This window comes from Rattus norvegicus, chromosome 15, assembly GCF_021556685.1.
Source record: "Rattus norvegicus strain SHRSP/BbbUtx chromosome 15, alternate assembly SHRSP_T2T, whole genome shotgun sequence".
In the NCBI taxonomy this organism is placed as follows: domain Eukaryota; kingdom Metazoa; phylum Chordata; class Mammalia; order Rodentia; family Muridae; genus Rattus; species Rattus norvegicus.
In genome coordinates this window covers 6822519-6894171 of record NC_141548.1, presented here as the reverse complement: position 1 = coordinate 6894171, position 71653 = coordinate 6822519, and the positions used below count along the sequence as shown (strand labels likewise).

Sequence of the window (71653 nt, the reverse complement as noted above, 5' to 3'; positions counted from 1 at the left end):
ACACATGGAAAATTTGTATAGCTGCTGGGTCTTCTATCAGCCCTCAGAGGAGATTGGCCCTCTACCTGCCAATGGCTTTAGAATACCATGACACATAAGCATCCATATGCACCATTTCCTCTGCTTTGATGTATATACACCCTCTAGTGTCAGGAGTTTCTGAAGTACTTTGATTCCCGTGGAATGCGGACTCAGGATGTGACCTGCATCTAATTGGTGATAACATGTAAACTGTGGCTCTAGTCTGGAGATGCCTGGGGACGAGGACCCTTGAAGGGATGATTGTACTTGCAGGAGTGGCCGGAAAATAGAAACTGCCTGGGATTTACCATTATTTGTTTTTGATTCAGCATCAGAAACTTCCACCTCCTGAATGAACGCAATGAATTGAAGAAGAATGTAAGGATTTTGATGAATGAGAACAGAAAACTGCTGGTGGAGCAGACTGAACTGCAAGCATCCTGTGAGGAGGGAAAGAGGTTGTGTGAGGAGGCCAGCAAGACCATCTACACCGCAGATATTGAATCCTTGTGTCCTGTTACTTTTGAGTAAATCGAATGTATCCTTGTGAATCAAACAGTGATCTCGAACTCGTCACTCTTAAGAACCTTCTTTATTGAAGTGTGATGTAACCATCTGAAATCCCACAGCTCTCAGGCAGAGATGGACCTCTGCATTCTCACAGGGATTGGGCATCATAATTACTTCCCAGTCAGACTGAGATACAAAGACAATTGTACTTTCAGTGTAGATTGTGTGTCCAACTCTGAATACCAACTTCATGATGAAAAAATTATCAATGCTGTATCCTTATCAAATATTTAGTGACCACTAAAATATACTCTTTTGTGGATGAGAGTGTTGAACATATTAATGGAATATTCATCAGGCTTTCTCTAGTATCTCCCAGGAAATAAAACCATATTATTATAGGGAGTATAGAAGCAGTCATGAAACAGAATTGCTTGCTTTGGTTTCCTTCAAACATGATATCAATTGTAACTGCACTGAGGAGATAATAAATTGCAATACCTTTCAGGGGATAGGGTTTTTATGGTTGGTTGTTTTCTTGTTCTTCTTGATTAGGATGATGACTTTTGTTCTTGACAATGTACTATGTTCCATTTGGGATTTCAACTCAAGCAGACCACATAGTTTATAATTCAGTTTCTAGATTTCTTTAAAATTTGGACAAAATATCCAGGCAAAGGTGCCATATGAGTTTTCTCCTTTGGTTTTCCCTCCTTTGGGTGCTTTTGTTTTTGTTTGTTGCTGTGGTTGATTTATTTTACATTTATGAGTGTTTTGCCTTCTGTAGGTCTGTGCGTGCTGTTCCCCAAAGGCCAGAAGAGGTCACTGTGTTTCACCTGGAACTTAAGTGACAGAGGATTGTTAGGTGCCCTGCAGGTCTTTTGAGAAACAAATTCTCAAATGATGAGCCATCTCTCCAGCCCCTACCATGGACGTTTGTCCTTCATCGTGTTCCTTATTTGTGGCAATGGATCATACCTGAACAAAGTGTTTCTTGAGATATGTAGGGATACATTTATGGGGTCTGCATGCTAATTATCTAAACTTCCAGGCATCTATGTGAAGTTTTTAAGTTAGGGTTTCACTGCCGAGAACAGATACCATGACTAAGACAAATGTTATAAAGGACAGCATTTAATTGGAGCTGGCTTAAAGATTCAGATCTTCAGTTCCTTATCATCAAGGTGGGAGCCTGGCAGCATCTAAGCAGATATGGTGCTGTAGGAGCTGAGAGTTCTACATCTTCATCTGATGTTTGCTAGCAGAATCCTCAGTTTCAGGCAGCTAGGATGAGGGTCTTAAAGCCCAGACCCACAGCGAAACACCTGACCCAACAAGGAAATACCTACTCCAAAGGAGCCGTACCGTATAATAGTACCGCTCCCTGGGCCAAGCATATACAAACCTGCACATTCCACTCTGAGGCTTCCAGAGGCTTCTTCAAACCTAAGAGACTATGGGGGCCACATAGTGGTGTTTCTGAGACTTCCTTTTTCAATTCAATTTATCTGATTCTCATAACCTTGGTCTCAGGCAGATTCTTCAGACAAGTGCAAAAGGTAGCCACATTCTTTACCATAAAACCTCCCCAAAGAGTCTCTAGGCAAATATTGAAATTCTTCACAGAAGGCTTGGGACAGATTCACACAATTTAAACCACTTTCAGTAACAAAGTCTTCCATATTTGTTCTAGGATAGCCCATTAAGCCCTATTTAAAGCATTCCCACAGCTTTCCAGATCCAAAGTCCCCATGAAAGAGTCAGAGTTGGGGCCAAGCTGAGGCCAGTGGGAAAATTCCACCACCAACCTCTGAGCACAGAAGGACCCCTCCCTTCCAGGAGGAGTAGAGCTAGTGTAGTTCCTGCAACAGCTGCAAACCAGACTGTTGAAAAAGCCTCCTGTGACTCCCCATCCGACTCCCTCAGAAAGTCCCAGAACAGCCCACTGACTGCCAGTCTATTTGGAGGTTGCCTCTCCCCCCTGATTGTACCCTATCTAGTTACCTTTGTACAAATTCTGCCCCAATTGTTTGATTTCTACCTTAATTGCAAGTATATAACACCCTGGTAGACTCTGCTCAGGGACTTCTCTCTCTGAAATGGGATGACCCTGATATTTTGGAATGACTAAACTCTTGCCTTTACATAGATTTACTCCTCTGTGAGTGACATTTCAGGAAGTTCAGGTAGTGGTTCAATTTGTACCTCGTATTTTGTGTATTGGCTAGTAAACTCTCCTCTTGGAGGAGACCCACAGGAGAGTGGTGAATCGGGGAAGTGACAGCTTGAGCAATGTCCCACAGTTGTCTATGTTGCCTCTATCTAGCTTCTTTGTGTTCTGCTTTTGGTTAGATTCATATGTGCAAGCTTAAGGAGGGCTCGGACAGCCTCAGTAATAGGACTTTGATCTGGCCAGTGGCTGGAGCAGATAGCCTGAGTTATCCTGTCCGTGGCATGGACAGGCTGGTCTGTGTACTTCAGCTGTGAAAGAGGGCACTTTGTGTTAGTTGTTCTTTTTTCTGTGTTCTTGGACTTGGACTGACGAAATTTTTTGACATGGGACAGGTTGTTAGGACTAATGACCACTTAATGTAACTTAGAGTGGCCTGCTTTTGATGTTAAATGGCCACAGGACACCCCCCCCCCCAAGGTGTCAGCAGTAGAGGATATAGTGTTTCAGAAGTTTTCCCTCCTCCTCCCTGCTAACACTTCTTTGTCAACGGGAACAAAATCTGAGTCCAGCCTAGCGGTTAGCTCCATCCTTGTTGACAGTGTTAGCTTTGGGGCTGGAGAGATGGCTCGGTGGTTAAGAACACTGACTGCTCTTCCAGATGTCCTGAGTTCAATTCTCAGCAGTCATTTGTTGAGTTTCTTTTTCCCTCAGGACCAGCTCCAGGTTTTACATTTCTCACCGGTTTATCCCCTCTTCCCCTCTCCTTCTGCCTAGGGCAGACACAGTGCAGTCTGGCATCCAGGGTCCATGACAGGAGAGGCCCCAAGTGGTCATATGTATCCATTAACAGAGTTTGCAACTGACTCCTGCTCACATCTTTTGTTCAGTAAATGAATATCCTTCTTGCCAAGAGAAATGCATGCTCCCTGTCCGAGTAAATGTGGTCTCTGAGTTTTTAAGATGAAAAAGATTTATTTTATATAAAGAAAGGGGATGCCTCTGGTAGGCTCATGTTGAGGCATCTCTTCCCCTGAGGGACCAGCCACCGGATGGCATAATGTAGAATAAACTGTATTCAGGACATGACACCAACTCCCCCGAAAAGTTCTTACAGGTTCTCTTCACCACAGACATAGGCCAAGAAACTGGCCCTTGGGCCCACAGGGAACCCACCCAGATTGGTTATTTAATGGGTGTAAGGGTTAGGGATCTCCTCCAGATTTGCCACCAGGCTCTGTAAGCAGGTTTAAACAATAATTGGCCAGTGTTTAGATATGATATGAAATAAGAGAAAACAGAGAACTCTAGTACAGGGCTTTCTTCAATTAGTTAGTGCCAAATATTAGATAAAGTTACAGATACAAGCTAATAAAAGTTGCAGAGAGTATAGAAGAATACAAATTAGACAAGAAGAATGAATTAGAGCCCCTCTAGCCAACAAAGCCCTGGATCCAGGAGAAAAGACTACCATAGAAATGGCCAATGTCTTATTTATCATAGAAACTGGACTAAGCTACAGCACGATTGCCTGCTTATTATTGTTGCCACAGCACTGTTGGATGTTGGATAAAGATGCGGATAAGTTAACTTTGGGACTCATCACACACACACACACACACACACACACACACACACACACACACACACAAAATACTGATTGCTGTTCAGTAATGCCTACAGGCTTCATTATCAGACTTTATTAATCTATCTTGGCTTACATATTTTCCAGCCACCTGTTTCCCCGAACCGTGCAATTCTGCTGCCTGACCCTGACTTGGACTGTCCACTCCATCAAAGTGGTTCTCCTCTGTCAGAGACAGAACAGATCTGGTTTATTAACAAAAGCAGCTTTACCCATGAGGGTCAGAGGAGAGCAGGGGCAGTGGTGACACTGGACATGGAGGTAGTCTGGACTCAGCCTCTTCCTCCAGACACTTCAATTCAAAGGGCCAAGCTAATAACATTAACACAGGCCCTCATCATGGGAAAAGAAACCAATGGCTAGAGATAACAGATGGGCTAACAAGGCCGCTAAAGACATAGTCTTAAAGAAAACAGCATCTCTAGATTGGATACTGTTCTACCTGAACCACCTAGATCAACTGATACATGCAGAAAAAGAAATTAAATGGGATGGTGATGATCGACTGAATGTAAGCTAATATTATCCATCTCTTTAACAAGAACTCTTCTCAGAAAGATCCACAGAGTCACTCACTTGGGGGTAAAACGAATGACAAACTTTAAAGCTTATCAGCTGAGCAACACTCCCAGTCACCCCAAATATCCAAACTCCTGACTGAGAGGTAAGAGCTTGGAGGCCTCTATTGGGGAAATTGACTTTATAGAGATTAAGGAAGAAAGACATGGCTCAAAATACCTGCTGGTTTTTGTGGACATTTCCTCCTGGATAGACGGATAGAGATACTAGAAGAGATTTTCCCAGGTTTGGAGCACCTAAGGTAATAGGACCAGATAAGGGCCTGCCTTCATATTTCAGAAATGTCAGGGACTAACTAAGATCTTGGGGACTAATTGGAAGCTTCATTATGCATATCATCCCCCAGAGTTAAGGGCAGGTAGAAAGGATACATAGCACTCTAAATTAGACCTTAACTAAATTAGCCTTAGAGACTGGTGGGCCTGGATGACCCTCCTTCCCTTTGCCCTGCATTAGATGTATATGGCATTCTAGCCCCCGTTGTATCCAGCCTACAGTTGGCAGCGATTACAGAACTGAAAAATGATAATTTAATATTTAAGGTCAGCGCTACCCAATAGGCTCATGACTATGTTTGCCCTAAATTATGTGCCCTAAAAACCCTGGCAGTCCCCTACATTGGGGAAATGATCCTTCAGAGGACCGTGAAGTTAGGGTTTTACTGCTGAGAACATATAGCAAACCAAAGTGAGTCTTATGAAGGACAACATTTAATTGGGGCTGGCTTATAGGTTCAGATGTTTAGTCCATTTTCATTAAAGTGGGGGCGTGTCACCCTCTAAGCAGGTATGGCACAGCAGGAGTTGTGAGTTCTACATCTCCATCAGAAGGCTGCTAGCAGAATACTAACACTCAGGCCTTTCTCTGACCCCAGATATCTTAATCAAGCAACTGGCTTTTGAAAATGCTAATACAGTAGAGAACACTGTCTCAAAAACCAACCAACCAACCAAACCAACAAAGACAAATTAAAAACAGCAGCAAAGGGGTTGGGGATTTAGCTCAGTGGTAGAGCACTTGCCTAAGAAGCGTAAGGCCCTGGATATGATTCTCAGCTCTGAAACAAAAAAAGACAAAATAAAAACAGGAGCAGCAGCAACAATAACAACAGCAAACGAAAGAAAGAAAACACCAATGCATACTCTTATGTGACCTTACCACCAACTTATTTCTGAATTGTAAATTAAAACGCCTATAGTCAAAAGCTGTGCAGAATTAAGATAGGTGTTCCCTGGTGGTTCCAGCTTGGGGGTGGGAGGAGACCATGACAGACGGGGTAGAAAGAAGAACATAAATAGAGGAGAAGCCACCAGGAGGTAAAAATCTTTAAATAATGGCCGTGTGAGGGGGCTAATTGGAGTTTAAAGCATCCCAGAAAAAACCATGGCAAATTATATAACGGAATTATTGGAAAAATATGCATAATAGTATAGAGGATAGCTACCCGCCCAGCTCTTGTGCTTATTAAGGATTATCATAGATATAAAGCTAGTGTGAATCTTTTATCCAGAAACTAACTGGGCAAAGGATGGGCAGAAATCCATGGTTGGGATCAAATATTTTCTACACACAAAACCAGATTCAGCACCTAGAATTACAATCTTCCCAACCCCAGATAACTACAGACCAGCATAGAAACACAACCAGTAACAGCCAGGGCATTCAAATCTCTATTAGAGCCCATCAACACTATGACAGAAGGCCCTGAACATGTCAACATGACTGAAGAACAAGAATAAAAAAGACTGTAAAACAGCATTTGCACATATGGGAGAGGCCTTTAAAGAGAAAGTAAAGAAATGTGTGAAAACACTAACTGTGGAAGGAAATGAATAAAGAAATCCTAAACAGAGAGATGTGGATGAGTAAAATGTAGGAACTCAAATAGTCTCTCAGAGGCAGACCTTAATAACAGACTCCAACAGATGGAATAGAGAACCTCAGGCATTGAAGAGATGATAGAAGGAATGGATACGTAGATAGAGGAAATCTTAAATCCAAAGGGAGGAAAAGAGTGGAGGGGGAAAGGAATAAAGGAAAAGCAAAGGAAGAAAGGAAGGAAGGAAGGAGGGAGGGAAGGAGGGAAGGAAGAAAGGAAGTCAATCCTGGGAGAAAACATCCAAGAAGTAGGATTTTTCTGCTAAATAACAAATATAATAATAAAATGATAAAGACAATAAAGTATATAGGAAGGATGAAAATAAACTTGGGTCAAAGGCAAATAAAACAAAAAAAAACAAAAATAAAAACCAAAAACAAGAAAAAAAAACATTCTCAACCAAAATCATAGAAGAAAATGTCCTTAACTTAAGCAAGAGACTTATCAAAGTAAAAGGAGCACACAGTATGAAATAGACTGGAGTGGAAAAGAAATTCCCCTGGGCATATATTACCTAAGACAGTAAACGTGGAGAACAAATAAGTGTAATAAAAGCTGCAAGGGTAAAAGTACTGGTAACATACACAGTCAGTCCTCCCATGAGAATCACACATTACTTCTCGCTACAGACTCTAAAAGCCAGAAGAGCCTGGATAGATGCACTGAAGACTAAGAGAGCAGACTAATAAAGTTGGAATTTAGTTGACCCAAGTGCCTCTCTTCTTTTATCACATGCGATATTATTAGATACTTCCCTAAAATTGCCTTCAGAGCTTCTTTGAGGAAGCCTGAGGAGCTTAAGACCTCTGATAAAGTATTTTGTACAAAAGGACCTGCTTGCTTTTTTCTTATTTCTACTACAGCAGGATGGAGGCAAAGTTTTTTGCAAACTACTTTTAATAAGTAGCCCTCATCATAGGTAATGGAAGAGAAAAGTTATTAGGATATGGGGGAAGAGGACCTGTTCAGCAATAGTTCTTCAGGAACGAGCTTGTTTTCCTTTGGCAGCGGTTCAGGACAACAGCAAGCAGCAAACCTGACTTCGGAGGGGATTTCACAAGGGAGGAAAGCAGGAGTGTGGTGGAAACATTGTGGCAGAGGCTGTGCAGACACAGGAGCTCCTGCTCAAGCTGCAACAAGGCACCCTGTGCTCTGAAGCACAGCAGCTTAGCCAGTTAGCTGGAGACCGGGCTCTCCCACTGCCCGCCTTACCTGGAATCCGCACAGGATACAAGAGGACAAACAACTGTGCCCAAGCTGAGCAGGCAGCTCAAAGGCGCCTGTGAAGGACCCGCAGGCACCACCTTAGTCAGCTTCATCAGAGCAGAGAGTCTAAAGTCTTTTCCTCCTTCAAGCATGGCACTCCAGCCCATTTTATTTCATTCCCTGCCTTCATTTTGATGGCTTCTACTTCCCTTCATAAGTTTGTCATTTAGTTTCTTTTCTCTCTGTTTTTGCTTCTTTGTTTCTTTCTTTCTTTCAACTAATATAAAGGACCAGCAATTTGATATTTCTAACCTAATATTTGTTGTGGTTTATGCCATGCATACTTGCACATTAAAATTCTTTTTTCTTGCATTTGCCACACTTTAATCGGACTCATTAGCTTTGCTCACTCTCGGTTCTTGGGTTTTCTGAGGTGAGTGAATGTTGGGGTGACCTCATTCCCAATTCCTGATCCTTGTGCCTCTGAAGTCAAATGCTTATGAATTTTCAAAGTTTTCTTTGCCTGTGGATATGTGCGTGTGTCTGGGCACATATGTGCCACAATTTTCAGTTCATGTTTCTTCTAGGAGTCCCAGGTATTGAACTCAGATAATCATACTAGGGCAGCAAGTCCTTTTACTGCTGAGTACCTTGCTGCTATTGCACGTGTGTGTGTGTGTGTGTGTGTGTGTGTGTGTGTGTGTGTGTCTAATTTTCATATATGTATACGTCATATATTGTGCATATCTCTGCCTCTCAATACCATTGTCCTTCCTTTCCTCACCTCTTCTATCGTTTCTTTTTATCCCTCTGGACAGTTTCTCATTGTTCACATCAGTTTAAAATGTAGGAACAGACACACACACACACACACACACACACACACACACACACACACTGTTTGAAAGCAAATTAAAATGAAAAAATAAAAATATGCAGTCTTTTTGATCAGTACTCCTTAGCAATAGCTTTCCTTTGATTTTTTTTTAATTTTTTTTTTTATTAACTTGAGTATTTCTTATATACATTTCAAGTGTTATTCCCTTTCCCGGTATCCGGGCAAACATCCCCCTCCCCCCTCCCCTTCCTTATGGGTGTTCCCCTCCCAACCCTCCCCCCATTACCACCCTCCCCCCACCAGTCTAGTTCACTGGGGGTTCAGTCTTAGCAGGACCCAGGGCTTCCCCTTCCACTGGTGCTCTTACTAGGATATGCATTGCTACCTATGAGGTCAGAGTCCAGGGTCAGTCCATGTATAGTCTTTGGGTAGGGGCTTAGTCCCTGGAAGCTCTGGTTGCTTGGCATTGTTGTACATATGGAGTCTCGAGCCCCTTCAAGCTCTTCCAGTTCTTTCTCTGATTCCTTCAACGGGGGTCCTATTCTCAGTTCAGTGGTTTGCTGCTGGCATTCGCCTCTGTATTTGCTGTATTCTGGCTGTGTCTCTTAGGAGCGATCTACATCCGGTTCCTGTCGGTCTACACTTCTTTGCTTCATCCATCTTGTCTAATTGGGTGGCTATATATGTATGGGCCACATGTGGGGCAGACTCTGAATGGGTGTTCCTTCAGTCTCTGTTTTAATCTTTGCCTCTCTCTTCCCTGCCAAGGGTATTCTTGTTCCCCTTTTAAAGAAGGAGTGAAACATTCACATTTTGATCATCCGTCTTGAGTTTCATTTGCTCTAGGCATCTAGGGTAATTCAAGCATTTGGGCTAATAGCCACTTATCAATGAGTGCATACCATGTATGTCTTTCTGTGATTGGGTTAGCTCACTCAGGATGATGTTTTCCAGTTCCAACCATTTGCCTACGAATTTCATAAAGTCGTTGTTTTTGATAGCTGAGTAATATTCCATTGTGTAGATGTACCACATTTTCTGTATCCATTCCTCTGTTGAAGGGCATCTGGGTTCTTTCCAGCTTCTGGCTATTATAAATAAGGCTGCAATGAACATAGTGGAGCACGTGTCTTTTTTATATGTTGGGGCATCTTTTGGGTATATGCCCAAGAGAGGTATAGCTGGATCCTCAGGCAGTTCAATGTCCAATTTTCTGAGGATTCTCCAGACTGATTTCCAGAATGGTTGTACCAGTTTGCAATCCCACCAACAATGGAGGAGTGTTCCTCTTCCTCCACATCCTCGCCAGCATCTGTTGTCCCCTGAGTTTTTGATCTTAGCCATTCTCACTGGTGTGAGGTGAAATCTCAGGGTTGTTTTGATTTGCATTTCCCTTATGACTAAAGATGTTGAACATTTCTTTAGGTGTTTCTCAGCCATTCGGCATTCCTCAGCTGTGAATTCTTTGTTTAGCTCTGAACCCCATTTTTTAATAGGGTTATTTGTTTCCCTGCGGTCTAACTTCTTGAGTTCTTTGTATATTTTGGATATAAGGCCTCCATCTGTTGTAGGATTGGTAAAGATCTTTTCCCAATCTGTTGGTTGCCGTTTTGTCCTAACCACCGTGTCCTTTGCCTTACAGAAGCTTTGTAGTTTTATGAGATCCCATTTGTCGATTCTTGGTCTTAGAGCGTAAGCCATTGGTGTTTTGTTCAGGAAATTTTTTCCAGTGCCCATGTGTTCCAGATGCTTCCCTAGTTTTTCTTCTATTAGTTTGAGTGTGTCTGGTTTGATGTGGAGGTCCTTGATCCACTTGGACTTAAGCTTTGTACAGGGTGATAAGCATGGATCGATCTGCATTCTTCTACATGTTGACCTCCAGTTGAACCAGCACCATTTGCTGAAAAAGCTATCTTTTTTCCATTGGATGGTTTTGGCTCCTTTGTCAAAAATCAAGTGACCATAGGTGTGTGGGTTCATTTCTGGGTCTTCAATTCTATTCCATTGGTCTATCTGTCTGTCTCTGTACCAATACCATGCAGTTTTTATCACTATTGCTCTGTAATACTGCTTGAGTTCAGGGATAGTGATTCCCCCTGAAGTCCTTTTATTGTTGAGGATAGCTTTAGCTATCCTGGGTTTTTTGTTATTCCAGATGAATTTGCAAATTGTTCTGTCTAACTCTTTGAAGAATTGGATTGGTATTTTGATGGGGATTGCATTGAATCTGTAGATCGCTTTTGGTAAAATGGCCATTTTTACTATATTAATCCTGCCAATCCATGAGCATGGGAGATCTTTCCATCTTCTGAGGTCTTCTTCAATTTCTTTCCTCAGTGTCTTGAAGTTCTTATTGTACAGATCTCTTACTTGCTTGGTTAAAGTCACACCGAGGTACTTTATATTATTTGGGTCTATTATGAAGGGTGTCGTTTCCCTAATTTCTTTCTCGGCTTGTTTCTCTTTTGTGTAGAGGAAGGCTACTGATTTATTTGAGTTAATTTTATACCCAGCCACTTTGCTGAAGTTGTTTATCAGCTTTAGTAGTTCTCTGGTGGAACTTTTGGGATCACTTAAATACACTATCATATCATCTGCAAACAGTGATATTTTGACTTCTTCTTTTCCGATCTGTATCCCCTTGACCTCCTTTTGTTGTCTGATTGCTCTGGCTAGAACTTCAAGAACTATATTGAATAAGTAGGGAGAGAGTGGGCAGCGTTGTCTAGTCCCTGATTTTAGTGGGATTGCTTCGAGTTTCTCTCCATTTAGTTTAATGTTAGCAACTGGTTTGCTGTATATGGCTTTTACTATGTTCAGGTATGGGCCTTGAATTCCTATTCTTTCCAGGACTTTTATCATGAAGGGGTGTTGAATTTTGTCAAATGCTTTCTCAGCATCTAATGAAATGATCATGTGGTTTTGTTCTTTCAGTTTGTTTATATAATGGATCACGTTGATTGTTTTCCGTATATTAAACCATCCCTGCATGCCTGGGATGAAGCCTACTTGGTCATGGTGGATGATTGTTTTGATGTGCTCTTGGATTCGGTTTGCCAGAATTTTGTTGAGTATTTTTGCATCGATATTCATAAGGGAAATTGGTCTGAAGTTCTCTTTCTTTGTTGTGTCTTTGTGTGGTTTAGGTATAAGAGTAATTGTGGCTTCGTAGAAGGTATTCGGTAGTGATCCATCTGTTTCAATTTTGTGGAATAGTTTGGATAATATTGGTATGAGTCTTCTATGAAGGTTTGGTAGAATTCTGCACTAAACCCGTCTGGACCTGGGCTCTTTTTGGTTGGGAGACCTTTAATGACTGCTTCTATTTCCTTAGGAGTTATGGGGTTGTTTAACTGGTTTATCTGTTCCTGATTTAACTTCGGTACCTGGTATCTGTCTAGGAAATTGTCCATTTCCTGAAGATTTTCAAGTTTTGTTGAATATAGGTTTTTATAGTAAGATCTGATGATTTTTTGAATTTCCTCTGAATCTGTTGTTATGTCTCCCTTTTCATTTCTGATTTTGTTAATTTGGACGCACTCTCTGTGTCCTCTCGTTAGTCTGGCTAAGGGTTTATCTATCTTGTTGATTTTCTCAAAGAACCAACTTTTGTTTCTGTTGATTCTTTCTATGGTCCTTTTTGTTTCTACTTGGTTGATTTCCGCTGTGCGTTTGATTATTTCCTGCCTTCTACTCCTCCTGGGTGTATGTGCTTCTTTTTGTTCTAGAGCTTTTAGGTGTGCTGTCAAGCTGCTGACATATGCTCTTTCCTGTTTCTTTCTGCAGGCACTCAGCGCTATGAGTTTTCCTCTTAGCACAGCTTTCATTGTGTCCCATAAGTTTGGGTATGTTGTACCTTCATTTTCATTAAATTCTAAAAAGTTTTTAATTTCTTTCTTTATTTCTTCCTTGACCAGGTTATCATTGAGTAGAGCATTGTTCAATTTCCAAGTATATGTGGGCATTCTTCCTTGATTGTTATTGAAGACCAGTTTTAGGCCGTGGTGGTCCGATAGCACGCATGGGATTATTTCTATCTTTCTGTACCTGTTGAGGCCCGTTTTTTGACCAATTATATGGTCAATTTTGGAGAAAGTACCATGAGGAGCTGAGAAGAAGGTATATCCTTTTGCTTTAGGATAGAATGTTCTATAAATATCCGTTAAGTCCATTTGGCTCATGACTTCTCTTAGTCTGTCTACATCTCTGTTCAATTTCTGTTTCCATGATCTGTCCATTGATGAGAGTGGGGTGTTGAAATCTCCCACTATTATTGTGTGAGGTGCAATGTGTGTTTTGAGCTTTAGTAAGGTTTCTTTTATGTATGTAGGTGCCCTTGTATTTGGGGCATAGATATTTAGGATTGAGAGTTCATCTTGGTGGATTTTTCCTTTGATGAATATGAAGTGTCCTTCCTTATCTTTTTTGATGACTTTTAATTGAAAATTGATTTTATTTGATATTAGAATGGCTACTCCAGCTTGCTTCTTCTGACCATTTGCTTGGAAAGTTGTTTTCCAGCCTTTCACTCTGAGGTAGTGTCTGTCTTTGTCTCTGAGGTGTGTTTCCTGTAGGCAGCAGAATGCAGGGTCCTCGTTGCGTATCCAGTTTGTTAATCTATGTCTTTTTATTGGGGAGTTGAGGCCATTGATGTTGAGAGATATTAAGGAATAGTGATTATTGCTTCCCGTTATATTCATATTTGGATGTGAGGTTATGTTTGTGTGCTTTCATTCTCTTTGTTTTGTTGCCAAGACGATTAGTTTCTTGCTTCTTCTAGGTTATAGCTTGCCTCCTTATGTTGGGCTTTACCATTTATTATCCTTTGTAGTGCTGGATTTGTAGAAAGATATTGTGTAAATTTGGTTTTGTCATGGAATATCTTGGTTTCTCCATCAATGTTAATTGAGAGTTTTGCAGGATACAGTAACCTGGGCTGGCATTTGTGTTCTCTTAGGGTCTGTATGACATCAGTCCAGGATCTTCTGGCCTTCATAGTTTCTGGCGAGAAATCTGCTGTGATTCTGATAGGTCTGCCTTTATATGTTACTTGACCTTTTTCCCTTACTGCTTTTAATATTCTTTCTTTATTTTGTGCGTTTGGTGTTTTGACTATTATGTGACGGGAGGTGTTTCTCTTCTGGTCCAATCTATTTGCAGTTCTGTAGGCTTCTTGTATGCCTATGGGTATCTCTTTTTTTTAGATTAGGGAAGTTTTCTTCTATGATTTTGTTGAAGATATTTACTGGTCCTTTGAGCTGGGAGTCTTCAATCTCTTCTATACCTATTATCCTTAGGTTTGATCTTCTCATTGAGTCCTGGATTTCCTGTATGTTTTGGACCAGTAGCTTTTTCCGCTTTACATTATCTTTGACAGTTGAGTCAATGATTTCTATGGAATCTTCTGCTCCTGATATTCTCTCTTCCATCTCTTGTATTCTGTTGGTGAAGCTTGTATCTACAGCTCCTTGTCTCTTCTTTTGGTTTTCTATATCCAGGGTTGTTTCCATGTGTTCTTTCTTGATTGCTTCTATTTCCATTTTTAATTCCTTCAACTGTTTGATTGTGTTTTCCTGGAATTCTTTCAGGGATTTTTGCGATTCCTCTCTGTAGGCTTCTACTTATTTATTAATGTTTTCCTGTGTTTCCCTAAGGGAGTTCTTCACATCTTTCTTGAAGTCCTCCAGCATCATGATCAAATATGATTTTGAAACTAGATCTTGCTTTTCTGGTGTGTTTGGATATTCCATGTTTGTTTTGGTGGGAGAATTGGGCTCCGATGATGCCAAGTAGTCTTGGTTTCTGTTGCTTGGGTTCCTGCGCTTGCCTCTCGCCATTAGATTATCTCTAGTGTTACTTTGTTCTGCTATTTCTGACAGTGGCTAGACCGTCCTATAAGCCTGTGTGTCAGGAGTGCTGTAGACCTGTTTTCCTGTTTTCTTTGAGCCAGTTATGGGAACAGAGTGTTCTGCTTTCGGGCGTGTATTTTTTCCTCTCTACAGGTCTTCAGCTGTTCCTGTGGGCCTGTGTCTTGAGTTCACCAGGCAGCTTTCTTGCAGCAGAAAAGTTGGTCTTACCTGTGGTCCCGAGGCTCAAGTTCGCTCGTGGGGTGCTGCCCACGGGCTCTCTGTGGCGGCAGCAACCAGGAATACCTGTGCCGCCTCTTCCGGGAGCTTCAGTGCACCAGGGTTCCAGATGGCCTTTGGTGTTTTTCTCTGGCGTCCGAGATGTATGTACAGAGATCAGTCTCTTCTGGTTTCCCAGGCTTGTCTGCCTCTCTGAAGGTTTAGCTCTCCCTCCCACGGGATTTGGGTGCAGAGAACTGTTTATCCGGTCTGTTTCCTTCAGGGTCCGGTGGTGTCTCTGGCAGGGGTCCTGCGGCTCCTGGGCCCTCCCCCACGGGAGCCCAGAGGCCTTATACAGTTTCCTCTTGGGCCAGGGATGTGGGCAGGGGTGAGCAGTGTTGGTGGTCTCTTCCGCTCTGCAGCCTCAGGAGTGCCCACCTGACCAGGCGGTTGGGTCTCTCTCTCACAGGGTCTGGGAGCAGAGAGCTGCTGCGGGCCGGCCTTTGATTTTTTTATACAATTGATATATAATAATTAATGGGCAAGCAGCTTGAAATTTTTCCTTAATGATTATATCCTTGGAATTTTCATAAATGTTTCATAAATGTTATACTGTCTGCAGATAAAAATGTCAACTTTTAATTCCTACTAGTTACAGGCCTTAAATTATCACGTTCCTCCATTCTGACCACAGCCCTCTAGTGTCTATAAGTGCGATCACCACTTAGTGCTCAATGAAAGGGGAACAGAAGAGTGGTGTTGTTCTGACCCCTTCTGGCCAATGGCCCTTATGTGTTTGTCCTGAAGAAATGGGGATATGGATTACTAGGTATGGGGTGCCACCTTGTGGAAGTGAGAATTTAGTGCACCTGAGCGATGTCTCCTCCCACAGTTGCCTTGGCTGGAGGATTCCTGAATCATCCCAGTCACAAGCACTCCTCTCTCAAAAGAAACCCAACCTCAGCTTTAAAGGAAACGGACACTTAATTTCCAGTGAGATTCGTGCACATCCCTCACTCTGGCATAAGTCCAAAGGACTTTCAGAAAAATAAAAGGGCACTTAACACCATTAGAAAATTCATGCCAGAGTCTTCTGTCTAGTCCAATGGAACAATGCCTCGAAATGGCCAGCTACAAGTTGTTAATCTATACACCATGCCGTGAACCATCTAAGGTGATAGCATATTCATAACGCCCTAGTACGCACTTAATTGCTTTTTTGTGGATTTAGGACACAAAGAAGAAAGTGCCTTTCATGGTGGTGGTCCACTGTTAGTTCAAGAGTTGAAGCAGGAGGGCAGAGGCAGGGAGGAGAACATCCTTGTTTACATAGATAGTTCCATGCTAAATACAAACAAAAAGATCTTTGATTACAAAATGCAAAACTCAAAATGAACATGTCATTGCAGATGTGTGTCCCTTCTGAGTGCACAGGTGAAGATCAAACTTTATCATGCCGAGAGAACATTCATAAGAAAATTACTGGAGACACCAGGCAGATTAGAATAGAAGTAATGGGGGTTGGGGATTTAGCTTAGTGGTAGAGCGCTTGCCTAGCAAGCACAAGGTCCTGGGTTCGGTCCCCAGCTCCGAAAAAAAGAAAAGAAAAGAAAAAAAAAAAGAAGTAATGGTGCCGGAGAGGTGGTTCCACAGTTAATACTGGCTACTGTTCCAGAGGTCGGAGTTCAATTCCCAGCAACCACATAGTGCCTCACAATCATCTATGGTGAGATCTGGCGCCCTCTTCTGGCCTGCAGGCATGCATGCAGGCAGAATGCTGTATATGTCAAAAATCTTAAACAAACTAAAATAAAAATAAATAGGTTTGGAAAACTATGTGTATAATTATATATAAGTATAAAAAGTGCAACTACAGCTACTGCTATCCTGCATATATATCCAGTGGCCTGTAGCGTTCTTTTATTTCTGATAGTTCACCCATCACTTCAATAACTGAGACCAGTGTCACTTATGAAATAACTTCATCTAAGTTATAAATGTACCATTGTTATTCAAGCCTGGAAATAATAACTATTTGATGGAATGTACAAAGAGTTTTAGTCGGTATGTTGCCACAGGATCTGTCAAGGGTTGAAGAGATTGTTCAGTGATTAAGAGCACCAACCACTCTCCCAGAGATCCTGAGTTCAAATCCCAACAACCACATGGCTACTTACAGCCCTCTGGTATGGGATCTGACGCCCTCTTCTGGTGTGTCTGAAGTTAGCGGCAATGTACTCACACAAGTAAAAATTAAATATTAAAAAAATAGAAAGGAAGAAACGCAGGACCTCTAAGTATAATCAGGGAGAACTAAATGTCATGGACTTGGTGGGTGGGGCAGGGTGGCCTTGATCCTACAGGAATCTACCTACTTCTTTATCCCAAGTACTGGAATTGGCACTTTGAGTCACAATGCCCAGTTGTGAAGAGTCCTTTCGTGGTTGTGGTGAGCAACTTTGCTTATCATTTCCCATCAGCCAATTCTTTCTATGTAAATGAGACTATTTCTGTAGTGTCTGGTTTCAGGTGAATTCTGATTGGCTGTGTGATTCTGACATTTTTGTGGCTCCAGTTGACTAAAGAGGAACCCATCCATGGTTTTCTAGGTGTCTGAGTGTTTTTACCTCTTTTAAAAATATTAATCAATCATGTTTATTTAAAGTATTAACATCAGAAATTTTTAATGGGAATTTTAAAAAAAAAACAGTAAACAACCAAATCGATTTTCCTATTCTAGCCATAAGAGCCAGCTGGAGTTTGTAAGAAAAATGATCTAAAGCATCGCTGTCAAGGACTACAGAAAACTGCCACCCACAGGTAAACTGTCAAAGTAAAGTGACTACAGCACGGCTCTGTCACTCATACCAGACAACCCAGAATAAATACCTTATGAAAAGAATTAAAATCTATCCAAACCACTTAAAATACTTAAATGCAGAAACCTTAATTTTCCTTCAGTTGGGCCAGAAACCACCGCACATAAACACATACACAGAACGCACAAAGACACACACACATACAACCCAAGTCATCATATTCTTTAGTAATTCTGTCCAGAGCAGAGTGGTTATAGGGATAGAAGAAAGTACAATTCCGAGCAATTCCAACTGAATATCATGTAATGCATATTTATGAAATACGTATTTCACGGTATTTTAGGATTCAAGTACATTATACTATCTATCCTTTATTTTCAAAAGTATCGAAAGTTATGAAGAGAATTCAGGCCTAGTATCAGACTTGGGGCCATCAGAATCAGAACAGGTTGCTGATTGAAACTTTCTTTTATTACAACTGTTTCCTAATGTCACATAGGAAAACCGGCTTCAGCTAGAGATGCCTTTAGCTACCACATGCATCTGAATCTCACCCTGGGAAAACCATGAGAATCCATAAGAGAATGTGTGTGGCTCTTTGATGTCCAGCTTTCCTGTAGGTCTCTTCTGGCTTGCACGGACACCACTCCTTGATTCCTCCCTCTAAATGGCCGTGCTACCTTCTTGTCTTTGCTCTGCTGATGATCATTGACAATTTGAGGAAGGTAAAAAGTGCCTAGTGTGTTAGTGAAGCAGGCCTTTGAATGTCACTCTGAGGGGTTTTGGGGAGAGAATCGACGTAAAACTCACTCTGAATGGTGGTAACACCATAACTCTCAGGCTAGGAGCCTGCACTAAATGGCACAGAGAAGAAGCTAAGAGCTAGAATTTCCCTATTTCTGCTCCCTGCTCCACCCACATGGTAAGAGTCTCATTCGCATCCTGCCAGCCAGTCCACTTCTACCAACTGCACCTCTCACGGCTACACTCACCCCTTCTAGGATGGAGTCTGTGCTTCCCGACTCTGAGCCAATGGAACCCTCCTTTCTTAAAATGCTTCTGTGACAGAATGGGAAACACGACCAGTGCAGTCACTGCTTCCTTCTGCCTTTTGCAGTCTCCTCCCGCCTGGTTCCCTCACAGCCTTCGCAGTCCAATGTGTCTATAAGAAAACAGGCTAAAGATGTCACCTTAATTCTCCTTTGACTTGTCTCTGGAAAGAGCCTTTTGCTACATCAGCCCAGATAGAAGAGTGAAAGAGGAAAAAGAGAAGAGAAGACAGTAGATGGCCTAGGCAAGGGATAACTGAAGTTCTCCTTGTAACACAAGCTACTTCCCAAGGTATTACCATTAATCCAGTTTCTGTGTCAATATGGCCCCCAAAACCTAATCACCTATCATTAGAGCACATTTGCTGACACACTTTTATTGCAGTTCAATTTCTAATACATGACTTTTGAAAACACATCTAAAAGTGGGGTGGGCTTTTCCAGCTGGATTCATGACCTCCTCTCTCCCACTCAGCACCCGTACTCAAATCACCTGTGATATCTTGTTTCCTAAACATGGTGTGGCTGTCTCTTTTACTTTTCCCCATGGGATAGTTTAGTTAGAATGACCTTACCGCACCAGCCCATCAATTACTGGCTTTCTAGCTTTAATGACTTAGGAAAATTTTTGTTTGTTGATAATGGAAATCGCCCGCTGTATAAAGTCATTTGCTCCTGCTCTCAAACAGAGGAAAAGAAAGAGAGAGAAGGTCTGCCTGCTAGGCATATTCAAGGTAAGTCAAGGCCCGTGGGCAGATTTTTCAGCCTGCTGAGGTATGGAACCTTAAGAGAAGGTGTACCTGAGGCTTAAAATTCTATTGACCTTGGTGGAAAAAATGGAGAAGTTCGGGGAATGGGAACGAATGCATTGTTTATTTTAACAATTTGTTCCTGTCAGCTTGTGGTTATGCTTCCCACAGTGCTATAGTAAAACAGGGCTTTGAGAATTACGCTTGTTGTTGCCTTGTACACACCAGCAGCCCTTTCATAACTGTGTCTTTCCTCTTCTTTTGGCCTTTCATATTCTGATCCTCATCTGCCCCTCAGAGGACCTTTCCACTTCCTACCACTCAGTCCACCAAAGTAGGGCCATGCCATTTCAGGAAACTGGAATTTCTGAAAAGCCCACTGAATCTGGAAGGCAATGTACCCCAGGATATGTCCTGCAGCTCAGAGTAAGATGTTGCAAAAAGAGGAAAACTGACTGATCTCCCACTTTGTGCTTTCAAACAGAACAAATACTTAAAAACTTAGTTTCTCCCTCCGCCCCATTACAGAATCTGATTTCAGCCCTGCACACTGTGCTCTCTTGGATCCGTGGATGCTAAGCTGCAGGTTCTGGAGATGCCAACCCCTCAGATGAATTCAATGTCTGCTCAACTCAGTCCATTCATTCACAGTTCCTGGAGTCATTGTGTCCACGGACCCAGACACCCATCGCCGATCGAGAGTATTCCACGCAGGGGATCGAGTTCCAGCAAGCAGAAGGATCTTCAGTCACAGAGCACATTGGGGAACTTACCTGACATGCTGGACAGAACTAAGAGGTTAGTGAGAAACAAGTGTGTGTGAATACCATCCTATGTCGCCATCTTCTGGGCAAATACAGAATTACATCCTATTGCCTTACTTTGGAGTCCAAGACTTCCTTCTAGCCTCTCATGTGCCTCTGTTCAAGTCACAGATGCAGAAATTCACAGCCAACCATTGGACTAAGCCTGGGGACCACAATGAAAGAGTTAGGGGAAAGCCTGAAGGAACCCAATATGAAGAACAACAATATCAATTAACTGGAGCCTTCAGAGTTCCTCGGGACTAAACTACCAACTAAAGAGGATATGTGGTCCCGGCCACGGCTCCTGATACATAAAGTGTAGAGCATGTGTAGCAACAACTGGCTCATCTGACATCTCTGGGATGGGAGGCAACTGGCCCTGTAGAAACTTGATGTCCCAGAGAAGGGGGATGCTAGAGGGGTGAAGTGGAAGTGGGTAGGTAGGTGGAGGAGTGCCCTCTTAGAAACAAAGAGGATTGGGAGGGTATGGGGGTTCAAAGTGGAGAGACCAATGATGGGGATGACATTTGAATTGTAACCAAATAAAATGACTAGTGTATAATAGATGGTAACAGATGTCTCCTTAAGGACTAGATATTCATTATCTGTAACAGGTTCATTGAAAGTCAAAATCCATAATTGTTTTGACTTACTTATTATTGAAATTTCACATAGATGAACCCAATCAACATTTTAACTTCTCTCCTTGCACCTATAATAAATCATTAGTTACCTTTATAAAACAATTTAAAAAGCAGTTAGGGTTTCTACTCTCTTAGGCTTCGATACAGTGCCTCATTTTAGCTGTCCCTCTCTATGTTCCCTCCATTGCTTCCCTCTCCCTGTCTCTTCACATTTCACATTCCTGATCCTGACAGTGTCCCTCAGCCATCCATGAGTAAACTTGTACTTCCCTAAATGAGGACAATCTGGCCCACGTCCCTAGACCCTCACACTAAACTGATCATACAGTCACACAGATTGAAGAATCAACAGCTAACATCCACATTTAAGTGAATATGTATCCCATTTGTCTTTTTCAGCCTGGATTACCTCATCCAGAATGACTTTTACTAGATCCATTCATTGTCCTGCATAGTGCATGCTTCCTTTTTGCCTTTTGTAATTGTTAAGCAGAAATGCAGTCTGTAAATGCACCACATTTTCTTTATGCATTCGTCCATTAAGGGACAACTTAAATATTTCCAAATTCTAAGTATTATAAATGAGCTTCACTGAACATGGTTGAGCAAAGGTCTCTATTCTAGGATGAATCAACATCTGGACATAAGACCTGGAGTTGTATCTTAAGGTACAACAATTTTCACCTTCCTGAAGAACCATCATACTGATTTCCGAAGTTGCTGTAGAAGTTTGCCTTTTCACCAGGAGACTATGAATGTTCCCCTTGCTCCATAACCCAGTCAACTTGAGTTGTCACATGTGTTATTAACCTTAGTCATACTGACTAATATGAAAAGTGATCTCAGAGTAATTTTGATTTGCATTTGTGTGATATACAAGAATGATGAATATTTCTTATGAATTTCTCAGTCATTTGAGTTTTTTCTATTATGAATGTTGTGCTTAGATATGTAGCACATTTTAATTATTTTTCTTGATATATAGTGTTTTAGTTTTTCAAATACATTTTTATATTAGCCTGTTGGGCCCTACCTTGGAGTGTTTCCCTTCCCCCTCGCTGTGCCTTTCAGCCTGCTGTGGCCAAAAGTTGTTTACACTCTTGGCAGCTGCTCTCGGCCCCTGATTTGGGGCCAGGACCTTCCATGGCACCCATTCCTCTTGCTGAGCCTTTCAGCTTATTGATGTTAAGAAGTTGTTTATGCCCCTCTGTTGCGGCCAGGACTTGCCACGATGCAGACTTCTCCTGTTTTCTTACTTTCCTGGTTGGGGATTTTCACCTGCTTTATTGTTTTTCCACGGCTTTTGCCTCTGGTATATAAGGAGATCTCAGTAAAGCCCGGAGAGCATTCTTTTAACACGAATGACCCAAGTGTGTGTTTCTTCTTAACTCTTAATAGGCCTATGCCCGGTCCTCAGTGTCCTGATGACACAGGCATCATCAAATGGAGGTCCCACCAAGATCGGGAAAGAGAGGACAACCTGACGAGATGGTCCCAGGAAGCCCACCAGTGTAGGAGGGACACATTGGGGAAAATGGGCCAGGAAAGGTCCCAGTAAGCAGGATACAGAAGGACCGTGGGAATTGAAAGCACATGCAAAAGAAAATAAAGATTTGGGATAGTGGTGAATAAACCTTGTAAAAAGGGACAAGGTAATAATGGTAAAATGTTTTTGTGTACGTGTTCTTTTAGAGTTATGCTAAAATCTAGAGAAGCAAAGTCAATTCTCATAGATGCTTTTAGTCTTTGGACCCTGATTAGAGACAGTTTACACCCTAGACAAGAGAGAAAATGGTTTGAGAAAAACAGTCCTCCCAGACTCTCCACAGATGCTTTGGCAAAAGAAGGAAAATGAGATTAAGCTTTTTAAGAGCTCTCCTAGGGACATCCTGCCTCCTTGCTGACTCCTATTAGAGAAGTGCTTATTTCTGGTTCTGGGTCCGTTAAGAAGAATATCTGGGTCCTTTTGGTGGGACACCATCTAGCTCCTTCCCTCTATGTGTATTGTCTGTCCTTGTTGCACCAAGCTGTCCACGGATGTCAATTTATGTCTGGGTTTTGCTTCTCGTTGCTTGAATGTTTTGTGTTTCATGCTTAAAAGAAAAAATGGTGAAAACTTTAAATGCTGGTTGATTCCCCCCTTGATTTAGTTTTAAGTCCTTTCAAGAAAAGAACAAATAAATAAAAACAGTTTCAATTGACCTTTGGAGCCCTGCATCCTAGATAACTGGTTATCTCTGGTGTTAACTGTCATGTGTGTCTCTGACTGGATCCGGCCTCAATGGAGGAAGGTAGCTAGGAGCCTAGGTCTGTCCACTGGGGAAGCTCCCCAGGGGGCTGGCTAAATGTCTACACTAGCTGGTCTTAAAAGTGCCAGTAGCTTCAAAGCTACTATGGTAAGGGAGCTGGTGTCTGTTTCTCTTAGAGAAATCTGTGACTGTGATTATTGGATTCAACAGGTAACAAGGTGCTTCATTTAAAATGATAGCTACAAAAAGTAAAAATGGTAATTGATCTAAATACTAAAGATATGTATAATCACTTCATTTTTTTCTGTTTGGTTTTAAATGTATAATACGCTCTACATGTCTTGGCTATAGGTTACTGGCTTTTTTTTTTTTTTTGGTTCTTTTTTTCTGAGCTGGGGACCAAACCCAGGGCCTTGCGCTTCCTAGGCAAGAGCTCTACCACTGAATTAAATCCCCAACCCCAGGTCACTGGCTTTTAAGTTATTGGGTATGGTTAAAATTTTTAACATTGGTAACAGAAAGTTGGCTTAAAACTGGAGTCATTGTAGACAACACGTGGCATGAGCCAAGCCAGGGAAACAGGTCTAGATTGGGATAATATTTTAATATAACTCATGGAAACCGGACTTTAAAAGAATTTAGGGAAATGTCTCTTTGCTGAGGTATTAGAGCCTGCACCATCGTTCCTTCATATGCAAGGCTTGGCTGCCATACTTTATAGCATGAGGAATGGACTTGGTGTTTTGGAGAGACTGGATTTTGGAGGATAGATAGTTTGGTGGAGGGTGAGTTTTGCTTTCCAAAGTTATGGCTGTGCTCTGGGGTTAGGAGGGAAACTTAAAGATTGTGGTTAATGATTGCCAGTGTTACACTGACTACAGTTTACAGTCTGATCCCAGACAGACTCGGGATTCTAACTCACACATATTTGTGCTTAAGAAAAAATCAAACAGGTGGAGACTGTGACAAGGGTTGATGGGTCTATGGAACTTATAAGAGCATTACAGCCTGGTTGCTTACTGCAACTGCTATTTCAAGAAATACATATAGAATGATTATAGGTTTAAGAGATTGTTTTTATGCTGTTTCTTGCACTCTTGGGTTGTTGTGAAATATTTCATTTCTTGTGTTTCCTTGGGTTTTGTTTGACTTGACCATACATGTGTATGGCTTTTCGAAAGAAAAATGTATTCATTTTTATTTATTTTGGTGAATTGTTCTTTGGCTGACTTTTGTCTGTGGTTCCTCTGAATGCAGTTCCCTCGGTGGCCAGAGGAGGGCACCAGATACCGAGTTATAAATGATGGTTAAGCACCCTGTAGGTCCTCTTGAGTGAAGCCAGCAGGTTGCCCAGGTCCAACTCCAGTTCTAGCTCCCTGTGCACCATGATGTGCTAAAGCTTCTCTACTTCCTCCTGCTCTTCCTTGGCCAGCAGCACCTCTGCATTTTGCCCCTCCATGGCTCTGGCTTGGGTCTCAGTTCCCTCACTTTTGGGGATTTTAACTTTAAGAATGGACAGAAAGATTACAATTTGATATTTGCCCTATACCTGAGAAGCATTTTGCCAGGAAAAGGGAGTTTCCATTGCACAAAATGGGATGGTAAGACAGAGATTTCAGGAAAAAACATGGGTGAATATATTGAAACCATGCCCCCTCTCAAGGTACACTCCATGAAACAACATACTCCAGCTTGCATACATTTAAAGGTGTAGGAAAAAAATATTGGCCTCTGGAGAACAGTAAAAATTGTGGGAATTGGACTATTTGTCACATGCATGGACCCTGGGTTTATACATTTCAGGAAGAAGAATATCCATCATCCACGGTCTTTAGATCTATGGCTGTTAACAAAGATGTTCTATCCATTTCAAGGCCTGATACAACTCTCCCTCTCCTCAGCAACTGAGTTGTAATGAAGCAGTGAGAACTCTGAAGCTCTGGAAGGAGAGTGAGCGAATGGGTGTTCCTGGCTCAAAAGTGAGTCTCTGGAAAACCACTGCAGAACCTGGTCAGTCTGGTAGAGGTAGTTAGCAAGTAAGCTATGGCATTTCCCAGTGACATCACCGGTAGTGTCTTCCCTGGAAATTCTCTTGTATCCAGGAGACACTAGAATGTTCTGTGATGTCACCAGTGTTGTGGTGACACCAACTGCCTGAGCGATTTCCCTTCTTTTCCTAATGTGTTCCCGAGGAGGCATGTTCTCCAGGATCCTCAGTCTCTTTCGGAGGGACAATCATATCCATGCAGGCACCAGACCAAGGCAGAGGGAGGCCAGCCCTCCATCACGTTGGAGAAGAAGACGAATGGAAAGGTCCTTGAGGAGGTCAAGTGAGTACTGGGCAGGGCAAGGGGGATTCCTGGAGGAGGTTGGCTTGAGCTGGTCCTTCCAGGAGTAGGACGTATGATTTAGAGCCTCAGTCTTCCTAAATGGCTGACCCAGATTCAACAATTTCTGATCATTAGTTTGACAGAAAACCAAGAACTGTTATATGTCAAGGGGCTTTCCTTGGATCTCTTTAACACCATGGGAAGTGTCAAAGAATACCAGGATGAGCCTTTATAAGAATAACAAAGAATAACAGGATCGGCTGTTGAAACACTTCATTCTCAGCAGTGTCCTGTAGATTACTTGGGTAATTGATGCCAAGAGGGATACTCTCCTGGTCATATATCAAGGTCTCAGTTACTTTGTCCTTGAACACACATGATTAGGGATTCAAGATGTTAAGCAGTTTGAACTCAAGGACTTACCTGCCTCACATCAGACATTAGCTGAGAACGTCCTCCAATTCTTCTTGTTTAGGCCAGCTTTAGAATTTCAGTGCCAGAGGAATGGCTTTAGGAGGTGTGGTCTATATCTATGATGGCATATGTCATCCTATGGCGATGATGGTGGGGAACAGGGACCTAGCTGAGTTCAGCTTAAAGATAGCTTTCTTGCTCTGTCAGGGATTCACTGTATCTGTAGAACTGTTCATCCTCAGACTTCTGTTTTAGACTAAGCATAGTTTTCCTTGACACTGTGTCCACATATATGCCTGTTCACTGGTGTTTATCTACCTACAGAGTCTGATCAGAAGGCATCATCCCAACCCTCCATGACACCTGTTGAGGAGGAGAGAATGAAGCGTCTGGAGAACATCAAAATTGCTCTCCAGAAGATGCAGAAGGAGAGAGATGAACTCAGGAGAATCCTGGCAGATTACCCGGGAAAGAATTTAAATGACAGGTAGTCACAATGCAACTTCTGTTAAATCCACATTTCCTCACATCACAGTAGGCTACAACTCCAGGGTGTCCTCATGGTCAAAATCACTTTCCTGATTGCATCAGAATGTGAAGTCCAGATGGGAAAGAGATGGTGGCACAGGCTATTTTAATTCCTACAAACGTAAATAATAGCCTGTGGCCTGAATCACAGTCTGGGAGTGAGTGTACTAGTGTGTGAGCTCTAGGTGTGTGGTTTAAGAAGCCTGGACAGGTGTTGGCTTGTGGGAATTTCTAGGTGATCTGATTATGACCAATCATTGTTGTAATTGACGTGGAGGTGCTTTGGGTTCAGTAGGTCCTGTGAAGAGCTGGAGGGGCCTAATCCCACTTGTTGCCGCATAGTGTGTGACTGGAATGACAACAGGGGATCATTGGTGTTCTCTGATTATATTCACTGTATTTGGAGATAATGCCACAGCCTTGTATTTAATTGGCATTCTAATTGTATTTGCGAGAGAGAGAAAGAGAGAGAGAGAGAGAGAGAGAGAGAGAGAGAGAGAGAATGTGTTTTGTGTGAGTATGTGTGTGTGTATGCATGTGTGAGTGTGTTTTTGTGTATCACTTAAGATCTGGGTATTCTATGTTCTGATTTGGCCTGAGAATTATCCTGTGTCAATTTTCATGGCATGATAATGATGAGGCTGAGAGCCTCACTGTGAGCAGTAGAACATTTCACATCTGCTCAGGTGGACGCACATGGGAATCTCCTGGTGCGTGTTATAAATTCTTTTCCCTGTAAATACTGTTCATGTTCCTTTGGGTTTTCATGTAGCAATAGATTCTATGATTGAGAATTGTTACCTAAGAACAGGAGAATAGTCTTCATGGGTTTAAGTTGGAGCCTGGATCGTGGCACAGGGTCCTCGAATGTTCTTGGCAAGCTAGTCAATTCCTTCAAACTCCCTCAGGGAGCTCAAGCAAATCAGCTCCCTCCTTTTGTTTGCTGGCACTGCTGTCCCTGTGTCCATAATAATAAACTTATAAATAGCAAATGGACGCAATACCAAGGATCAAGGTGTGGCATGTCCTAGGCTGGGGTAGTTCAGGATTCAGTCTGAATTCATGTAATTCTTGAATCCTTCATTCATAATGTTATTTCATCCTTGGACCATGCCTTACCACAGGAACAACTTTGAGTCCGAGATGCTCATGAAGCAGCACGAGGAAGTGATGACCGACATGAAGAAAATGAGCGAGCAGGTCAATAGAGCTTTGGTCAAATGTACACACCTCACACTGGAAAATGACTGGTACTGGTGAGTAACTTACAAGGCTGTGACCCCAGCACTAGGCACAGCATGTGTCAGCCCATTCTTATGTTTGAAGTAAAGTGAGGATCAGGCTTTATAGTGTTTGAAGCAGACCAGGAAGCCTGTGTCTAAGGAAGGCTCTAGGATTTTTACCTCTTGTAGATAGTTTGACCAAATGGAAAGAGACTGTGAGATTCTTCAATCATTGTCCTTCCCTAATAGGGATCCTGTACATAGAAAATGTGTGCACAATGATGGAGTTATCAATCAATCTTGATGCTCTGGGGCTGTGACAGGACACACACACACACACACACACACACACACACACACACACACAGGACACAGAAAGATTGGCCTCCAAGTGACATTCTAATAAAATGGACAAATAAGCACACATAGGGATTATGTCCTCTTCTGGGAAAAACTTGAATCAATGATGTCAGGTTTTTGAGAAGTGCCCTGAGTCTTCTGGAATGTTGCTCTTTTCTCCATTTGACCTGACTCTAGGTCATGCTCCATGGCTATTCTGGACTTGGACTATAATCTGGGGCTCTCTTCCGATCAGGACCCTAGAAGGAGCAATGGACTTGGAGAAGTGGGAGGAAGTTGGAGACTGGCTGGGAGTCACCATTTTTTCTTTGTGTCTCAGCCGCAGCTTCTGCCCCCTCCTAACTGAGTTGTTTGAGCTGAAGAACAATGCCCAGAGAGCACGGCATGAGAACAGGGAGCTTCTATGGGAACAGATTGCACTGGAAGAGTCCATTAAGGAAACAACAAGGATCTGTGGGGAAGCCAGTATGAAAATCCGTGTAAAAAGCAACCTCAGGTAGGATGAATGACGCATCAAGGGCAGGTTTTCCTGATATCTAAGCATAAACCAAGTCAAACCAGTTTAACCTTCTCCACCTTATCCAGACACTCTCCTAGGTCTCATCCAGTTGTTCATCTCTTTGAACATTTACAAAACTTTCTGTGATGTTAGCTTCATGCAAGAAACTGGAGGATTGACAACCAAATCCTCCTGCTCAACTAGAAAATGCATTTCCTTAAGGGGGATCTGTTGATCACACACTGCACACTTACATGCCATGAGGTAGCCATCTTTGTAGTGCACAGAACTGATTAGAGTTCAGTTCAATTGCCAAAAGAATGGCTCTCATTGTCAACTATGATGGGGCTTGTGGACTTTCTCTCCTTTTCCCCGTACATTGAAAATGGTCCCTCCTGCCTGTCCAAATCGTGGTTTCTAGTGACAGAGCTTGAGAAGCAGTTTGTCCGTCCTGTTTTATGTCAGTGTTTTAGTGTTCTTTCCTGTGGCTTATGTCCTGGAGCTGACTGGATGAACAGGGATGTAAGAAAGACTTCTCTCAGGGTGAGGGTTTGTGTGAGATATGTGAGGATTAAAGGGAAATTTTTCTCCAGCTCTCTCAACCTAGTGTGCCCAAGAAGTGCATTCCCTACACAGGTTTACTCTATAAGGGACGGATAGCAGTGTCTAAGCTCTCACTTGACACATTTCCTTTGCCTCATCTCTATTCAACAATATATATATATATATATATATATATATATATATATATATATATATATATATAGAGAGAGAGAGAGAGAGAGAGAGAGAGAGAGAGAGAAGAGGAAACACAATTTTTCCAATTAGTTTTAAACTGTTCTTAATGGGGTTTTGATCACTATTGAAATTATTACACTGGGAAAACTATTCATCAACATTGACATTACTTGGAGAAAAACTCAGGAATAGGGTACAGGGATGTGAGGAGAGGCTGCTGTGTGATGTCCATGTACCTCAGTGTCGAAACTGATGACTCAGAGCTCTTCTGCCTTCTTTGCTCTCGGTGTATAGTAACACTGGAAGGTCATGTGGCTTATTGTGTCTTCTCAACATCCTGGTTATGTTAATCGTTACCTGCCACCACTTTCTCTCCAGATTGGCCTAAACTTGGTTGAATACACCTTGGCTTTGGAGTTTGGCCTGGAATTTGTTAATTGAAAGATTAATTTGCTTAGAGTTGAATCTGCAAGCAGAAGATGTCCAGGAGTTATGCTGAGGTGGAATCACATCTTTGCCTCAGACAGAAACTTAGGCTCAAAATCGTCCAAAGCACTCACCCTGTGTTGTGTTGTGGCAATCTTAACCATTGTTATTCAAAATCATTTGATCTGAGTGAAAATCATCTGTAAGGAGGGTTTAGAACAGTGATGACCCTCAGACATTGCTGGAGGTGTCAAATGGGTAGCCCTGTGAGAAGCTGTGTACAACTCTTGTGAAAGTTCAACCTTTTGACACAGCGATTCCAGAAGAAGTAGGTGTGAGCAGAGAAACTGTGGCACATTAGTGTTTAGTGGTTCACCTCAGAGCAGCCATGAAGCAAAATTACCCAGATGTCCATCAGTCAGAAAGTGAAAAGGTACAATGTTGTCCAGCCCTTCCATGGACTGTGGCTGAGTTTGATTATACCTGCCAGCATTTGGCTTTTAATTAGCCTTCTCTTACTCGAATTATATCTGATAGCATCCCATTACAAGTTTTACCTTGGATTGTGGTTATGGAGATTTCCTAGCTGTTTGTGCTGGTAGTTTGTTTCCCCTGTCAGGTACTGTATGGTAAAGGGACCTCATATTGAAAAATGCAGCTCACTTTGCATGCACTGGGAAACAGTGAGCAGAGGACTGAAGAGGCTCACCTGCTCCCCCCCCCCCCCCCAGTGCTCTGTTTCCTGAAATCAGCCTCCTGTGCACGGCCTTGTGACCTTGCTAAGCAGGCTTGGCTAACAGGCCTAGATGTCACATTTCTAATTTCTGATTTTCAGGGGAATACACTTTATTGGCTGAGCTGTCTTTAGGTTATGCTCACTGTGTACTTACTCCACTCCAGGTTTTTTTTTTTTCTTATGCCACAATAGTAGACTGGGTGATCCCTTGTATTACAATTAACTGGGAAACTAACCACATTCTGCAAAATACTCTGCTTGTATATGTGAACAAATACATTTGGGTGAGTTCAAAAGTGTGTATGTCTGGGTGTATGTCTGGGTGTCTGTCTGTCTGTGTCTGTATACATGTATGTCTCCATGGACAATATAATCTTCTAATGACCAGGATGAGGAGAGAATGGAGGAAAGTCTGCAGGACCCCCTGAATCAGCAAAAACTGGTCACTGAGCAAAAGGCCTTGTCTGAGAAGATGCAGCATCATTTCGGTGTCACTGAGAGGATTTGAAAGCACAGGATGAGAGGACCCAAGTAGATTCCCTGTACTTATAAACTGTCTTATTGGGTGTGTGACTTTCTCCATAGTTCTCAGCACCTGTCACCTAGGAGCAGCTCAGAATACTTTTCTTGTCCATTTTAAAAGAAATTCCGTCCATGAAGTGTATGTGATCCATAGAGATTCTGGCTATTGTGTACTGATCCCTCCAGTCTGTGCTCTCTTGTATTATCTGAGCCCAGTGCCTTTAGGTCTCCCCACAAATAGTTTTACGATACACATAAACAAAGGAGTGGTATAGTTTATTTTCTGCATGAGTATCTCCTTTGGACTTCAATGCCTACCCTCGGCAAGATTTCCATGCAGCATATTCTTGCCAAGTATAATATCACTTCAGTGTGCATGTACTTCTTGAGATATTGTTTCTCTGGGTCTTTGCAGATATTGAGGTTGTCATGTGGACCCCAGGCATATTCCTGCACTGGAGGAATAATAATAGTCTTCATTTCAGTGATGGCCAGACTTCCAAGGCCTTCCTATTGTTTTCTAGTTTGTTCATATCTCTCCTCATCTGACATTGAGACATTGCTACATGATATTAAAATATAATGTATACGTATGATTGGAATTATCTGCTGTTCACTGTTTAATTTTTAGCAGTTTTAAAAGCTGGGAAAATATGCAGGCCTGTGGGATCTCTTACCCTTCTCTCTTGGGCATGAGAGAATGACCTCAGATGAAAGATCATCCTGGATTATCCTGCTGAATTGTGCTGCTGTGTATGGGATAAGTGACATGGCAGGTTCTCACCAGGCCTTTTCCACCCCTAGGTCTGAACACTGCAGCAGAAGCTTTCCCAGGGCACAGAGCAGGATTACAGCTCTCAGAGACAGAACTGTCCACCAGGAGCACTGAGGGTGCAAAGATTGACACCACCTCCCACATCTCAGTCCTTGTAACCATACCAATCTTGGGCTAAATTTGAAAGACCTTGAGATGTGGCCTGGAACACGCCTCACGTTTAACCTTTTGACGACTTGTCCATCAACAACCAACCACTCCGAGTGAGGCAGGTCTACATTCATCTTGAGGAGATTTTTACCATCTTACCTGCCGTTCTGCTGTGTTTGCAAGGCCAGCAACAGGCTGGAGTTATATGTTGAAGAATCAGCAGGAATTGAATGCTGACTAATTTACTTGTTATATTTGTTTTTAGTTTGAAGTTTGGTTTTATGCATTTGGTTTTATTTGTTTACGTTTGAAGTTTTGTTATTTATTTGTTAACTTTAGTTTTTTAATTAATATGCTATATTCTTAAGGCTATATACATTGAACTCATTGACTCCCCACTTTAAAATGTTCTCGAATAAATTAATTTTTGCCAATAAATAAAAATGTGACCTTTAACCCTTCACTCACAAGACCGTCCTGAGTCGTGTGTGGTTCTTCCTCCTGTAACAGCACAAGTGTAAGGCAACAGTGGTTTTCTGCAAGTCTCATGCAGCTTAGGCTTCACCATCAGTTCACAGCAGCCAGAGCTGCACAGGAAACTGTGCTCTTGATGTAGACAGTGTATCGTGCTCTGTGGATCCCACATACATGATGAAAATTATCCTTGCTTTATCCCTGTGCTCACAAATTTAGCTTCCTTTATAGTGACAAACAAAGGAGAAACACAAGTATTTCTCTAATACATTAGAGGAAATAAAAACATTCAGTATAGGAATATAAAAAGCGACCAGGACACACAGAGCTGTATGCCTCTGCATTCCTTATAATAAAGCATCGGTTATAACTGCACATTTATTGAATTCCAGCAATTTTGGAGGAACGATATTTTTAAATTTTTTATTAGATATATTTCTTTACTTACATTTCAAACGTTATTCCCCTTCCTTATTTCCATCCTTAAGCCCCCATTCCCTTCCCTCTCCCTTCCCCATATGTGTATCCCCTATACATCCCCCTTATTGTTCACCACTATTCCCCTGCACTGCCCCTGGAACATTTTCTTTATTGTTCTGTTGGTTTGTTTGTTGTTATTCTTTTTCTCCCATTTTTATTAAATTGGGCATTTCTTATTTACATTTCAAATGTTATTCCTTTTCCTGGTTTCCTGTCCATCAGCCCCCTAACCCCTCCCCTTCCCATTCTAAATGGGTGTCCCCTCCCTGTCCAACCCCCATTACTGCCCTCTCCAACATTCCCTACGCTGGGGGTTCAACCTTGGTAGTACCAAGGGCTTCTCCTTCCAGTGTTGCCCCAACAATGTTATTTACTGCTACCTACGCAGGGTCAGTCCATGTGTAGTCTTTGGGCAGTGGTTTGGTCCCTGGAAGCTCTGGTTGGTTCTTATGGGGTTGCAAGCCCCTTCAGCTCCTTCAGTCCTTTCCCTAATTCCTCCAATGGGTGTCCCGTTCTCAGTTCAGTGGTTCGCTTCTGGCATTTGACTCTGTATTTGACATGTTCTGGCTGTGTCTTTCAGGAGAGAGCTATATCCGGTTCATGTCAGCATGCATTTCTTAGCTTCATCCCTCTTATCTAGTTTTGGTGGATATCTATATCTACATCTATATCTATATCTATATCTATATCTATATCTATATCTACCTATATATCTATGTATATCTATATATCTATACCTATCTATCTATATCTATCTATCTATATCTATATCAATCTCTCTCTATATCTCTATATCTATATATATCTATATCTATCTATCTATCTATATATATATATCTATATATATATAGATATATATATATATATAGATAGATATATATATGTGTGTGTGTGTGTAGACCACATGTGGGGCAGGTTCTGAATGGCTGTTCGTTCATTCTCTGCTCTAAAATTTGCCTCCCTATCCCCTCCTATGGATATTTTTGTTCCCCCTTTAAAGAAGGAGTGAAGCATCCCCTTTTGCTCATCCTTCCTGATTTTCATGTGGTCTGTGCCTTAGATCTTGTGTATTTCGAGTATAACCAAGAGGTAAGGATGCAAAAGAATCAAATATATAGCTTGACGCCAGAGGTTGGTGGTGAACACCAGAGGGAAAGATCATTCTTCCAGAAACAATTGGCAGGTTCTGGTAACTCAGCTTTACCAGACTACTTGTCTTGGGTCCACAGAACTCTCTGAGTTGCCAACACAAAGGTATGTTATACCCACATACACTGGACAGTGTAGAAGGAGATATCAAAGCCAGATTTCACATTTACACCTATGTAAATAAAAAACAGAGCTCATTTACCCAGAGAGGATTGCATACAGGTAGCCAACGCTATGATAAATTATGAGAACCTGAATTAACTGACACATGGCCTCCTAGAGTAAGATAAAAGTACCTGCTTGTTTTTATTGATACCTTTTCTGGGTGAGTAGAAGCTCACTACATCGGACTGAAACTGATCATAGAGCAACTAGAAAGCTCTGCTAGGAACTTTCCCCCTAATTTTGCCACTTACTAGAAATGCTGCCATATAATAGCCCAGCTCTCACAGCCAAAGCCTCTGAATAACCGTCAAAGATGTATGCACAGTTTGGAGTCTCTGTTGTGCAGAATTCTGGGCAGGTGGAAATAATGAACAAGACATTAAAGGAAAGACTATGAAAACTCTCATTAGAGTCCATGAAGGGTGGAAAGGCTCTTTTCTTATTTTGGCCCTGCTGTACTCCATACAAGGAGGGATTGAGCCATATAATAATATGTTTAGAATACACCCCCCCCATTGCTTCTAAGTCTTAGAGGTCAGCACTTGGCAGAATTCTTCAACTATTTTATTCTTGAAATCCTGTCCTTCCAGTTCTCCATAAAGTCTATGACTTTGACTATCAGAGAGACCCAGTGAACCTCCAAATCCATCAACAATATCCCCTAATTTGGACCTAGTGGTAGTGAAACTGCATGAGCCAACTGGGCATCGAAAAGGACAAAGCAATTTGCAAAGGACCTACGTGGCGATGTTTTACACTCTTACAGCTATGAGGTTAGGTGGAATTTTAACATGGATTCCTCACAACTAGGTCAAGAACGTAGAAGCCACAGATGACAAGGCCAAATAGACTCCCTCCAGAACTTCTGGACCTATTAACGTTGAGCTTTCACCTGACCTCAAGCCCTTCCACTCCCTGCCCAACCTCCTGGATCTTACATTTGGCATGAATACAGGATCATGGTCCAAACTCTAACACCCTCAGGCCTGTCCCTGGGAACTCAGGAAGGTGGACACTAGAGAAGTGACGTCTAATGGAACTGCAGAGGACCAATCTCCGTCCACGTTGTCCTTTGCTCACTGATATCTGGTTATTTTTTGGAGAAAGGATTTGGAAGTTTATCATCTGAAGTAGGTGCACAACATTTAAAGTTGTATATTCACTGTGTAACTGGATTAACTATGTTACCAAGATCATTGCAACAGAGGGATGCAAAACAGAGACTTTGTGAGTACACATCCATGAATATATGTAAAGAAAGACACCTTGGAAGGAATGCACAATAAGAAAATGAAATCCAATATCCAATAAATTAAAGGTCTGGAGGGAAATACTGACTTTTGGGAAACAGGAAAACCTAGGAAATGGGAATGTATGTCACAGGAATGGATCTGGGAATAAAATTATTATGCAGAAGAATGTCTTCCATCCCATGTCCCGTGATCTTTCTCCCCATGCCAAGCCCCTGACGCAATCTGCCCTTTCAGAGCATGTAACTACTAATCGAGCAAAGAGAAATCTCTAGCTTTAGAGGGAGGAGATATGGAAAGGGTTCCATTGTGTCACTGGAGAGCCTCCTGGAGATGGCACCTCAGAATCTGGTCACCATAAGGAAAGCTGGTTAGCAGGAGGCCCTGGCAGTTCCCAGTGACGTCATCCAAGTGCTCTCCCCCAACCTGGCCTTCTAGACAGAGTAGCGTAAACTGCAATAAAAGGATACACTTGAAAGTAAAACTTGGAGGAAATGCACTGGCATATTTACATTGTCACTGTGAACTGTAACATTCTTCTCTTGGCTTCTGTGGCCAGACATGAGGGCTCTGAAGCTATGCTGCCTCCTGTGAACTGTGAATGAGCTTGTGTCACACGAAGCATGTGAATGGAGTGAGAAGACAGTAGGAGGACCTTGTGACACTGCCCTCCCAATGGAGACATGGAAGTGTTGACAATCACAGTGGGTGAGTCTCAAGCTGCACTTTGAGACCCAGCCAGGCTACGTTTCACCTGTCAGCTCACTTCCTGCACATCCACCACAGGCCAAGGGCAGGCTCAGATGAAGCTCTGTTGAAGACAGGTGCTGTCCCTTGTGAGCTGTGTCTCAGGGTATGCGGAAGACCATTCACCCTCCTGTGATGTGGGACATCAGAGTAGTAAGAGGCAGGCAAAGGGGACAGTTCTGTGTTTGTTTTTCTTGGCTACCATAACTACATCTTCTAGGCTAAGGATTTGCTCATGGAAGTCTGCTGTGTCACATGTGTAAAGGCCAAGCTGTCTGAAGTCTCAGTAACACAACTGGCTCCAGGCTGCTTTCTCAGTCACTGGGATTTACACGCAGTCCTTCATACCTTGTCTTCTAGATCCACAAATTCTTGTCTGGCTTCATATGGACAAGGTACTTTATATGTCTTCTTACTAATAGTATGCTTTATAAGTGTGCTTATCCAGGGTGTTTTGTTATATATTTTAAGACTATTTTGAGTAGAATATTTCCCTGATTTCTTTCCCATAGTTGGTTTTTGGTATACAGGAAAGATAATGAGTTTTGTGTGTTATTTTGCATTCTACTACTTTAATGAATGTATTTTCAGCTTTAAGAAACTTAATTTTTTAGAGACAAGTTGTCTCTATTTAGGATCACCTCTAACTAATTCATATTTGTCTTTGCATTTTAAGTATTTCAATCCACATTATTTCATTTTATATTTTCAGATGATTATGAGGGGAATTTTTCCCAGATTTTCTCATGGTATGATTTGGATTGGCATAAAGGAAGGCTAAGAAATTTTGTGTGTTCCCATTGTATTGTGCTTTTATGAATGTATTTATCAGTCTTAAGAGATGGTGATATTGGGGTTGGGGATTTAGCTCCGCGGTAGAGCGCTTGCCTAGCGAGCCCAAGGCCCTGGGTTCGGTCCCCAGCTCCGAAAAAAAAAGAAAAGGAAAAAAAAAAGAGAGATGGTGATACATTTTTTAGTTTTAAAAATAGTATCACGTCATCTGCAAATGAAAAGATTTTGACTTCTTCATTTTTCATTTGGGTTACCCAAGTTCACCACCCACCACTGATGCTTATTGTTATTTATTCCACTTTTCCTCTGGGTTTCTCTCTTGTCTCTTTTCATTGTTGCTACTCCCCCCACCCTTTGTCCATCCTTCCCTGCCTCTACCTAGGTCCTTCCATCCTTCTGCCTCCCATGATTATGTTCTTCCCCTTCTAAGTGGGTTCAAGCATCCACAATTTGGCCTTCTGACATGTTACCCTTCGTGTGATCAATGAATTGTATAGTGGGCCTTCTGAACTTTTGGGCTAACATCCATTTGTCACTAAATACATCCCATGTTATGTCTTTTTCGATCTCTGTTACTTCACTATTTTCCAGTTCCATCCCTTTGCCTACAAAGTTCTTGGTGTATTCATCTTTGATACCCGAGTACTGTTCCTCTATTTGAATAGAGCGCACTTTCTATATTCATTCCTCAGTTGAGTTGAGGTCTATCGTGGTTGTTTCCAGCATTTGACTAATATGAGTAAGGCTGCTATGAACATATTCATCCACACGTCCTTGTCATATGTGGATCAGGTTTGAGTATATGCGCTGAAGTGGGTGGTAAAGCTGGGTCTTCAGGTAAAGCTATTTGCATTGTTCCTATTATCCTCCACATTGATATCCAGAGTGGCTATACAGCTAGTAATCACACCAACAATGGAGGAGTGTTCCACTTTCTCTACATCCCAGCCCACTCTGCTGCTGCCTCAGTTTTCTATCTTAGCCATTCTGATTGGTGTAATGAAGGATCTCAGGTTCGTTTTGATTTTCCTTTTTCTGATAACTAAGGATGTTGAACATTTCTTGATGAGTTTCTCAGGCATTGAGATACCTCAGTTGAGAATTCTTGGTTTAGCTCTCTATCCCAGTTTAAAAGTCGGGTTATTTGGTTGTCTGGGAGTTTACCTTTTTGAGTATTTTGTTTATTTTTAATTTTGGCACACTCTCACATGTAGGGTTGGTAAAACTCTTCTCCGAATCTGTAGCTTGCTGATTTGTCCTATTGGCAGTGTCCTTTGCTTTAAAGAAAGTTTTCAGATTGTTGAGATTTCATACATTTACTGTTGATCTTAGAGCCTGACCCTTTGGTATTCTGTTCTGACAACTTTCTCCTGTGCAAATGTGTTCTAGGAACTTTGTGACACTTTCCCTTCTATTAGCTTCTGCATGTTTGGTTTTATGTGGATTTCTTTGATTCACTTGGATTTGAACTTTGTAGAAAGAGATAGAAATGGATCAATTGGCACTCAACTACATGCAGACCACCAGTTAGGGTAGCATCATTTCTTAAAATGCTTTCTGTTATGTTCAAAGTCCTCAGTCATCAGGGAAATGCAAATCAAAACAACCCTGAGATTCCACCTCACACCAGTCAGAATGGCTGAGACCAAAAACTCAGGTGTTAGCAGATGCTGGTGAGAATGCGGAGAAAGAGGAACACTCCTCCACTGTTGGTAGGATTGCAAACTGGATTACCTCTCTGGAAATCAGTCTGGAGTTTCTTCAAAAATTGAACATTGCACTGCCTGAGCACCCAGTATACCCCTCCTGGGCATATAACCAAAAGATGCTCCAACATACAATGAAGGCACATGGTCCACTAAGTTCATAGCAGCCGTAATCATAACAGCCAGAAGCTGGGAAAAACGCAGATGCCCTTCAACAGAGGAATGGATACAGAAAATGGGGCACATCTACACAGTGGAGTACTACTCAGCTATTAAGAACAATGACTTCATGGAAATTTTACGTCAATGGAAGGAACTAGAAAATATCATCCTGAGTGAGGAAACCCAATCACAAGAAAACACACATCGTATGCACTCACTGATAAGTGGACATTAGCACAAATCTCAGATTACCCAAGATGCAATCCACAGACCACATGAAGTTCAAGAAGGATGACCAAAGTGTGGAAGCTTCAGTCCTTCTCAGAAGGGGAAACAAAAATATTCACATGAGGAAGTATGGAGATGAAGTTTGGAGCAGAGACTGGAGGAAAGGCTACCCAGGGACTGCCCTAACTGGGGATCCAGTCTATATACATCCACCAGACCCAGACAATATTGGTGATGCCAAGAAGTGCGAGCTGACAGGAGCCTGATATAGCTGTCTTATGAAAGGCACTGCCAGAGCATGACAAATACAGAGGCGGATGTTTGAAGTCAACCATTGAACTGAGAACAATGGAGGAGGCAGAGAAAGGATTGAAGGAGCTGAAAGGGTTAGCAACCCCATAACAACAATAATACCAACCAACTATAGCTCCAAGAGACTAAACCACCATTCAAATGGAACACATGGACAGACCCAGGGCTCCAGCAGCATATGTAGAAAAGGAGTGGCTTGTTGGGCTTCAATGAGAGAAGAAGCCCTTGTTCCTGCGAAGGCTCTATGCCCCAGTGTAGGAGAATGTCAGGGCAGGGTGGCAGGAAGGGTTGGGTGGGGGGGAGAACACCCTCAGAGAAACAGCGTGAGGGGGATGAGGTAGGGGGATATGGGTGTGAAACAGAGAAAGGCTATAACATTTGAATGTAACTAAGAACAAATAAAGAATAAAAAAATTTAAAAGGCATAACAAATGCAAAAGATTGGGGTGCCATTCCATACTCGTGATGTGTTTCTTCTGTGAGAGCATAGTGATTAACTCACTTCTCTATGACTGTCTTCTTATTTGAAAGTAAATAATGGGATCATCTGTGGAGTGGTTAGTAAGAATAAAAGCATTGCCTAACATGAATAGGTCCCTCCAGAGCGTGAGCTTAATATTCTAGGTATAGAGCAATTAGCTGGGGGGATTAAAAACAAAAAGCAAACAAAAAACAACATCAACGATTAAAATAAATTTTGAATGCTGGGATTAAGGCGTGTGCCAACAAACACAGGTCCTGTCACAATTCTAGCAGTCGCCAGCAGAGAGAGCTGTGAGGTAGTGTGTGCTTCTTCCTTTCCAAGATACCCCATGGCCTCAGGCCTGCATCCAGTGAGCTGGAACGTAGAGCAGCCTAGTTGAAACTCCTGATGTGTTGATTACCTGAGACCATATGAGTTAACTCTCTTCTTCATGCCTTTTTTTCTTATTTGAAAGTAAATAATGTGATCATGTGTGGTGTGGGTGGTAAGAGTAAAATCTTTAACATGAAGAATAGGGCCATGAAGAGTGTGGGTAACATTCTAGGTACAGAGCAAATAGAGGGAATTACCAAAGAAAACAATGGGAATTCTAACAACAATTGCAAAAAAAGAAGAGAAAAAAAGAGAAAAAAACCCTTATGGGTGATGGGATTAAAGGCATGTATCAACTCTGACCAGCATTGTAGGTATTTCCAATAAAATATTTAAAAAAACAAACAACCCTATTATTCTTTTAGCAATTGCAGCAGAGAAGACTGAGAGATCGTGTGCTGCTGCCGCCATGCCATGATCCTGTAACAACAACTGCCTTGGTGATAGGAGCCTGTATGCAGCAGGCCCATTGGTGGGCCTGTCATCTCAAAAACAGATGCTTCAGTCGTCTAAAAGATTGGACTCCAGTATACTTCAGGCCAGGAAAGAAGCCAGCCACCATGAGTGAAAGAACAAAGGAAAAATTACATTGGAAAAATGTGTGCCTTATTTGGAAGAAATGACCCTAAACTTTTGAGGCGTCCACCATCTCCACCCCTCTTTTTTGAGTTTTGCATAGCGATGTTGTCCAACTCCAGGTGGGATTCAGAGGCAGAGCCCTTCCCAGAGAAGACAGACGTGATTTTCACTCTTACGTCTGTGAGGTTAGGAGGCATCATAGCACAGATTGAGCGCACCTAGGAGAAGAACACAGAAGCCACAGATGACAATGCCAAACGGACTTTTCCCTGAACTTAGGGACCCACTAAAATTGAGGTTTAACCTGACCTCAGGCCATTCGACTCCCTCCCCATCCTGCTGATTCTTATATTTGCTAGGAGTAAAGTATCAAGGGGCAACCCCCGATATCCTCGTGCCTGGACTTGGAAATGAAGGAAGACAAATATTGGAGAAGTGATGGCTGTCGGGCTACAATGTAGGAACACGCAGTCCAGGTTGACCTTTGCTCACTGATGACCAAATTAATTGTCTGGCTATATTTGAGAAAGGGATGATGTCCAACTTAATATGTAAAAGAAGGGACAGAAATTTATGATTTTATATTTGCCCTGTAGTTAATCCCTCTATATTCCCAAGAAAAGGAAGTTTTTATTGCAAAAAGTAGGATTATAAACCATTGACTTTGTGAAATACATAGACGTTTATGTGGAAATAGTCCTGGCTATCAAGGAATGCCCAGTAAGCAAATATTATTCAGGTTTTATAAAATTAAAAGTATAGGAGAAATATATTGGCCTCTAGGAAACAGGGAAACTTTGGGAATTGGACTGTATGTATGTGCATTGTCTCAGGTGTAGATTTATTATTAAGAGAAATCTCCCTCATTTATGGTACCTAGGGATTTGGGTGCTAACAAAAATCTCTTCTCCAATTCAGGGTTGTAACCAACTCTCCCCATCAAAAGCATTGATGACATCCGATGAAGCAGAGAGAAATATCTAACTCTGGAGGAGAAGTTGCCAAAGGATATTCCCTGGGTCACAGGAGAGGCTGCAGAAAAGGGCCCCATAGAAATTGGTTGCTTTTGGGAGAGCTGGGTAGCAGGGAGCCATAGAACTTCCGAGTGACGTCATCAGTAATCTCTTCCTTGGACAATCTCTTGTATCTAAGAGAGCACTAGAATCTTCTGTGATGTCACCAGTGTTGTGGTGACACCAACTGCCTGTGGGGTTCCTTCAGTGCCTTTTGGGTTCACAAACAGGCATGTTTCACCAGCTGCTCAAGCTCGTTCAGAAGGAGAGGGGAGACCAAGGAGAGACCAGACCGAGGCAGAAGAATGCTGGCCTTCTGTATTGTAAGTACGGAAGAATGAAATCATTCTGGGGAAGGCACAGTGAGTACTGGGTAGAGTTGGGGAACTTCCTCCAGGAGGCAGGTTTGAGCTGAGCCTTTCAGGAGTCGGCTTTACAAGCAGAAGCCTTGGAATTTGTCAATGGCAGACCAAGAGTCAAGACTCCTGATGATTAATTTGACAGAGAGCCAGGAATTGGCAGGCCTGCAGTTTCTTTTCTATGAGCTTTTTAATTTCTACTGCCAAGGAATGCCAGGAGGAAGCCCTATGAGGATAACAATGTGCCCGTTCATGGTTGGGAGTTGAAGCACTTCATCCTCTAGATTCCTGTAGGTTACTAAGTCTGTGGTGACAACAACAAGGAAGGATGAACCCCCTAGTCATGAATTGAGGTCTCAGACACTTTAAGCTTGAACACACGATTAGGGTTTGATGGTGCTGTGAACCCCAGGATTTACCTGCTCCACGTCTGTTATCTGCTGACAATGTCCCTAATCTTTATGTCTCAGGTAGATTCTATCTTTCAGTATGAGGGATCATGTAATAGTGAGTGAGGCTTATGTATGGCAATGGAGGTTGGGAAGAGGGAAATAGCTTAAGAGTCCACATTAAGGATAGCGTTTCTTCTCTTTCAGGGATTCAACAAGTCTCCAGCCTTTCCTCTTCCTCAACCTCCATTTTGAGACTCAGAATGGTCTTTTCTACCCATGGGCTATCAAATATGTACATTCACTTGTGTTTATCTATCTACAGGGTTTATTAGGAAGGCATCATCAGAAAATTTCATCAGTAACCATGAAAAGCCTATAAAGAATTTGGAGGAACTAAAACTTGAAATCCAGAAGTGTAAATCTGAGCGGGATGAACTTTCTCAAATCCTGGACCTTTATGTCAATGATGGTTTGAACTACAGGTAGTCATTATGCCCTGTAACCTACTGACTGTCTTGTGCTCTCTCTGCTAAGCCAAGAGACATCAAGAAAGTGTTTCACCTCTCATCCTGGACTTTAAGGAGCCTTGGCAGGTGCTGGCCTGTGAGAGAAGCTAGGTGCTGTGTGTTTAGGGTCAACCTCTCTTGTACTTGACCCTGAGCTCCTTGGAGTTGGATTGGATTTTTTCAGCAGCTGGAAGGACCTGGTCACACTTGCTGCATCTAAGTGTGTGAATGAAATGCCTGAATGTCATCACTCTTCCTCTGATTTTGGTCGTTATACACTGATTCTATGGCACCTCCACGATAAAGTTGGCATTCTAATTATGTTTGTATATGGGTTGGTATGAACGTATGGATGTGAAAGTATTTGTGTGTGTTTTACTCAGGATCAGGGAGTCTGGGACCTTTGATTGGGTCTGAGGATTTGTTTGATGAACAGTTTGCAGGTCATGATAGTGATGAGTCTGTGGAGGCCGTCATTGATCAACAGAGCACTTTGCTCCTTCTGTTTACCTTGCTGGCACATAGGACTCTCCTGAGGGGAGGAGGTGTTATGAATCCTCTTCCCTGCAAAAAGTAGTTATGGCCTCTGGTAGTCATGTAACAAGGATTGAGAATCCCTGCTTTCAAAACAAGAGAAATGTCATCACATCTTTCTGTTGGACCCAAGGCTATGGCACGGACTGGAGGAAACATCTCATACTTCTTACACAACTGTTCAATTCCTTTATGCTGACCTGGCCAGATCTTGAAGGTCGGCTCCCTCCATTTGGTCCCCTAGCTCTGCCGTCCAATGCCCAGGATAATGAGTTTAACCAGCACCAATAGGAAGGAGCAAGTTTGTGTTATATAAATGGGCTTAGGTAGTCCAGAGAACACTCTGATTTCATTTATTTATTTATTTATTTATTTATTTATTTTCCTGCTTTGAACTTTATTTTCTTTTTTTAATTATCCAAGGATGGTTTACTGTGACCTAGAAAACGTCACTGTGGGAATAAATTCTTGGCACTTGTTATTCCCAAACATGCAGCTCTCAGACTTTCCCCCCTCCTATACAGAGGGTCTTTATAGGACCATACTTCACCAGCCTTTTAAGGATTACTTATTTCAAAACAAATGCATGCTGATTTGCAGAGAAATATTTTCTATGGAAGAGTGATGGTTTGAGTCTCACTGTTGTGTTTTTGCTGTGGTCTTTGAGTTTTCCACTTTCTTCCCTAGCCCCATTCCTTGAATTTGAATTTTTTATTGACTATTTTTTATTTACACTTCATCTAATTGTGAAATCATGAGTTCAGACAGTTATTTGTTCCTTGGGCCATGTTCTAACACAGGCTGAGTGTTGAATTGCCAATGCTTAAATCCCAACATGAGATGAGAACGATGGATATGCATAAGATGACCAACTGGATAAGTGATGCCATGGAGAAGTACAAGGAGCTCACACAAGAGAACAATTCCTACCAGTGAGTCACTGACAGAAAGGAGACCCCAGCAGTAGGCGGGAAATACTTCTGTCCAGCTATGACTTTGAAAAAAGATCTGGGATCCATGAGAAACACATGGGAAGATTGTATAGCTGCTGAGTCTTCTATCAGCCCTCAGAGGGGATTGGCCCTCTACCTGCCAATGACTTTAGAATACCATGAACACATAAGCACCCATATGCACCATTTCCTCTACTTTGATGTATATATACCCTCTAGTGTCAGGATTTTCTGAAGTACTTTGATTCCCGTGGACTGCGGACTCGGGATTTGACCTGCCTCTAATTGGTGCAAACATGCAAACTGTGGCTCTAGTCTGGAGATGCCTGGGGATGGGGCCCTTGAAGGGATGATTGTACTTGCAGGAGTGGCAGGCAAATAGAAACTGCCTGGGATTTACCATTATTTGTTTTTGATTCAGCATCAGAAACTTCCACCTCCTGAATGAATGCAATGAATTGAAGAAGAATGTAAGGATTTTGATGAATGAGAACAGAAAACTGCTGGGGGAGCAGACTGAACTGCAAGCATCCTGTGAGGAGGGAAAGAGGTTCTGTGAGGAGGCCAGCAAGACCATCTACACCGCAGATATTGGATCCTTGTGTCCTGTTACATTTGAGTAAATTGAATGTATCCTTGTGAATCAAACAGTGATCTCGAACTCGTCACTCTTAAGAACCTTCTTTATTGAGGTGTGATGTAACCATCTGAAATCCCACAGCTCTCAGGCAGAGATGGATCTCTGCATTCTCACAGGGATTGGGCATCATAATTACTTCCCAGTCAGACTGAGATACAAAGACAATTGTACTTTCAGTGTAGATTGTGTGTCCAACTCTGAATACCAACTTCATGATGAAAAAATTATCAATGCTGTATCCTTATCAAATATTTAGTGACCACTAAAATATACTCTTTTGTGGATGAGAGTGTTGAACATATTAATGGAATATTCATCAGGTGTTCTGTAGTACCTCACAGGAAATAAAACAATATTATTATAGGGAGTATAGAAGCAGTCATGAAACAGAATTGCTTGCTTTTGGTTTCCTTCAAACATGATATCAATTGTAACTACACAGAGGAGATAATAAATTGCAAGACCTTTCAGGGGATAGGGTTTTTATGGTTGGTTGTTTTCTTGTTCTTCTTGATTAGGATGATGACTTTTGTTCTTGACAATGTACTATGTTCCATTTGGGATTTCAACTCAAGCAGAACACATAGATTACAATTCAGTTTCTAGATTTCTTTAAAAGCTGGACAAAATATCCAGGCAAAGATGCCCTATGAGTTTTCTCCTTTGTTTTTCCCTCCTTTGGGTGCTTTTGTTTTTGTTTGTTGTTGTCGTTGTTTTTATTTTATATTTATGAGTGTTTTGCCTTCTGTAGGTCTGTGCATGCTGTTGCCCAAAGGCCAGAATGGGTCACTGTGTTTCACCTGGAACTTAAGTGACAGAGGATTGTTAGGTGCCCTGCAGGTCTTTTGAGAAACAAATTCTCAAATGATGAGCCATCTCTCCAGCCCCTACTGTGAACTTTTGTCCTTCATCGTGTTCCTTACTAGTTGCAATGGATCATACCTGAATAAAGTGTTTCTTGAGATATGTAGGGACACATTTATGGGGTCTGCATGCTAATTATCTAGACTTCCAGGCATCTATGTGAAGTTTTAAGTTAGGGTTTCGCTGCTCTGAACAGATACCATGACTAAGACAAATGTTATAAAGGACAGCATTTAATTGGAGCTGGCTTAAAGGTTCAGATCTTCAGTTCTTTATCATCAAGGTGGGAGCCTGGCAGCATCTAAGCAGATATGGTGCCGTAGGAGCTGAGAGTTCTACATCTTCATCTGATGTTTGCTAGCAGAATCCTCAGTTTCAGGCAGCTCGGATGAGGGTCTTAAAGCCCAGACCCACAGCGAAACACCTGACCCAACAAGGAAATACCTACTCCAAAGAGCCGTACCGTATAATAGTACCACTCCCTGGGCCAAGCTTATACAAACCTGCACATTCCACTCTGAGGCCTCCAGAGGCTTCTTCAAACCTATGAGACTATGGGGGACACATAGTGGTGTTTCTGAGACTTCCTTTTTCAATTCAATTTATCTGATTCTCATAACCTTGGTCTCACGCAGAATCTTCAGACAAGTGCAAAAGGTAGCCACATTCTTTACCATAAAACCTCCCCAAAGAGTCTCTAGGCAAATATTGACATTCTTCACAGAAGGCTTGGGACAGAGTCACACGATTTAAACCACTTTCCGTAACAACGTCTTCCACATTTGTTCTAGGATGGCCCAGTAAGCCCTATTTACAGCATTCCCACAGCTTTCCAGATCCAAAGTCCCCATGAAAGAGTCAGAGATGGGGCCAAGCTGAGGCCAGTGGGAAAATTCCACCACCAACCTCTGAGCACAGAAGGACCCCTCCCTTCCAGGAGGAGTCGAGCTATTGTAGTTCCTGCAACAGCTGCAAACCAGACTGTTGAAAAAGCCTCCTGTGACTCCCCATCCGACTCCCTCAGAAGGTCCCAGAACAGCCCACTGACTGCAAGTCAATTTGGAGGTTGCCTCTCCCCACTGATAGTACCCTATATAGTTACCTTTGTCCAAATTCTGCCCCAATTGTTTGAATTCTACCCTAATTGCAAGTATATAGCTCCCTGGTAGACTCTGCTCAGGGACTTCTCTCTCTGAAATGGGATGACCCTGATATTTTGGAATGACTAAACTCTTGCCTTTACATAGATTTCCTCCTCTGTGAGTGACATTTCAGGTGGTTCAGGTAGTGGTTCAATTTGTACCTCACATTTTGTGTATTGGCCAGTAAACTCCCCTCTTGTGGGGGACCCACAGGAGAGTGGTGAATCGGGGAAGTGACAGCTTGAGCGATGTACCACAGTTGTCTATGTCTCCTCTATCTAGCTTCTTTGTGTTCTGCTTTTGGTCAGATTCATATGTGCAAGCTTAAGGAGGGCTCGGACAGCCTCAGTAACAGGACTTTGATCTGGCCAGTGGCTGGAGCAGATAGCCTGAGTTATCCTGTCCGTGGCATGGACAGGCTGGTCTGTGTACTTCAGCTGCGAAGGAGGACACTTTGTGTTAGTTGTTCTTTTGTTTTCTGTGTTCTTGGACTTGGACTGACGAAATTTTTTGACATGGGACAGGTTGTTAGGACTAAAGACCACTTAATATAACTTAGAGTGGCCTGCTTTTGATGTTAAATGGCCACAGGACCTCCCCAAGGTGTCACCAGTAGAGGATATAGTGTTTCAGAAGTTTTCCCTCCTCCTCCCTGCTAACACTTCTTTGTCAACGTGAACAAAATCTGAGTCCAGCCTAGCAGTTAGCTCCATCCTTGTTGACAGTGTTAGCTTTGGGGCTGGAGAGATGGCTCAGTGGTTAAGAACACTGACTGCTCTTCCAGATGTCCTGAGTTCAATACTCAGCAGTCATTTGGTGAGTTTCTTTTTCCCTCAGGACCAGCTCCAGGTTTTACATTTCTCACCGGTTTATCCCCTCTTCCCCTCTCCTTCTGCCTAGGGCAGACACAGTGCAGTCTGGCATCCAGGGTCCATGACAGGAGAGGCCCCAAGTGGTCATATGTATCCATTAACAGAGTTTGCAATTGACTCCTGCTCACATCTTTTGTTCAGTAAATGAATATCCTTCTTGCCAAGAGAAATGCATGCTCCCTGTCCGAGTAAATGTGGTCTCTGAGTTTTTAAGATGAAAAAGATTTATTTTATATAAAGAAAGGGGGTGCCTCTGGTAGGCTCATGTTGAGGCATCTCTTCCCCTGAGGGACCAGCCACCTGATGGCATAATGTAGAATAAACTGTATTCAGGACATGACACCAACTTTCCCGAAAAGTTCTTACAGGTTCTCTTCACCACAGACATAGGCCAAGAAACTGGCCCTTGGGCCCACAGGGAACCCACCCATATTGGTTATTTAATGGGTGTAAGGGTTAGGGATCTCCTCCAGATTTGCCACCAGGCTCTGCAAGCAGGTTTAAACAATAATTGGCCAGTGTTTAGATATGATATGAAATAAGAGAAAACAGAGAACTCTAGTACGGGATCCCTGGCTTTCAGCAATTAGTTAGTGCCGAATATTAGATAAAGTTACAGATACAAGCTAATAAAAGTTGCAGAGAGTATAGAAGAGTACAAATTAGACAAGAAGAATGAATTAGAGCCCCTCTAGCCAACAAAGCCCTGGATCCAGGAGAAAAGACTTCCACAGAAATGGCCAATGGATTATTTATCATAGAAACTGGACCCAGCGACAGCAGGATTGCCTGCTTATTATTGTTGCCACAGCACGGTTGGATAAAGATGCGGATAAGTTAACTTTGGGACTCATCACACACACACACACACACACACACACACACACACACAATCCTGATTGCTGTTCAGTAATGCCTACATGTTTCATTATCAAACTTTATTAATCTATCTTGGCTAACATATTTTCTAGCTACCTGTTTCCCCGAACCATGCAATTCTGCTGCCCAACTCTGATTTTGACTGTCCACTCCATCAAAGTGATTCTCCTCTGTCAGAGACAGAACAGATCTGGTTTATTAACAAAAGCAGCTTTACCCATGAGGGTCAGAGGAGAGCAGGGGCAGTAGTGACACTGGAAATGGAGGTAGTCTGGACTCAGTCTGTTCCTCCAGACACTTCAATTCAAAGGGCCAAGCTAATAACATTAACACAGGCCCTCATCATGGGAAAAGAAACCAATGGCTAGAGATAACAGATGGGCTAACAAGGCCGCTAAGGACATAGTCTTGAAGAAAACAGCATCTCTAGATTGGACACTGTTCTACCTGAACCACCTAGATCAACTGATACATGCAGAAAAAGAAATTAAATGGGATGGTGATGATTGAGTGAACGTAAGCTAATATTATCCATCTCTTTAACAAGAACTCTTCTCAGAAAGATCCACAGAGTCACTCACTTAGGAGTAAAACAAATGACAAACTTTAATGCTTATCAGCTGAGCAAATCTCCCAGTCACCCCAAATATCCAAACTCCTGACTGAGAGGTAAGAGCTTGGAGGCCTCTACTGGGAAAAATGATTTTATAGAGATTAAGGAAGAAAGACATGGCTCAAAATACCTGCTGGTTTTTGTGAACATTTCCTCCTGGATAGATGGATAGAGATACTAGAAGAGATTTTCCCAGGTTTGGAGTACCTAAGGTAATAGGACCAGATAAGGGCCTGCCTTCATATTTCAGAAATGTCAGGGACTAACTAAGATCTTGGAGACGAATTGGAAGCGTCATTATGCATATCATCCCCAGAGTTAAGGGCAGGTAGAAAGGATACATAGAACTCTAAATTAGACATTAACTAAATTAGCCTTAGAGACTGCTGGGACTGGATGACGCTCCTTCCCTTTGCCCTATACTAGATGTATATGGCATTCTAGCCCCCATTGTATCCAGCTTACAGTTGGCAGCGATTGAAGAACTGAAAAATGATAATTTAATATTTAAGGTCAGCGCTACCCAATAGGCTCATGACTATGTTTGCCCTAAATTGTGTGCCCTCAACGCCCTGGCAGTCCCCTACATTGGGGAAATGATCCTTCAGAGGGCCGTGAAGTTAGGGTTTTACTGCTGAGAACATATAGCAAACCAAAGTAAGTCTTATAAAGGACAACATTTAATTGCAGCTGGCTTACAGGTTCAGATGTTTAGTCCATTATCATTAAGGTGGGGGCGTGTCACCCTCTAAGCAGGTGTGGTGCAGCAGGAGTTGTGAGTTCTCCATCAGAAGGCTGCTAGCAGAATACTAACACTCAGGCCTTTCTCTGACCCCAGATATCTTAATCAAGCACTGGCTTTTGAAAATGCTAATACAGTAGAGAAACACTGTCTCAAAAACCAACCTACCAACCAAACCAACAAAGACAAATTAAAAACAGCAGCAACCGGGTTGGGGATTTAGCTCAGTGGTAGAGCCCTTGCTTAACAAGCTTAAGGCCCTGGATTTGGTCCTCAGCTCTGAAAAAAAAAAAAGACAAAATAAAAACAGGAGGAGCAGCAACAATAACAACAACAAACGAAAGAAAGAAAACACCAATGCATACTCTTATGTGACCTTACCTCCAAGTTATTTCTGAATTTTAAATTAAAATGCCTATAGTCAAAAGCTGTGCAGAATTAAGACAGATGTTCACTGGGGTTCCAGCTTGGGGGTGGGAGGAGACCATGACAGACAGGGGTAGAAAGAAGAACGTAAATAGAGGAGAAGCCACCATGAGGTAAGAATCTTTAAATAATGGCCGTGTGAGTGGGCTAATTGGAGTTTAAGGCATCCCAGACAAAACCATAGCAAATTATATAACGGAATTATTGGAAAAATATGCATAATAGTATAGAGGATAGCTATCTGCCCAGCTCTTGTGCTAATTAAGGATTATCATAGATATAAAGCTAGTGTGAATCTTTTATCCAGAAACTAACTGGGCAAAGGATGGGCAGAAATCCATGGTTGGGATCAAATACTTTCTACACACAAAACCAGATTCAGCACCTAGAATTACAATCTTCCCAACCCCAGATAACTACAGACCAGCATAGAAACACAACCAGTAACAGCCAGGGCATTCAAATCTCTATTAGAGCCCATCAACACTATGACAGAAGGCCCTGAATATGTCAACATGATTGAAGAACAAGAATAAAACAGACTGTAAAACAGCATTTGCACATATGGGAGAGGCCTTTAAAGAGAAAGTAAAGAAATGTGTGAAAACAATAACTGTGGAAGGAAATGAATAAAGAAATCCTAAACAGAGAGATGTGGATGAGTAAAATGTAGGAACTCAAATAGTCTCTCAGAGGCAGACCTTAATAACAGACTCCAACAGATGGAATAGAGAACCTCAGGCATTGAAGAGATGATAGAAGGAATGGATACGTAGATAGAGGAAATCTTAAATCCAAAGGGAGGAAAAGAGTGGAGGGGGAAAGGAATAAAGGAAAAGCAAAGGAAGAAAGGAAGGAAGGAAGGAAGTCAATCCTGGAAGAAAACATCCAAGAAATAGACAGGATTTTTCTGCAAAATAACAAATATAATAATGATAAACACAATAAAGTATATAGGAAGGATGAAAATAAACTTGGGTCAAAGGCAAATAAAACAGAAAACAAAAACAAAAACCAACCAACAAACAAACAAACAAAAATTCTCAACAAAATCATAAAAGAAAATGTCCTTAACTTAAACAAGAGACTCATCAAAGTAAAAGGAGCACACAGTATGAAATAGACTGGAGTGGAAAAGAAATTCCCCTGGGCATATATTTCCTAAGACAGTAACATGGAGAACAAATAAGTATAATAAAAGCTGCAAGGGAAAAAGTACTGGTAACATACAAAGTCAGTCCTCCTATGAGAATCACACATTACTTCTCGCTAGAGACTCTAAAAGCCAGAAGAGCCTGGATAGATGCACCGAAGACTAAGAGACCAGACTAATAAAGTTGGATTTTAGTTGACCCAAGGGCCTCTCTTCTTTTATCATATACAATATTATTAGATACTTCCTAAAATTGCCTTCAGAGCTTCCTTGAGGAAGCCTGAGGAGCTTAAGACCTCTGATAAAGTATTTTGTACACAAGAACCTGCTTCCTTTTTCCTTATTTCTACTACAGCAGGATGGAGGCAAAGTTTTTTGCAAACTACTTTTAATAAGTAGCCCACATCATAGGTAATGGAAGAGAAAAGTTATTAGGATATGGGGAAGAGGACCTGTTCAGCAATAGTTCTTCAGGAACGAGCTTGTTTTTCTTTGGCAGCAGTTCAGGACAACAGCAAGCAGCAAACCTGACTCCAGAGGGGATTTCACAGGGGAGGAAAGCAGGAGTGTGGTGGAAAAATTGTGGCAGCGGCTGTGCAGACTCAGGAGCTCCTGCTCAAGCTGCAACAAAGCACCCTGTGCTCTGAAGCACAGCAGCTTAGCCAGTTAGCTGGAGACCTGGCTCTCCCACTGCCTGCCTTACCTGGAATCCGCACAGGATACAAGAGGACAAACAACTGTGCCCAAGCTGAGCAAGCAGCACAAAAGCGCCTGTGAAGGACCCGCAGGCACCACCTTAGTCAGCTTCATCGGAGCAGAGAGTCTAAAGTGTTTTCCTCCTTCAAGCATGGCACCCCAGCCCATTTTCTTTCATTCCCCGCCTTTATTTTGATGGCTTCTACTTCCCTTCATAAGTTTGTCGTTTAGTTTCTTTTCTCTCTTTTTTGTTTCTTTGTTACTTTCTTTCTATCAACTAATATAAAGGACCAGCAATTTGATATTTCTAACCTAATATTTGTTGTGGTTTATGCCGTACATATTTGCACATTAAAATTTTTTTTCTTGCATTTGCCACACTTTAATCGGACTCATTAGCTTAGCTCAATTTCGGTTCTTGGGTTTTCTGAGGTAAGTGAATGTTGGGGTGACCTCATTCCCAACTCCTGATCCTTGTGCCTCTAAAGTCAAATGCTTATGAATTTTCAAAGTTTTCTTTGCCAGTGGATACGTGTGTGTCTGTGCATATATGTGCCACAATATTCAGTCCATGTTTGTACCATGGGTCCCAGGTATTGAACTCAGATAATCATACTAGTGTAGCAAGTTCTTTTACCTGCTAAGGACCTTGCTGCTATTGCACAAGTGTGTGTGTGTCTAATTTTCATATATGTATACACCATATATTGCGCCAATCTCTGCCTCTCAATACCATTGTCCTTCCTTTCCTCACCTCTTCTATCATTTCTTTTTATCCCTCTGGACAGTTTCTCTTTGTTCACATCAGTTTAAAATGTAGGAACACACACACACCGTTTGAAACCAAATTAAAATGAAAAAATAAAAACATGCAGTCTTTTTTATCAGTACTCCTTAGCAATAGCTTTTCTTTGATTTTTTATACATTTGATATATAATAATTAATGGGCAATCAGCTTGAAAATTTTCCTTAATGATTATATCCTTGGAATTTTCATAAATGTTTTATAAATGTTATTATACTATCTGCAGATAAAAATGTCAACTTTTAATTCCTACTAGTGACAGGCCTTAAATTATCACCTTCCTCCATTCTGACCACCGCAGTCTGCTGTCTATAAGGGTGATCACCACTTAGTGCTCAATGAAAGGGGAACAGAAGAGTGGACTTGTTCTGACCCCTTCTGGCCAGTAGCCCTTAGGTGTTTGTCCTGAAGAAATGAGGATATAGATTGCTAGGTATGGGGTGCCACCTTGTGGAAGTGAGAATTTAGTGCACCTGAGTGAGGTCTTCTCACAATTGCCTTGGCTGGAGGAGAGGTGAATCATCCCAGTCACAAGCACTCCTCTCTCAAAAGAAACCCAACCTCAGCTTCAAAGGAAACGGACACTTAATTTCCAGTGAGATTCGTGCACATCCCTCACTCTGGCATAAGTCCAAAGGACTTTCAGAAAAATGAAAGGGCACTTAGCGCCATTAGAAAATTCATGCCAGAGTCTTCTGTCTAGTCCAATGGAACAATGCCTCGAAATACCCAGCTACAAGTTGTTAATCTATACGCCATGCCGTGAACCATCTAAGGTGATAGCATATTCATAACGCCCTAGTAGGCACTTAATTGCTTTTTTGTGGATTTAGGACACAAAGAAGAAAGTGCCTTTCATGGTGGTGGTCCACTGTTAGTTCAAGAGTTCAAGCAGGAGGGCAGAGGCAGGGAGTAGAACATCCTTGTTTACATAGATAGTTCCATGCTAAATACAAACAAAAAGATCTTCGATTACAAAATACAAAACTCAAAATGAACATGTCATTGCAGATGTGTGTCCCTTCTGAGCGCATAGGTTAAGATCAAACTTTATCATGCCAAGAGAACACTCATGAGAAAATTACTGGAGACACCAGGCAGATTAGAATAGAAGTAATGGTTCTGGAGAGGTGGTTCCACAGTTAATACTGGCTACTGTTCCAGAGGTCGGAGTTCAATTCCCAGTAACCACACAGTGGCTCACAACCATCTATAGTGAGATCTGGCGCCCTCTTCTGGCCTGCAAGCATGCATGCAGGCAGAATGCGGTATATGTCATAAATCTTAAACAAACTAAAATAAAAGTAAATAGGTTTGGAAAGCTCTGTGTGTTTTATGTAAAAAGTGCAACTACATCTACTGCTATCCTGCATAGATATCCAGTGGCCTGCGGTGTCCTTCTATTTCTGATCGTTTACTCACCACTTCAATATCTGAGACCAGTGTCACTTATGATATACTTCATCTAAGTTATAATGCACCATTGTCACTCAAGCCTGGAAATATTAACCCTTTGAAGGAATGTATAAAGAGTTTTAGTCAGTATGTTGTCACAGGATCTGTCAGGGGTTGGAGAGATGGTTCAGAGATTAAGAGTACCAACTGCTCTCCCAGAGATCCTGAGTTCAAATCTCAACAACCACATGGCTACCTACAGCCATCTGCAATGGGACCTGACGCCCTCTTCTGGTGTGTTTGAAGATAGCTACAATATACTCACACAAGTAAAAAGTATGAAAAAAAAAAAAAGGAAAAACGGGACCTCTCAGTATAATCTGGCAGAACTAAACATCATGGACTTGCTGGGTGAAACAGGGTGGCCTTGATCCTACAGGAATCTACCTACTTCTTTATCCCAAGTACTGAAATTGGCACTTTGAGTCACTATGCCCAGTTGTGAAGAGTCCTTTCATGGTCGTGCTGAGCAACTTTGCTTATCATTTCCCAACAGCCACTTCTTTCTATGTAAATGAGACCATTTCTGTAGTGTCTGGTTTCAGGTGAATTCTGATTGGCTGTGTGATTCTGACATTTTTGTGGCTCCAGTTGACTAAAGAGGAACCCATCCATGGTTTTCTAGGTCTCTGAGTGTTTTACCTCTTTTAAAAATATTAATCAATCATGTTTATTTAAAGTATTACCATCAGAAATTTTTAATGGTAATTAAAAAAAATCAGTAAACAACCAAATCGATTTTCCTATTCTAGCCATATAAGCCAGCTGGACTTTGTAAGGAAAATGATCTAAAGTATCAGTGCCAAGGACTACAGAAAACTGCCACCCATAGGTAAACTGCCACAGTAAAGTGACTACGGCATGGCTCTGTCACTCATACCAGACAACCAGAATATACCTTATGAAAAGAATTAAAATCTATCCAAACCACTTAAAATACTTAAATGCAGAAACCTTAATTTTCCTTCAGTTGGGCCAGAAACCACCACAGACGCTATGGTCAGGGTTCCAGGGAGAACGAGTGGAAAGTTTAAGCTTAGGCCAACCAACACAGCCCTCGATTTTTCAAAGAAATCATTTACTGGGGTATACTGTAAACAAGGACTGTGGCAACACAGGAAACAAAGGCAGTTGGCAAGTGAAACTTCTAGAAGCTCATGAAAACAATACCATCCACACTGCAGACGGAAAAGGAGAGACAGGTAATGCCATGTTCTCTTCAGTCGTTCGGTCGTGCAGGGCATCAAACAATCGCTGTTTCCCACACCAGGATGTTAGCCCACAGGAGGGGCTGGCGGGACCTGTCCACTGTGAGGACTGGAGGGCTTTCCAGGAAGGCTGAAGCCTCTCAGGTTAGGAGGCCTCAGTAGAAAGAGGAGCACAGTGATCACCATCCAGGCCATCAAGATCACAGTGATGCTGATGCCACTGTCGCCTGAGGGCCCTGGCAATTCCCGAAGGCATTCTGTGTTGGTGCAATAGGACTGGGACTGCCGGAGCAGATTGATGAATTTTCTCATAGCGCGTTCATGAGAGCAAATACATTCACAGGGATCAAATCCCCCTTCAACCATGGTTGGTTACCAGCTTGTTTTTACTCAACTCTTTAAAGCCACCCATACAAGTGGTGGTGGGGACGGTGGTGGCCTGGAGTGTTCTGGATGCCCCTGTCGCTGCCACTGCTGCTGCTGGCTGCCACCCTCCTCCCCTCCAGATTAGATAGACCATGTCACTATTAGCCACTAGACCCAGATCTGTGTTTTGCCTTTTGTATGGGTGGATGCATCACGAGGTTGTCAAGTGTGGGCAGAATCTGGGAGACAGCTTTGCCTATCGAGGTTGGTGTTAGTCTTTGTATGGTTACCAGGGACCAATTCCAGATCCTCTGGAAGAACAATAAGTGATTTCAACTGCTGTGATATCTTCCCTGCCCCTTCCTCCATACCTTGATCTTTCTTTTTCTCCCCCCCCCACCCCCGGAGCTGGGGACCGAACCCAGGGCTTTGCGGTTGCCAGGCAACCGCTCTTCCACTGAGCTAAATCCCCAGCCCCATACTTTGATCTTTCTGTAGTCTCTCTGACTCCATCTGCCATAATGAACACTTCATCTCATAAAGCACGGTGGACAATAGCTACTGTGAAAAATACCATAAGTTGACAGAGCCTCCATTTTCACATAAATATATAAACACATAAATACACATACCTACCTAAAGAAACACAGAGACACACATAAACACACGCACAGAACACACAAAGACACACACAGCCCAAGTCATCATATTCTTTAGTAATTCTGTCCAGAGCAGAGCAGTTATAGATAGAAGAAAGTACAATTCCCAGCAATTTCAACTGAATATCATGTAATGCATATTTATGAAATACATATTTCACAGTATTTTAGGATTAGAGTACATTATACTATCTATCCTTTATTTTCAAAAGTATCGAAAGTTAGGAAGAGAATTCCAGCCTAGTATCAGACTTGTGTCCATCAGAGTCAGAACAGGTTGCTGTTTGAAACTTTCTTTTATTACAACTGTTTCCTAATGTCACATAGGAAAACCGGCTTCAGCCAGAAATGCCTTTAGCTACCACATGCATCTGAATCTCACCCTGGGAAAACCATGAGAAGCCATGAGAGAATGTGTGTGGCTCTTTGATGTCCAGCTTTCCTGTAGGTCTCTTCTGGCTTGCACGGACACCACTCCTTGATTCCTCCCTCTAAATGGCCGTGCAACCTTCTTGCCTTGCTCTGCTGCTGGTCACTGACAATTTGAGGAAGGTAAAAATTGCCTAGTGTGTTAGTGAAGCAGGCCTTTGAATGTCGCTCTGAGGGGTTTTGGGGAGAGAATCGACATAAAACTCACTCTGAATGGTGGTAACACCATAACTCACAGGCCAGGTGCCTGCACTAAATGGCACAGAGAGGAAGCTAAGAGCTAGAATTTCCCTATTTCTGCTCCCTGCTCCATCCACATGGAAAGAGTCTCATTCACATCCTGCCAGCCAGTCCACTTCTACCAACTGCACCTCTCACGGCTACACTCACCCCTTCTAGGATGGAGTCTGTGCTTCCCGACTCTGAGCCAATGGAACCCTCCTTTCTTAAAATGCTTCTGTGACAGAATGGGAAACAGGACCAGTGCAGTCACTGCTTCGTTCTGCCCTTTGCAGTCTCCTCCCGCCTGGTTCCCTCACAGCCTTTCCAGTCCAATGTGTCTCCAAGAAAACAGGCTAAAGATTTCACCTTAATTCTCCTTTGACTTGTCTCCGGTAAGAGCCTTTTGCTACATCAGCCCAGGTAGACAAGTGAAAGAGGAAAAAGAGAAGAGAAGACAGTAGATGGTCTAGGCAAGGGATAACTGAAGTTCTCCTTGTAACACAAGCTACTTCCCAAGATATTACCACTAATCCAGTTTCTGTGTCAATATGGCCCCCAAAATCTAATCACCTATCATTAGAGCACATTTGCTGACACACTTTTATTGCAGTTCAATTTCTATTGCATGCCTTTTGAAAACACATCTAGGGGCTGGGGATTTGGCTCAGTGGTAGAGCGCTTGCCTAGGAAGCGCAAGGCCCTGGGTTCGGTCCCCAGCTCCGAAAAAAAGAAAAGTAAAAAAAAAAAAAAAAGAAAGAAAAGAAAGAAAACACATCTAAAAGTGGGGTGGGCTTTTCCAGCTAGATTCATGACCTTTTCTCTCCCACTCAGCACCCATACTCAAATCACCTGCGGACATCTCGTTTCCTAAACACAGGTGTGGCTGTCTCTTTTACTTTTCCCCATGGGATAGTTTAGTTAGAATGATCTTACCGCACCAGCCCATCAATGACTGGCTTTCTAGCTTTAATGACTTAGGAAAATTTCTGTTTGTTGATAATGGAAATCGCCCACTGTATAAAGTCATTTGCTCCTGCTCTCAGAGGAAAAGAAAGAGAGAAAAGGTCTGCCTGCTGGGCATACTCAAGGTAGGTCAAGGCCTGTTGGCAGATTTTTCAGCCTGAGGTATGGAACCATAAGAGAAGGTGTACTTGAGGCTTAAATTTCTATTGACCTTGGTGGAAAAAAACGGAGAAGTTTGGGGAACGGGAACGAATGCATTGTTTATTTTAACAATTTGTTTCTGTTAGCTTGTGGTTATGCTTCCCACAGTACTACAGTAAAACAGGGCTTTGAGAAATATGCTTGTTGTTGCCTTGTACCCACCAGCATTCCTTTCATAACTGTGTCTTTCCTCTTCTTTTGGCCTTTCATATTCTGATCCTCATCTGCCCCTCAGAGGACCTTTCCACTTCCTACCACTCAGTCCACCAAAGTAGGGCCATGCCGTTTCAGGAAACTGGAATTTCTGAAAAGCCCATTGAATCTGGAAAGCAATATACCCCAGGATATGTCCTGTAGGTCAGAGTAAGATGTTGCAAAAAGAGGAAAACTGACTGACCTCCCACTTTGTGCTTTCAAAAAGAACAAATACTTCAAAAACTTAGTTTCTCCCTCCTCCCCATTACAGAATCTGATTTCAGCCCTGCACACTGTGCTCTCCTGGATCCATGGATGCTAAGCTGCAGGTTCTGGAGATGCCAACCCCTCAATGTCTGCTCAACTCAGTCCATTCATTCTCAGTTCCTGGAGTGATTGCGTCCACCGACCCATACGCCCATCGCCAATCGAGAGTATTCCACGCAGCAGATCGAGTTCCAGCAAGCAGAAGGAATCTTCACTCACAGAACACATTGCGGACCTTACCTGACACGCTGGACAGAACTAAGAGGTTAGTGAGAAACAAGTGTGTGTGAATACCATCCTATGTCGCCATCTTCTGGGCACATACAGAATTACATCCTATTACCTTACTTGGGAGTCCGAGGCTTCCTTCTACCCTCTCAAGTTCAAGTCACAGATGCAGATATTCACAGCCAACCACTGGACTAAGCCTGGGGACCACAATGAAAGAGTTAGGGGAAAGCCTGAAGGAGATGAAGGGTTTGGAACTCAATATGAAGAACAACAATATCAATTAACTGGAGCCTTCAGAGCTCCTCGGGACTAAACTACCAACTAAAGAGGATACATGGTCCTGGCCATGGCTCCTGATACATAAAGTGTAGAGCATGTGTAGCAACAACTGGCTCATCTGACATCTATGGGAAGGGAGACAACTGGCCCTGTAGAAACTTGATGTCCCAGAGAAGGGGGATGCTAGAGGGGTGAAGTGGAAGTGGATGGGTAGATGGAGGAGTGCCCTCTTAGAAACAAAGAGGACTGGGAGGGTATGGGGGTTCAAAGTGGAGAGATCAATGATGGGGATGACATTTGAAATGTAAACAAATAAAATGACTAGTGTATAATAGATGGTAACAGACGTCTCCATAAGGACTAGATATTCATTATCTGTAGCAGGTTCATTGAAAGTCAAACTCCATAATTGTTGTGACTTACTTATTATTGAAATTTCACATAGATGAACCCAAGCAACATTTTAACTTTTCTCCTTGAACCTATAATAAATCATTAGTTACCTTTATAAAACAATTTAAAAAGCAATTAGGGTTTCTACTCTCTTAGGCTTCGATACAGTGCCTCATTTTAGCTGTCCCTCTCTATGTTCCCTCCATTGCTGCCTCGCCCTGTCTCTTCACATTTCACATTCCTATCCCTGTCAGTGTCCCTCAGCCATCCATGAGTGAACTTGTACTTCCCTAAATGAGGACAGTCTGGCCCACGTCCCTAGACCCTCACACTAAACTGATCATACAGTCACACAGATTGAAGAATCAACAGCTAACATCCACATTTAAGTGAATATGTATCCCATTTGTCTTTTTCAGCCTGGATTACCGCATCCAGAATGACTTTTACTAGATCCATTCATTGTCCTGCATAGTGCATGCTTCCTTTTTGCCTTTTGTAATTGTTAAGCAGCAATGCAGTCTGTAAATGCACCACGTTTTCTTTATGCATTCATCCGTTAAGGGACAACTTAAATATTTCCAAATTCTAAGTATTACAAACGAGCTTCACTGAACATGGTTGAGCAAAGGTCTGTATTCTACGATGAACCAACATCTGGACATGAGACCTGGAGTTGTATCTTAAGGAACAACAATTTTCACCTTCCTGAAGAACCATCATACTGATCTCCGAAGTTGCTGTAGAAGTTTGCCTTTCCACCAGGAGAATATAAATGTTCCCCTTGCTCCATAACCCAGTCAGCTTGAGTTGTCACACGTGTTATTAACCTTAGTCATACTGACAAGTGTGAAAAGTGATTCAGAGTAATTTTGATTTGCATTTGTGTGATGTACAAGGATGACGAATATTTCTTATGAATTTCTCAGTCATTTGAGTTTCTTCTCTTATGAATGTTATGCTTAGATATGTAGCACATTTTAATTATTTTTCTTGATAGTGTTTTAGTTTTTCAAATATACTTTTATATTAGCCTGTTGGGCCCTACCTTGGGGTGTTTCCCTTCCCCCTCACCGAGCCTTTCAGTCTGCTATGGCAAGAAGTTGTTTACACCCTTGGCAGCTGCTCTCAGTCTCTGATTTGGGGCCAGGACCTTCCATGGCACCCATTCCCCTTACTGAGCCTTTCAGATTATTGTTGTTAAGAAGTTGTTTACGCCCCTGTATTGGGGTCGGGACTTGCCACGATGCAGATTTTTCCTGTTTTCCTATTTTCCTGGTTGGGAATTTTCACCTACTTTATTGTTTTTCCATGGCTTTTGCCTGTGGTATATAAGGAGATCTCAGTAAAGCGCGGACAGCCTTCTTTTAACACGAATGACCCGAGTGTGTGTTTCTTCTTAACTCTTACAGGCCTATGCCTGGTTCTGTGTTGTGACGACAGAGGTCCCACTGAGATCGGGAAAGAGGGGACAACGTGACTAGATCGTACCAGGAAGCCGGAAGGTGAAGAAGGAGGAGCGAATGGGGGAAAGTGGGCCAGGAAAGGCCTCAGAAAGCAGGTTTCAGAAGGACCACTAGAATTGAAAGCACGTGCAAAGAAAAATAAAGATTTGGGGTAGTGGTGAGTAAACCTTGTAAAAAGGGACAAGGTAACAATGGTAAAATGTTTCTGTGTATGTGTTCTTTTAGAGTTATGCTAAAATCTAGAGAAGCAAAGTCAATTCTCACAGATGATTTTAGTCTTTGGACCCTGATTAGGGACAGTTTACACCCTAGACAAGAGAGAAAGTGGTTTGAGAAAAACATTCCTCCCAGACTCTCCACAGATGCTTTGGAAAAAGAAGGAAAATGAGATTAAGCTTTTTAAGAGCTCTCCTAGGGACATCCTGCCTCCTTGCTGGCTGCTATTGGAGAAGTGTTTATTTCTGGTTCTGGGTCCTTTAGGATATCTGGGTCCCTTTGGTGGGACACCATATAGCTCCTTCCCTCTATGTCTATTGTCTGTCCTTGGTGCACTAAGCTGTCCATGTATGTCAATTTATGTCTGGGTTTTGCTTCTTGTTGCTTGAATATTTTGTTTCATGTTTAATAGAAAAAAATGGTGAAAACTTTAAATGCTGGTTGATTCCCCCCTTGATTTAGTTTTAAGTCCTTTCAAGAAAGGAACAAATAAATAAAAACAGTTTCAATTGACCTTTGGAGCCCTGCATCCTAGATAACTGGTTGTGTCTGGTGTTAACTGTCATGTGTGTCTCTGACTGGATCCGGCCTCAATGGAGGAATGTAGCTAGGAACCAAGGTCTGTCCACTGGGGAAGCTCCAAAGGGGGCTGGCTAAATGTCTACACTAGCTGCCCTTAAAGGTGCCAGCAGCTTCAAAGCTTCTATGGTAAGGGAGCTGATGTCTGATTCTCTTAGAGAAATCTGTGACTGTGATTATTGGAATCAACAGGTAACAAGGTGCTTCTTTTAAAATGACAGCTAAAAAAGTAAGAATGGTGTTTGATCTAAATACTAAAGATATGTGCACTCACTTCATTTTTTTTTGGTTTTAAATGTATAATACGCTTTACATGTCTTGGCTACAGGTGACTGGCTTTTATGTTATTTTGTAAGGTTGAAAATTTGTAACATTGGTCATAGAAAGTTGGCTTTAAAAAGGAGTCATTCTAGACAACATGTGGCATGAGCCAACCCAGGGGAACAGGTCTAGATTGGGATAATATTTTAATATAACTCTTATCATGGAAACCGGACTTATAAAAGAATTTAAGGCAATGTCTCTTTGGTGAGGTATTAGAGCCTGCACCATCGTTCCTTCATATGCAAAGCTTGGCCGTCATACTTTATAGCACGAGGAATGGACTTGGTGTTTTGGAGAGACAGGATTTTGGAGGATAGATAGTTTGGTGGAGGGTGCGCTTTGCTTTCCAAAGTTATGGCTGTGCTCTGGGGTTAGGAGGGAAACTTGAAGATTGTGGCTAATGATTGCCAGTGTTACATTGACTACAGTTTACAGTCTGATCCCAGACAGACTCAGGATTCTAACTCACACATATTTGTGCTTAAGAAAAAGTCAAACAGGTGGAGACTGTGACAAGGGTTGATGAGGCTATGGAACTTATAAGAGCATTATAGCCCGGTTGCTTACTCCAACTACTATTTCAAGAAATACATATAGAATTATTATAGGTTTAAGAGATTGTTTTTATGCTGTTTCTTGCACTCTTGGGTTGTTGTGAAATATTTCACTTCTTGTGTTTCCTTGGGTTTTGTTTGACTTGACCATATATTTGTATGCTTTTTCACAGAAAAATGTGTTCATTTTTATTTATTTTGGTGAATTGTTCTTGGCTGACTTTTGTCTGTGGTTCCTCTGAATGCAGTTCCCTCGGTAGCCAGAGGAGGGAACCAGACACCGAGTTATAAATGATGGTTAAGCACCCTGTAGGTCCTCTGAGTGAAGACAGCAGGTTGCCCAGGTGTGCACCATGATGTGCTACAGCTTCTCTGCTTCCTCCTGCTCTTCCTTGGCCAGCAGCACTTATGCATTCTGCCCCTCCATGGCTCTCGGTTGGGTCTCAGTTCCCTCACTTTTGGGGATTTTAACTTTAAGAATGGACATAAAGTTTACAATTTGATGTTTGCCCTATACCTGAGAACCTATGTTGCCAGGAAAAGGGAGTTTCCATTGCACAAAATGGGATGGTAAGACAGAGATTTCAGGAAAGAACATGGGTGGATATATTGAAACCAGGACCCCTCTCAAGGCACAGTCCATGAAACAATGTACTCCAACTTGCATATATTTAAAGGTGTAGGAAAAAAATATTGGCCTCTAGGGAACAGTAAAACTGTGGAAATTGGACTATATGTCACATGCATGGACCCTGGGTTTATACATTTCAGGAAGAAGAATATCCATCATCCATGGTCTTTAGATCTTTGGCTGTTAACAAAGATGTTCTATCCATTTCAAGGCCTGATACAACTCTCCCTGTCCTCAGCAACTGAGTTGTAATGAAGGAGTGAGAACTCTGAAGCTCTGGAAGGAGAGTGAGCGAATGGGTGTTCCTGGCTCAAAAGTGAGTCTCTGGAAAAGCCACTGCAGAAACTGGTCAGTCTGGGTGGAGGTAGTTAGCAAGTAAGCTATGGCATTTCCCAGTGACATCACTGGTTGTGTCTTCCCTGGAAATTCTCTTGTATCCAGGAGACACTAGAATGTTCTAAAATTTGCCTCCCTATCCCCTCCTGTGGATATTTTTGTTCCCCCTTTAAAGAAGGAGTGAAGCCTCCTTCTTTAAAAGGGGAAAAAGAATACCCTTGGCAGGGAAGAGAGAGGCAAAGATTAAAACAGAGACTGAAGGAACACCCATTCAGAGCCTGCCCCACATGTGGCCCATATATATATACAGCCACCCAATTAGACAAGATGGATGAAGCAAAGAAGTGCAGACCGACAGGAGCCAGATGTAGATCGCTCCTGAGAGACACAGCCAGAATATAGCAAATACAGAGGCGAATGCCAGCAGCAAACCACTGAACTGAGAATAGGACCCACGTTGAAGGAATCAGAGAAAGAACTGGAAGAGCTTGAAGGGGCTCGAGACCCCATATGTACAACAATGTCAAGCAACCAGAGCTTCCAGGGACTAAGCCACTACCTAAAGAGTATACATGGACTGACCCTGGACTCTGACCTCATAGGTAGCAATGAATATCCTAGTAAGAGCACCAGTGGAAGGGGAAGCCCTGGGTCCTGCTAAGACTGAACCCCCAGTGAACTAGACTGTTGGGGTGAGGGCGGCAATGGGGGGAGGGTTGGGAGGGGAACACCCATAAGGAAGGGGAGGGGGGAGGGGGATGTTTGCCCGGAAACTGGGAAAGGGAATAACACTCGAAATGTATATAAGAAATACTCAAGTTAATAAAAAAAAAAGGAGTGAAGCATCCACATTTTCGTTATCCTTCTTGAGTTTTATGTGGTTTGTGCCTTAGATCTTGTGTATTTCGAGTATAACCAAGAGGTGAAGATGCAAAAGAATCAAATGGATAGCTTGACGCCAGAGGTTGGTGGTGAACACCAGAGGGAAAGATCATTCTTCCAGAGACAATTGGCAGATTTCTGGTAACTCAGCTTTACCAGACTACTTGTCTTGGGTCCACAGAACTCTCTGAGTTGCCAACACCAAGGTATGTTCTACCTAATACACTGGACAGTGTAGAAGGAGATGTCAAAGCCAGATGTCACATTTGCACCTATGTAAATAAAAAACAGAGATCATTTACCCAGAGAAGATTGCATACAGGTAGCCAATGCTCTGATAAATTATGGGATCCTGAGTTTACTGACACATGGTCTCCTAGAGTAAGACAAAAGTGCCTGCTTTTTTTTATTGATTCCTTTTCTGGGTGAGTAGAAGCTCACTACATCAGACTGAAACTGATCATAGAGCAACTAGAAAGCTCTGCTAGGAACTTTCCCCCAATTTTGCCACTCACTAGGAATGCTGTCATATAATAGCCCAGCTCTCACTGCCAAAGCCTGTGAATAACAGTCAAAGATGTATGCATAGTTTGGAGTCTTTGTTGTGCAGAATTCTGGGCAGGTGGAAATAATGAACAAGACATTAAAGGAAACACTATGGAAACTCTCATTAGAGTCCGGTAAGGGTGGAAAGGCACTTTCCTTACTTTGGGCTTGCTGTACTCCATACAAGGAGGGATTGAACCATAGAATATTATGTTTAGAATATACCCCCCATTGCTTCTGACTCTTAGAGATCAGCAGTTGGCAGAATTCTTCAGCTATTTTATTCTTGAAATCCTATTCGTCCAGTTCTCCGTAAAGTCTATTACTTTCACTATTGGAGAGACCCAGTGAACCTCTAAATCTACCAACAATATCCCCTAATTTGGACCTAGTGGTAGCGAACCTGCATGAGCCAATTGGGCATCGAAAAGGACAAAGCAATTTGCAATGAACTTACGTGGCGATGTTTTACACTCTTACAGTTATGAGGTTAGGTGGAATTTTAACATGGATTCCTCACAACTAGGTCAAGAACGTAGAAGCCACAGATGACAAGGCCAAATAGACTCCCTCCAGAACTTCTGGACCTATTAAAGTTGAGCTTTCACCTGACCTCAAGCCCTTCCACTCCCTGCCCAACCTCCTGGATCTTATGTTTGGCATGAATACAGGATCATGGTCCAAACTCTAACACCGTCAGGCCTGGCCCTGGGACCTCAGGAAGGTGGACACTAGAGAAGTGACGTCTAATGGAACTGCAGAGGACCAATCTCCGTCCATGTTGTCCTTTGCTCACTGATATCTGGTTATTTTTTGGAGAAAGGATTTGGAAGTTTATCATCTGAAGTAGGTGCACAACACTTAAAGTTTTATATTCACTGTGTAACTGGATTAACTATGTTACCAAGATCATTGCAACAGAGTCTCTGCAAAACAGAGACTTTGTGAGTAGACATCCATGAATATATATAAAGAAAGCCCCCTTTGAAGGAATGCACAATAAGAAAATGAAATCCAATATCCAATAAATTAAAGGTCTGGAGGGAAATACTGACTTTTGGGAAACAGGAAAACCTAGGAAATTGGAATGTATGTCACAGGACTGGATCTGGGAATAAAATTATTATGCAGAAGAATGTCTTCCACCCCATGTCCCGTGATGTTTTCTCCCCATGCCAAGCCCCTGACGCAATCTGCCCTTTCAGAGCATGAAACTACTAATGGAGCAAAGAGAAATCTCTAGCTTTAGAGGGAGGAGATATGGAAAGGGTTCCATTGTGTCACTGGAGAGCCTCCTGGAGATGGCACCTCAGAATCTGGTCACCATAAGGAAAGCTGGTTAGCAGGAGGCCCTGGTAGTTCCCAGTGACGTCGTCAGCAGACCCTTCCCTGAACAATCTCTTGTATCCAGGAGAGCCCTAGCATCTTCTATGATGCCACAAGTGTTGTGGTGGCACCAACTGCTTGTGGGATATTTCTTCAGTGCCTCCAGATTTCACTAATCAACCTGTTGTCCAGGCTAAGCAGGCCGTTTGGGAGAAAGAGCAAAGAGCATGAATCGGTGAGAGTTGGGGAGAAGGAAGCTGGCCTTCTGTCTTGTTGTAAAAAAGGAAGAAATAAATGGTCCTTGGGAAAGCTCAGTGAGCTCTGGGCTAAGGGTGAGAAGGTTCCTTGAGGAGATGGCCTTGAGCTGAGCCTTCTGGAAACCCAGAGCCGGGAGCCTATAAGAAGCAGCTGGACTTCCCTGCTTGATATGGTTCCTGGAAGTCAGAGACTTTACATCATTATTTTCTCTGTTTCAGTGCCAGTTGTTGGGAAGGGCACCACTGTTTTCCTGAGAGATTAGGGCTTTTACTCCTTTTACTTAGAAGACAAAGGTCCTTAGGAAGAAGGGAGAGACTAGTGTGGTATCCTCAGGGCTGACTGTTTCCCCTTTGGATTGGTTCAGTTTGTGTCTGACACTAATATCTGGGAGAGAGAAGAACTTCTAGATGAGACCTCATCATCTCAGGCTTTCCACTAGAGTTATTCTGACTACCATTCCCTGATAGTGGTCCCCTTAGATTTCTGAGTCAACACGTGTGAGTGTCATGCAGTTTTCTAGTGCAGTGAAGAACTGTTAGTCAGTGAACCAGAACCGGGACTGGCTCCTTCCTGACTTCTCTGGGTGTCCTGAGCAGTAAGTAGGGGAACTAAACGACCATGTTCTACCAATACAAGGCATCTATTACTACAGTCCTGGGATCTAGAGAGATCTATCCATGATTCTGGGCATCTCCATAGCAACTGGGTGCTGATGGAGTTTTCATCCTGGCTTCTATACCTCAGACTAGGGTGTTCTGAAGCCAAGTTCCATCCTGTGCAGCTGTGAATATGCCTGAGGAGGCTGTCTCCTTGGTTTTCTGAAACATTGCTAAGGGAGCCAGAGGAAATCAGCACCTGCTGCTCAACAGAGCTCTGGGAATGTTGACATTCTCAGCTTCAGCTACATATTAAACTGGGTCAAAAGATCACCTATCAGGTCCATTCTTAAATATCCTACAGGGTGCTAGGGGTGGACTGTAATGAAGTAGTATGCAGGAGAGGTGCTGGCCCTCAGCTGCTACATATCAGTGTGTGTGGGAAACACCTGAACTCTTCTATTACAGATCAGAGAGATGAGCTGCAATCTCATTCAATAGACTGTGTATATTCCTGGGGTTTGGCTTTGACCATGCAGGTCTGTTGTCTCATACTTCATTGTTCATGTGGCCAAGTTGTGGGAAAGCACCACTCACAATTGTTTCCTATCCTCCGTCCTCGGGTCTTAGATTTTAGCACAACACTTCACATCTTACCTTCTAGATCCACTGTCCTAACTTTATTTCAACATGCACATCTCTATTATCCTTGCACCGTGTGTGTGTGTGTGTGTGTGTGTGTGTGTGTGTGTGTGTGTGTGTGTGGTTAGTTGGCATACAACTTTAGGGAAACCTTGCCACTGAAATCCTCTAGGAGTCTATGTAAGTAATCTGTAAACTGTGGAGGGGCAAAATCCAAATGCTCTCCCGCAACCTGGCCTTCTAGAAAGAGTAGCGTAAACTGCAATAAAAGGATACACTTGAAAGTAAAACTTGGACGAAATGCCCTGGCTTATCTACATTATCACTGTGAACTGTGACATTGCTCTCTTGGCTTCTGTGGCCAGACATGAGGGCTCTGAAGGTGTGCTGCCTCCTGTGGAACTGTGAATGAGCTTGTGTCACACGAAGCATGTGAATGGAGTGAGAAGACAGTAGGAGGACATTGTGACATTGCCCTCCCAATGGAGACATGGAAATGTTGACAATCACAGTGGGTGAGTCTCAAGCTGCACTTTGAGACCCAGCCAGGCTACGTTTCACCTGTCAGCTCACTTCCTGCACATCCACCACAGGCCAAGGGCAGGCTCAGATGAAGCTCTGTTGAAGACAGGTGCTGTCCCTTGTGAGCTGTGTCTCAGGGTATGCGGAAGACCATTCAGCCTCCTGTGATGTGAGAGATCAGAGTAGTAAGAGGCAGGCAAAGGGGACAGTTCTGTGTTAGTTCTTCTTGGCTACCATAACTACATCTTCCAGGTTAGGGATTTGCTCATGGAAGTCTGGTGTCTCACATGTGTAAAGGCCAAGCTGTCTGAAGTCTCAATAACACAACTGGCTCCAGGCTGCTTTCTCAGTCACTGGGATTTTCACGCAGTCCTTCGTACCTTGTCTTCTAGAACCACACATTCTTTTCTGCCTTCATATGGACAAGGCATATTTTCTCACTCTCTCTTACTAGAGACCAGTAGGAACACATATATTGGACAGCCATGCTTATTGTCTAAACTGCTGGCGTCCATGTACGGCATTAGTGGGTACAGCATCATATCTCAGCATCTCTTACTGTAAGGGTTGGAGCAGAACTCCCACATCTCATCCTCCGTGACGATGTAGATTAGACCCATCAGATTAAATAAAGAATTGAAAAACTCTCCTGGGGGTGAGGTGGTAAGGAAATCATGTTGCCGTCCCATAAATGCACTGCTATGAGCAAGCTTCAGACAGTCTGGGGGGATGCAGCCTGCAGCAGAGACCACAGGCCTTTGGTGGAGAATGATTCAGTTCAAAACTGGGGAGGGATAAGGATGGTTGATATTGTTCCAGTATATCTCATTGCCTATAAAAAGAGTTTCTTCCAGATCAATGAATGGTTCTTGTAAAGCAGCTCCTGGACTGGACTACTGAGACCAACCATGAGCCCACCAGACTGGTGCCTTCCAACCAACAGACAAAAGTATCCACTCTGCGAATGATACATAGATATCTACAAAGAATACCAGGATGGATACAGAGTTTCTTCAGTTCCATGAATGAGGGATTCAGCAGGTGAGATGGCAGCAGATAAAGGTGATTGTTGCCAACTCCCTACACCTGAGCTCCTTCCTAGGACCTACATGATTGACGGAAAGAACAAACCTCTCACAACTTGTCCTCAGATTTTTATGTAGTTGGATTTTTCCGGTCTTGGTCCACAGAAGCAAAGACATCAGGTTTTCCAATTCCATTTGACACGGGACCAGTACCTTCAACCGAATGTTCCTTCCTGGAAAGCTGCAGCCTGTCAGCGTGGCTCAGTGGTTTGTGAACTGCAAGTTCCCATCTGGGAAGGTGGTCGTGTTCATCCAGCCCACCTGCCCCTATTGCAGAAAGACCCAAGAAATCCTCAGTCAACTGCCTTTCAAACCTGGTCTTATGGATTCGTGAACATCACAGCCACTAACAACATCAATGAGATTCAAGATTAATTACAACAGCTCACTGGATGGAGAACAGTTCCTCAGGTCTTCATAGGTAAAGAAAGACTGCATAGGCAGACACAGCGATCTGATCTACATGCAACAGAATGGGGAGCTGATTACCCAGCTGAAGCAGATTTGAGCTCTGCAGTTAGGAAAGGGGTGCAGGCAGAGCCCATGCCGAGAGCCATCATCCAGCCATTCCGACGGCCAGTGCCCCTGAGAGATGATGTGCATCACAGAGGATGTCACTACTTTTTGGTGATGGGGATTTTCAACAAATTGGCTTTTATTTCTTCTTTTCCTCAGTGCTAAAACCTGTTGCCGTTTGCCTTTAACCATGGGGCTGAGAAGCTTAACAGACAACACTGGCTTGATTTTCCACTCTTCATGTGCTGACACGTCTCTGCCTCTAAGCCCATGTTTCCCATCCAGTTGATCTAAATCCCCATTGAATCTGTCTCTGGTTTCCTGCCATGCTGGTCAGCTCAAGTCATTTTGCAGACGTCCACTTCCTGAATGGTTATTAAATCAATGGATATTGTGAATTTGTTTATGACCCACACTCAGGCCTTTCCCTCCCTCCTGCAAGCACCGTCCCACTTCTCCATTCACAGCTCTCAGCCAGTGTTCTCAACCTTGCCCTCCCACAACCCACAGAAGTTCACACTTGTAAGAGCACGCTGTTTGAAAAATCAGATGAAGAGCTTTAGCATACTTGGTCCTCACTGTAGCCATAATAACATAGACGACAGAGCTGATGGTTCATTCATCTCTATTCGTACAGGAGATTAAGAAAATCCCAAGAAGTTTTATGTTGATCCTAGTCAGAGTACCAGCAAAGTCAAATATGAAATGCAAAATTGCAGAGCACTCCTACCAAGAATATCTGTATAAAAACTTGTTTGCAAAACACTGTCCTAAATAATTTCCTCCATTCACACTTTGACATTTTGTTTTGATGTCTTGCTATGACACTTAAGTATCATGGAACTGTAGGTCTCTTCTCTGGTCTCCAGTGAGAAGGACACATTCC

At 42.5% G+C, this 71653-nt stretch overlaps 3 protein-coding genes and 1 pseudogene across 3 annotated transcripts in view; 3 read left to right on the top strand and 1 right to left on the bottom strand.

The window, feature by feature from the left end:
- Window positions 1-1052, top strand: part of LOC148000758 (uncharacterized) — a 3735-nt gene extending 2683 nt beyond the window's left edge. Inside the window, exon 4 of the mRNA XM_087587033.1 lies at window positions 351-1052. Coding sequence (XP_087443159.1) covers window positions 351-552 — 202 coding nt within the window. The 3' untranslated portion in view covers window positions 553-1052. The remainder of the gene's footprint in view (window positions 1-350) is intronic.
- Window positions 1053-25424: 24372 nt separating this feature from the next.
- On the top strand, window positions 25425-32409 carry LOC148000757 (disks large homolog 5-like). Its single transcript, XM_087587032.1, has 5 exons — window positions 25425-25559; window positions 26298-26460; window positions 27626-27757; window positions 28404-28580; window positions 31810-32409. Exons 1-5 carry the CDS (start codon window positions 25427-25429, stop codon window positions 31892-31894), a joined length of 690 nt encoding a protein of 229 aa, XP_087443158.1. The 5' UTR covers window positions 25425-25426; the 3' UTR covers window positions 31895-32409.
- Window positions 32410-42000: 9591 nt separating this feature from the next.
- Window positions 42001-45702, top strand: LOC148000756 (disks large homolog 5-like). Its single transcript, XM_087587034.1, has 4 exons — window positions 42001-42166; window positions 42917-43076; window positions 44435-44566; window positions 45009-45702. Exons 1-4 carry the CDS (start codon window positions 42076-42078, stop codon window positions 45208-45210), a joined length of 585 nt encoding a protein of 194 aa, XP_087443160.1. The 5' UTR covers window positions 42001-42075; the 3' UTR covers window positions 45211-45702.
- A 10447-nt stretch (window positions 45703-56149) lies between these two features.
- On the bottom strand, window positions 56150-56449 carry LOC148000755 (small integral membrane protein 14 pseudogene; annotated as a pseudogene).
- Between the last annotated feature and the right edge of the window lie 15204 nt (window positions 56450-71653).

What these genes read in the sequence shown, in the direction of transcription:
- LOC148000756 (XM_087587034.1), top strand. Translation starts at nt 42,076, where the DNA reads ATGTTTCACCAGCTGCTCAAGCTCGTTCAGAAGGAGAGGGGAGACCAA. An exon ending in GAATGCTGGCCTTCTGTATT is followed by an intron (nt 42,167 to 42,916) that starts GTAAGTACGGAA and finishes ATCTATCTACAG; the next exon opens with GGTTTATTAGGAAGGCATCA. An exon ending in AATGATGGTTTGAACTACAG is followed by an intron (nt 43,077 to 44,434) that starts GTAGTCATTATG and finishes GTTCTAACACAG; the next exon opens with GCTGAGTGTTGAATTGCCAA.
- LOC148000757 (XM_087587032.1), top strand. Translation starts at nt 25,427, where the DNA reads ATGTTCTCCAGGATCCTCAGTCTCTTTCGGAGGGACAATCATATCCAT. An exon ending in GGAAAGAATTTAAATGACAG is followed by an intron (nt 26,461 to 27,625) that starts GTAGTCACAATG and finishes GCCTTACCACAG; the next exon opens with GAACAACTTTGAGTCCGAGA. An exon ending in CGTGTAAAAAGCAACCTCAG is followed by an intron (nt 28,581 to 31,809) that starts GTAGGATGAATG and finishes TTCCACCCCTAG; the next exon opens with GTCTGAACACTGCAGCAGAA.